At 39.0% G+C, this 72,089-nt stretch overlaps 2 protein-coding genes and 1 long non-coding RNA gene across 3 annotated transcripts; 1 reads left to right on the top strand and 2 right to left on the bottom strand.

Annotated features, from left to right (window-relative positions):
* Positions 1–37,640: 37,640 nt before the first annotated feature.
* On the top strand, positions 37,641–42,487 carry LOC142169492 (uncharacterized). Its single transcript, XR_012699425.1, has 2 exons — positions 37,641–37,727; positions 42,240–42,487. It is a non-coding gene; the product is annotated as an uncharacterized LOC142169492 (long non-coding RNA).
* An 8,388-nt stretch (positions 42,488–50,875) lies between these two features.
* On the bottom strand, positions 50,876–51,976 carry LOC142169823 (uncharacterized). Its single transcript, XM_075231744.1, has one exon. The coding sequence runs from the start codon at positions 51,974–51,976 to the stop codon at positions 50,876–50,878; it is 1,101 nt and encodes a 366-aa protein (XP_075087845.1).
* A 9,451-nt stretch (positions 51,977–61,427) lies between these two features.
* LOC142169822 (uncharacterized) lies at positions 61,428–62,123 on the bottom strand. Its single transcript, XM_075231743.1, has one exon. It carries the CDS (start codon positions 62,121–62,123, stop codon positions 61,428–61,430), a length of 696 nt encoding a protein of 231 aa, XP_075087844.1.
* Between the last annotated feature and the right edge of the window lie 9,966 nt (positions 62,124–72,089).

Raw genomic sequence — 72,089 nt, 5'->3', positions numbered from 1 at the left:
CATTACTGTTCATCTTAAGAATGACGGCCTAAACTCATCTCATACTTTGTTACTTTTGTCCATCCATTGTTGATTCACCTCAATATTGATCTACAATATACCACTGATAACTTGAAACTTCTTACCTAATACCTTGTCACTAGGGCTTACGTTGTATCGAGGAATATTTGAAGTGATTTTCCTGACCCACTTAGCGGTGATACTGTACTTCAATAACCGTATTTTATAGCATCCCAATGTGATTCACTTACGTGAGTATTTTAATCCCGTACAATTCTTGAAATCCTCTTCAAATCATTACTCAATCGAAGGCTCAAACGTCATCCTTTACCCATCACAATTACACCCTTATTCTACTACTAGGACAGCATTCCATCTTTGCTAAATGCTATTAGTCTTAAACTCCTTTGAGTTTATTCAGGTTATACTGAGCTTTGTATAACTTAGAGAAACCACCACCTCTTCTTGTTTTCATGGTCTTAATTCTGAAGACTTATCTATTTTCGTTACCTTCTTACTCGCCTTTCCTTATCCTTACTCATGCCTTCTTAAAACCTTGTCGCTCTACCATACAATAGCTTGTGACCTATACATATCAATTTATATCTCTTTCATGACCTCGCTTTAACACATGTATAATTCACATCCATAACTTGAAGCTCTATTATAATACTTGCACCTCTAGTGCATACACAATCCGGTGGGAGTTTCATACTGACTTCTTATGAGGTTGGTACTTTTCTAACCGGCTTTACCGTAGGGCCGTTATAGAATATGGTTGTTGTACTATCCCTCTGGTAACTCTAATATTAAAAGTGATCCTGTAATCAGACTCCTGATTTACTCAGTTAATATAACTCTTTAGTTTCCTCTTTCTTCTGATCATCCTTTATGTAGGCTTGAGCTATCTTCCGATCTGCGGCTCCTGGTATTAGTTATTACTTTAGCCTTCCATGGGTGCTATAGAATATCCATGATACAATCTTCTAACAATTCAATCCTTTGTTTATACCCTGGGCTCAATTATTTCTTTTAACTTATACGGGAGTTTTCTATGGCTGTATGAATGTCAGTATATATGCTGTATGGATAATATTCCGAAATCGTAAGTGCGTTCATGACGTAACTAACTCTAGATCACTAATCGAATAATTCCTTTCGTTCCATCTCACCTTTCTTTAAACGTAAGCAATTATTTTTCCTGGTTTTTCTACCCCTTGTTACGTGCATACTTAGCTTATCTTAGTTCCCATGCATATTGGAATTCCATACCACTCATATGATCTTGAATATCGCTTCTGATTTTTACTTCCAGTCCACTAGCCACGGTAGGTGCCACTTTCTTATGGAGTGCATACAACATTGTTGTGAAACTGTTATTATAAGATCACTTTCTCTTTAGGTTGTTGAGCTTAGGTTGAAGCCTCCTTCCTTACTTCATCAGCTAGTCTTTCATTGTAGTACTTAGGGAGGACCCTCTGATTCTTGCAAGGCTACAAGCTTATTACATTGTATACTCGATGGGATTTTTGATGTTTGTAATCACATATAATTATACATAGTTACTTACTTCCACGTCCTTGTGCTTGTAGGGTTGCTTCTGAACTTATATTTTGATTGTCTTCCCCATGGCACTCTCTTTTATTCCCATAATACTCATACAGTACTTTTAACTACCCCAATTCCTATCTAAATATTTCTCAAGTACGACATTACTGCGAAGCTGAATTTACTATATTGGGTTTTACTATATTTATCTTGCACGATCTGCTGACTCGTTTGTAACCTCTTATTTAGACATAACTAGGCTCTTCCTGAATTAATTACTAACTATACGTTGGCCCATTCTCATATCAATATTCTGCGTAATCTTTCTTGGGCTATTTCCTTTGTCTTAACTTACGTCTCGCACTGGCTCCTCATCCATTAATAAAATCCCGGGTAGGAACCCTTACTTCCTCTTCTTGACGTCGTGTTTGCATAATGTTCTGGAATCATAGGATTTGAGTAAATGCAATCTCATCCCTTTCTCATTTTTATCGCATTTTTCCTTTACCGTTCCATAGTTACTAGAATCACTTAATCCTGATTTAATACCACATCACTCCATATTCCCCCCTTTATGGAAGTACTAATATTTAGTGCTATGATGATCTACGTGTAGATATTTTATCTTTCCATCTTTGGCATCTTTTCACATCATCGATGATCCTTACTCGCCTCACGGTAATCCTTTTGTAATAAGGATAACGAAATTCCTCACTCGCGAGGGTGACACTTAGTATAACTCTTACATTTTCTTCCTTTTTGTATAGCTCATCTTTAACCTTCCTTAGGTCATCCACTAGGTTAAGTTGTATATCACTTGCTATCTCTTTTCCTGTCCCTAACTTTAACTTTATATTTTCATATATAAGTTCTAAGACATTTGATTCAAATGCATGAACCTGGTTCTTTAATGCAGTATTTTCACTTATAGTCTCACTAACCCTAAGTTCCAGGTTCTTACACTTTGCTTTCAAAATCACACATTCCTTAGACGGTTGTTCCTTTTCATAACTTATTGTCACGACCCAAACCGATGGGTCGCGACGGGCACCCGGTACCTTACTCAACCGAGTACCAACGTAACGTATCTTTCGTATCATTCTATCATAGGTAAATGAACCGGAGTAAAGCATGAGGGAATGCAAACTTACACATATGATATACTTGCCTATAAGACCAAAATTACACTGAACATAGGCCGACAAGGTCGTACAATCTTTCACGTACACGACATATGTCTACAAGCCTCTAAGAGTACATAAATATCATAAAGGCCGGGACAGGGCCTAGCCATACTAATCAATACATGTCCTAATCATACTGACCACATAAGCAACTCCGGAGCAAATGGAACGCACCAACATCTTCCGCTGAGCTGATAGCCTACTTAAAGGACTCCCAACCTGTCTATCGGGACCTGCGGCCATGAAACGCAGCGTCCCCAGGAAAAGGGACGTCAGTACAAATAATGTACCGAGTATGTAAGGAATGAAAATCAGTAAATAATATACATGAGAGAAACATGGAGTAAAAGACTCGACATGTAAGTCTGAATAACTCTGTACATCAGGAAATACTCATAGTGTAATGCATATGCGTATGAATGTCATGTCGTGCATAGGTACATGTGTTCATAACATCATCAAGCCTCTGAGGGCATCCCATCATATCATCTCGGCCACTGTAGGCAAAATCATCAATGTATACCAGTTGATCAGGTGGTGGTGCGTATATAATGCCGTAACCTTTTTTCATATCCCATATACATATAATATACATATATACGCGTATATAACGTCATCTGGTCATCGGTCAATGTAAATGAATGCAATGCATGAGAAGTACATCAATAAATTTCTTCGGAATATCATAAGACCATTATGCCTTTAATTAATATCATGAAATAAACTTTATCAACTTACGTATTTTCTGAGACCCATGAACAGATGATAGAATAATAGGACACATGAGGAATCAAGAACATAAGCATCTCTAGCATTTCTATGAATAGAGACATTTATGGAAGTTGTGTATTTTGCTCGTTTCGTTTGTATCATTTGGATCATGCCAAAAGGAAAGAAGGGATAGCCTTAACATACCTGAACCGGTTCTCTGGACAATCCCTCTAACACACGACAATCGCGACAAAACACGTGACGGCAAGACCGGAGTAGAAAAAAATATCCGTATGATATTCTTGAGAAGATTGCACCGTACTCCCTTATAATTGCAAAATCTCACGTTGCTTTGAATTGTTGAAGATCGTATCTTGCTTATGTGATGTTTGTGACTTACGTTTGTAACACAAAAATAATTACGTTTGAATGCATATAAGAATGAGTTTTTTTACTTATGATTCTTAAGAATGAATATTATATCTCTCTTTTATTAAATGGGTTATATGTGTCTTTCCTTTATTAAAAGAAAATGTCTCACATTCTTAAGACTTGCCACATAGTATAGTGAATTAAGAGTCACAATTCATGGATTGCTTTGCTGCCACGTGGGGGATGTTTTATCGTAACCACATTCTTTAATTAATCACCCACAACTCTTTAATTAACTAGGTAATGTCCCATTACCCAATAATTAATCAATTACCCACATAATTAAGAATTATCTTAATTTACTTAAAATACTACTCACTTTTAACACACTTTATACACCTCACTATCATGGCCATGTGGTACCTTGTATGGTATTAGTTCATAAATATCGGGTATTTTAGCTCGCGCCATATTTTATCCCAAAATGTCAAACTTTGAAGAAATTCAATTTCTTCGATTTGCTTACCCTCTCTCTTTCACGAATTTACTCATCACTTGTTTGAAATATAAAAATGCATATAATCTCAAAATAATCTCATTCCCGAACTTACGTCGATTAACTTATGACAAAATTTTAACGTACGAAAATACGGGATGTAATATCTCATTTCCGAGCTTTTATCAATTTACTTATGGCGTACTTTTACGTACGAAAATATGGAGTGTAACACTTATATTCTTAGATTCATCAATTAAAGTTAGCAACAATTTTGATTGGGGGCGGCCCAACATCATCAGAGGCCTAAAACAAAGCCTTAACAAGAGGCCTTAATATATATATATATATATATATATATATATATATATATATATATATATATATATATATATATAGAATATCATTTTTTTAAAAATTAGACAAGTGAGGATGTGGAATTAAAAAAAATAAGAACTTAGTTTTATAAAGTACAGAAAATTAAATATATTTAACGTTGATTGGATCACAACTGAAATGGGAGAACCCAGAAAACATACTTCCTCCATCCCAACTTAAGTGACTCCTTTTTTTTAGTAAGTCCATTTCTATATTTGGTAACAATTCAACTTTAAATTTTTCTTTTTACCATTAATGAAATAATTTCTAGCCCACAAATTTCTACGATTTATTTAAGATTACAAGTTTCAAAAGCCTTTATTTATTTCATAAACTCCATGTCCAGTCAAACACTTTCATATAAATTGGAACAGAGAGAGTATAATTTATGTAAGGAAAATAAATAATAAGTTATATTATTAGATATAGTTACGTGACCAATTAATGAATAGAGAAATATAATTAAGTAAAAAAGTAAAATAGAATTGACAGAAAACTATTTTAGTTATATTAATTAGAGAAAGAAATCGAGTTATTAAAAATTAATATGATAATAAATAAATAAATTTATCAATAATAAGAGATAATTATATAAATAATATACTACTAAATAGAGAGAAATCTAATAATTTTGGGGCCCTTAAAATTTTGGGGCCTAAAGCAAGTGCTAGGGTCATGCCGCCCCTCATTCTGATAGTCTATCTTTAGAAAGGAGTTTAATTTTATCCTTAAGGTCCAGAAAACTTATCTCAGATTCTTCATCAGGTTCATCTTCAGATTCTCGAAATGCTACGAGAGTTCGTTCAGCATTATCATCAGTGTCCTCATCTGAAATATCTTTCCAAGTAGCAACCATTGCTTTGGATGACCTTTTGTTGTAGTTCTTCTTGTCATGAAATTGTTCCTTCTTTCTATTCCTTCTTTCATATTTCTCATTTTTCCACTCGACTTCCCACATAGGACAGTTCTTGATCATGTGGTTCTTTTTACCACATTTGAAGCACCCATCAGTCATCTGCAAGTGATCTATTCTCCTCTCCTTCCAAAAAGAATAGCAGTGATCATTGAATAGTGGTGGCCTAGTGGTGGGTTGCTCTTTACAGTTTTCAGGTAGTGCACTCATCTTGATCTTTTCCTAAGGTATTAGCCTCTTCAAGGATAACTGGCTCTGATACCAATTGATGTTTTATAATTCAATACCACACAAGAGGGGTGTGATTTGTGTGGTGTCTGATTTTCACGTGCACTGGATTATCGAAAGATCTGGTTCTTCCATGCGTTCCCTACACTACAGTTGCGGAATAAATAATGCAGAAAGTAAAGAACACAAGAATTTTTACGTGAAAAACACCCGGCTCAAAAGGTGAAAAAATCATGACCTACTACCCAGTAGGATTTTCTCCAAACACTTCACTACAACTCTGAGCCAACAACAAAGTTTACAAACTCTTGCAAACCTAAGGATTACCTCTAACCCTTGTAGCAACCAGCCACAGGCTGTTGCGACTGCTTCAAGTTAACTCTAACTTGAACAATACAACTAGAGTTTACAACCTCTTGCAAACCTAAGGATTAACTCTAACCCTTATAGCAACACGCCATAGGCTGTTGCAACTATTTCAAGTTACCTCTAACTTGAAAGATACAACTCAGGTACCTAGTGTAGACATGTATTTTTTTACCCTCTCAAAATTTTATACCTTTTAGTGCTTAGATATTTCTTTTAGGTTTAATTTGTAATTTTTACTAGTTTTGACTCTTTTGCTTTATTTTATCTTTAAAATAAAATTTACAAAAATATTTTCCTTTATTTTAGCTAGTTGATATTTTGTTTAATTAGTTTTACCTTTAAAAAAAATCAAAAGTAGTGTTGACATTTTATTTTGCAAAAAGATAAGAAGCAAATTTCAAAAAAATAAATAATATTTACTTAGTTTAGTTTTAAAGTTGTAGGTCTTCAATAAGTGTTGAGTAGCATTAAGATTTCTTTAATTTGGCTATTTTATTTTTATTTTTGTAGTTGTTTCCTATTATTTTAAATAATTAGTATTTTGGTTTATCTTTTCAAAAAACAATGAAAAAAATGAAAAAAAGGTAACGAAGCAGAAAGAAGAACGGCAGAAGCAAAAGCAGAGGCAAGAAGAGAAAACTCAAAGTGGTCCCACTCATTTTTGTTTTATTTCTATCCTATCTTCCCATGTATCCCTCCTTCCATTTGATTCTTCCCATATATTCCCTTTTCTTTATTTTTACCAATAAAATCTTGTCATCTTACCCTTCTACACTATTCCTCGCACACACTCACGTACACAGCAAGGATGGGTCACGAAATAGGAGGGAATTTTCTACATAAAACAAAAAGAGAAAGAGGGTAAGGTGACTCTAAAAAATCTTTTAAAACACATTTGGCTGAAACCAAATATCAAGTGACGACTCTGAAAAATCTTTTAAAACACAATCTTAATACTTTCAAATTGAAATCCTTTTGACTTTAAAATCACTTTATATCTTTTAAAGGTGGTAAGGTGAAAAAAGGGGTGTGACAGCTTTGGCGACTCTGATGAGGTCTTACAGGTTCGAGCTGATACTTTATCTTGTTGGCTTTTTAGAATATTCGGTTGAGATTTTCATGTTCTTTATTTGCTTTGTATGTTTTGTATTTTGTTTATTTTGTTTTATTATTTGCTAGTTGTTTATGTGTTTATAGTTTTTTCTTTTATGTGTTACTACTTTATAATTGTCATCACTTGCATAACCCTGAGTCAATTCATTCTGCAACAAGTCTCATAGTACGCGTCGCGTATGCGAACTCTTTGTTGAGTCATCCTTATTTTAAGAGGGGGGCCGTCGGACGTATGAAGTGTGTGGAAACTTAAGCAACCACCATCGGCCATACGCTCCCCCGAATAGCCTTGTCTAGTGAACCCTAAGCTTAGGTCATCCTTTAGGTCATTCTTATTTGCATCATGACATTTAGACCTAGCAGGGTTCGGTCCCAGGCACTGTGTCCTTTGTAGGAGGCCTATCCAAATTATGTCAAAATGGGCCCGTGTCCCAAAAAGATATTTAATCATCCCTATGTGCTACATGCTGCATTTTTTAAGGGTAAAAGTGTCACGACCCAAACTAACCCCTGTCGTGATGGCACCTATCGTGGAACTTGGCAAGCCGACTCATTTACAAAATAAACCGATATTTTTATTTTAAAGATAATTTTAATGTTATTTAACACAAAAACCTTCGTAAAGGAAGTCCAATCAAAATAAAAGTGCAGAAGGAAAAGCCCGATATCGAGGTGTCACTAGTCATGAGCATATACTACAATCTGTCTAACAATATCAAGGCTAACTCAGTCTGAAAAATAGCTAAATACAACTAGAGGAAGATAAGAGGGAGAAGAGCAGGGTTGCGATCGCCAGGCAGCTACCTTGCTATCCCCGGGAAAATCTGCAATCAGAACAATCAACAACAGCTATCGTGTCCAGCTACACCTGGATCTGCACACAAGGTGAAGGGAGTAACATGAGTACGCCAACTCAATAAGTAATAACAATAAATAAAGAATGAGCAGTAGTGACGAGCAATAAAGCATATAACGTTCATATCAGGAAATCTCAGTAAAAATACCACTTGCTTTTAAAATCAGGATTTGAATCAAAACATCTTGTTTAAACCCAGTTCCAGTAAAAATCATTTAAAGATATTTTTCAACAGTTTTCAAAGAGAGGAAAAAATGCAAAGGTGAGAAAAAATAATGAAATCATAAACAGCCCCTCGGGCAAAACATCACTCATATACAGCCCCTCGGGCAAACTTCAAAGTCACTCGTGCCACCCGGGTATAGCTCACAATCACTCTTTGCCACTCGGACATACCTCACAAACACTCTTTGCCACTCGGGTATACCTCACAATCACTCATCCCTCCCAGTCACTCAGCACTCGGCACTCGTCACTCGCACTCAGTAGGTACCTGCGCTCACTAGGGGTGTGTAGAGACTCCGAAGGGGCTCCTTAAGCCCAAGTGCTATATCAAGCCAAATCATGGCATAAATCACTCAAGCCCTCGGCCGATATCAAACATACTGCGGTGTGCATCCCGATCCCATAAATATCCTCATAAATTAGGCTATCGGGCTCACTCAGTCATAAACCTCTCAAGCCACTCGGGCATTTCAGTAAAAACAGGACATTCAGCCTAAAACAACATTTATATGCATCAAAATAGAGTCATAAAACTGAGTTATGCAGTAAACAAGTATAACCATGACGGAGTGTAGATTTTCAATCGAACACAATGAGATGATAGTAAGAAAAGGCCCCTAAGGGTCCAAACAACACTGGCACAAGGCCCAAACATGGCATTCGGCCCAATTTAGAAAAACTCTTTCTAAAACATATAAGTATCATATAGTTTCAACAAAGTATGCAACTTTACAGTTGCTATGGGATGGACCAAGTCACAATCCTCAACAGTGTACGCCCACACGCCCGTCACCTAGCATGTGCGTCACTAAAAATAGTAGAATAATACAAAATCCGGGGTTTAGTACCCTCATGATTAGATTTACAATCGTTACTTACCTCGAACCGGTCAAATCTCTACCCCGCAATGCTCTTGGCTCTGGACTCGGCCTCCAAATGCTCCGAATATATTCACAATCAGTACAATACCATCAATTCGCGCTAATGGAATGAATTCCACAAGAGAAGCTACAAAATTAGACCAAAACCCAAAATTGGCTCAAACCCGGCCCCCGGGCTCATGTCTCGAAATCCGACAAGATTCACAAAACTAGAAAGCTCATTCACTCACGAATCTAACCACACCAAATTCATCAAAATCCGACATCGTTTGGTCCTTCAAATCCTTAAATTACTCTCCAAAACTTCCAAGCCCTAACCCCTCATTTTCACTAATTACATGATTAAACAACGGGAAATCACCATATATACGAGTATTAGGGCTCAAGCAACTTACCTCAATGAAAACCCCCTTGATTCCCTCTTCAAATCTCTCCCAAAAGCTCCAAAACCGAATAGAAATGGCGAAGAATGCACCAAAATTCGCGAAGTGTGCAATATGTACCCTCTGCCCAGGCTTCTCGCACTTATGGCCATCTACTCGCACCCGCACGACCGCACCTGCGGTCCAAGGAGCCGCACCTGCGCAACTCACTTATCGGGCCAGACTCCGCATCTGCGGCAAATCTGTCGCACTTGCGCTTGCGAACCTGCGCGTGGCACGCCGCATCTGCGAAGCCAGCCTTCTTCCTTCCTTCCGCATCTGCGCCCAAGGTCTTGCACCTGCGGGCTCGCAGATGCGATAGCCTTCTCGCACCTGCGCATCCTGCCTAGCCCAGCATTGCCCTCACCTGCGAACCCCCTTTGCGCACCAGCGACCTCGCACCTGCGACTCCTCCTTCCACAGGTGCGAAAATATCAGAAGCAGCAGCTCCAGTTGCAAATTCCAACTTCGACAAATCCGTTAACCACCCGGAATCACCCCGAGGCCCTCGGGAACTCAACCAAAAATACCAACAAGTCATAAATCAACATAAAACTTAATCGAACCTTCGAATCACTCAAAACAACATCCAAACGCCAAATTACCCTCGTACTCAAGCCTAAGAACTTCTAAATTTCCAAATTCGGCAACCGATGCTGAAACCAACCAAACCACGTCCGAATGACCTTAAATATTGCACACACATCACAAATGACACTACGAACCTATTCCAACTTCCGAAATTCCATTCCGACCCCGATATCAAATTTTCCACTGCCGACCAAAATCGCCAAATTTCCAACTTCGCTAATTCAAGCCTAATTCTACCGTGAACCTCCAAATTTCATTTCGGATGCACTCCTAAGTCCAAAATCACCTAAATGAGCTAACGGAACCATCAGAATTCAAATCCGATATCGTTTACACATAGGTCAACATCCGGTTGACTTTTCCAACTTAAGTTTCTACTTAAGAGACTAAGTGTCTCAATTCACTCTGAAACCACTCCAGTCCCGAACCAACTAACCCGGTATAATATAATATAACTGAATAACACAAAAAGAAGTAGAAATGGAGAAAATGGGGCTATAACTCTCTAAACGGCCTACTAGATCGTTACATCCTCCCCCTCTTAAACATTCGTTGGTCCTCGAACGGGTCTAGAAACATACCTGGAGTCTCGAATAGGCGTGGATATCTACTCCACATCTTTTGCTCAGTCTCCCAGGTGGCCTCCTCCACAGGCTGACCTCTCCATTGCACCTTCACTAAAGTTATATCCTTTGACCTCAACCTTCGAACCTGCCGATCCAAAATAGCCACCGGCTCCACAGCATAAGTCATATCACCCTCCAACTGAACCATACTGAAATCCAAAACATGGGATGGATCTCCAATATACTTACGGAGCATGGAAACATGAAACACTGGATGCACACTCGACAAGCTGGGTGGCAAGGCAAGCTTATAAGCCACCTCCTCTATCCTTTGAAGCACCTCAAAAGGTCCAATGAACCGGGGGCTCAACTTGCCCCTCTTCCCAAACCTCATAACACCCTTCATGAGTGATACCTTCAGCAAAACCTTCTCTACAACCATAAAAGACACATCACGGTCCTTCCTATCTGCGTAGCTCTTCTGCCTAGACTGCGCCGTGCGAAGTCGCTCCTGAATCAATTTCACCTTATCTAATGCGTCCTGGACCAAGTCTGTACCTAAGAGCATAGCCTCACCCGTCTCAAACCATCCAACCAGAGATCTACACCTCCTCCCATATAAAGCCTCGTACGGAGCCATCTGAATACTCGACTAATAACTGTTGTTATATGCAAACTCCGCTAGTGGCAAAAACTGGTCCCATAAACCCCCAAAGTCAATGACACAAGCATGCAACATGTCCTCCAATATCTGAATAGTGTGCTCCGACTGCCGTCCGTCTGAGGGTGAAAAGTTATGCTCAACTCAACCTGAGTACCCAACTCTCATTGCACGGCCCTCCAAAACTGCGATGTGAACTGAGTACCCCTATCTGAAATGATGGAAACTAGGACACCATACAGGCGAACGATCTCTCGAATGTAAATCTCAGCCAACTGCTCTGAAGAGTAAGTAGTACCAACTGGAATAAAGTGCGCGGACTTAGTCAGTCGATCCACAATAACCTAAATATCATTGAACTTTCTCGAAGACCGTGGGAGCCCAACTACAAAGTCCATGGTGATCCGCTCCCACTTCCACTCTGGGATCTCTAATCTCTTAAGCAAGACACCCGGTCTCTGATGCTCATACTTAACCTGCTAATAGTTGAGACACCGAGCCACAAACCCAACTATATCCTTCTTTATCCGCCTCCACTAATAGTGCTGCCTCAAATCCTGGTACATCTTCGCGGCACCCGGATGGATGGAATACCGCGAGCTGTGGGCCTCCTCAAGAATTAACTCTCGAAGCCCATCTACATTAGGCACACATATCCGGCCCTGCATTCTCAGCACGCCGTCATCACCAATACTCACATCCCTAACATCACCTCTCTGAACCCTGTCCTGAAGAACGAGCAAGTGAGGGTCAACATACCGACGCTCCCTGATACGGTCATAAAGAGAAGACCTGGAGACCACACAAGCCAATACCCGACTAGGCTCTGAAATATCCAATCTGACAAGCTGGCCCGCTAAGGCCTGAACATCCAATGCCAAAGGTCTCTCTGCTGCTGGAAGATATGCTAAACTCCCCAAACTCTCTGCCCAGTGACTCAAAGCATCGACCACCACATTGGCCATCCCCGGATGGTACAGGAGAGTGATATCATAGTTCTTAAGAAGCTCCAACCATGTCTGCTGGTGCAAATTAAGATCCTTCTGCTTGAACAGATGCTGCAGACTCCGGTGATCAATATAGATCTCACAATGAACCTCAGACAAATAATGACGCCAAATCTTCAAGGCATGAACAATGGCTGCTAACTCAAGATCATGGACAGGATAGTTCTTCTCATGGGTATTCAACTAGCGCGAGGCATAGGCAATCACCCTACCCTCCTGCATCAAAACACAACTAATGCCTATCCTCGAGGCATTACAATACACGGTGTAAGAACCTGAAGCTGATGGCAAAACTAACGTTGGAGCTGTGTTCAAAGAAGTCTTGAGCTTCTGAAAGCTCTCCTCACATTCATCCGACCACCTGAATGGAGCACCCTTTTTGGGTAAATTTGGTCAAGGGCGATGCAATAGATGAAAATTCCTCCACAAAGCGATGGTAATACCCCGCCAAACCAAGGAAGCTCCTAATCTCCGTGGCTGAGGACGGTCTAGGCCAACTCAGTACCGCCTCTATCTTCTTCGGATCCACCTGAATACCCTCACTGGACACCACGTGTCCCAAGAATGCTACTGAACTGAGCCAAAACTCACACTTGGAGAACTTTGCATAAAGCTTCTCCTCCTCAATCTCTGTAATACAATCCTCAAATGCTGAGTGTGCTCCTCCTAGCTACAAGAGTACACTAGGATGTCATCAATGAATACAATGACGAATGAGTCCAAATAGGACTGGAATACACTGTTCATCAAATGCATGAACGCTATTGGGCATTGGTCAGCCCAAAAGACATCATCAAGAACTCATAATGGCCATATCGGGTCCTGAAAGCTATCTTAAGAATATCTGAATCCCGAATCTTAAGCTGGTGATAACCGAACCTCAAATCAATCTTGGAGAACGCCCTCGCTCCCTGAAGCTGGTCGAATAAATCATCAATACTAGGCAAAGGATACTTGTTCTTGACTGTGACCTTGTTCAACTGCATGTAATCAATACACATTCTCATGGAACCATCCTTCTTCTTCACAAATAGAACTGGTGTACCCCAAGGTGACACACTAGGCTGAATAAACCCCTTATCAAGGAGTTCCTGAAGATGTTCTTTCAATTCCTTCAACTCCGCTGGTGCCATACGATACGGTGGAATAGAAATGGGCTGAGTGCCCGGCACCAAATCAATACCAAAGTCAATATCCCTATCATGCGGCATGCCCGACAGGTCTACAGGAAACACATCCAAAAAATCACGTACCACCGGAATAGAATCAATGGTAGGAGTCTCTGGATTAACATCCCTCACAAAAGCCAAATAAGATAGGCAACCCTTCTCAACCATGCGTTGAGCCTTCAAATATGAAATCACCCTACTTGGTACATAATCTATAGAACCGCTCCACTCAACCCTCGAAATTCTTGGCATAGCCAACATCACCATCTTAGCTTGACAATCTAGAACAACATGACATGGAGATAACCAATCCATACCCAATATCATATCAAAGTCGACCATACTAAGCAGTAAAAGGTCCACTTAGGTCTCCAGACCCCCAATAGTCACCACACATGATCGATATACGTGGTCCACAATAATAGTATCGCCCACATGAGTAGATACATGAACAGAAAAAACTATAGACTCACGAGGCATATCTAGAAAATGGGCGAAATATGAGGAAACATATGAATACGTGGAACCAGGGTCAAATAATACTGAGGCATCTCGGTGACAAACTGAGACAATACCTGTAATCACAGCATCTGAAGCAATAGCGACTGGTCTGGCAGGGAGGGCATAGAAATGGACTCGGCCACCCCCTGATCTGCCTCCCCCTCTAGGGCGACCCCTAGCTGATTGACCTCTACCCCGAGCTGACTGGACGGGTGGTGAGGTAACTGGTGCTAAAGTCGGAGGCTGACTCCTCTACTAAGATAGAACTCCATGACGATGAGGACAATGCCTCTACATATGCCCAAGCTCCCCACACTCAAAACAACTCCCTAGTGCTGGTGGCGGAAATCGAAGGGAACCCCTAGCACCGGGATGACTGGTAGAAAAACCTGGCATGGAAGAGCCCTGAACAGGTGGAGCACGGGACGAACTCTGAGCTAGAAGGGCACTAAGTGATGAGTGGCCCTGATGAGAACTGTGAGAACCATGGCCAGATGATGCACCCCGATGAAATGGCCGAGCTGACTGAGCCTGTCTGAAATGACGACCTCTACCGTGCTGGAACTGACCCCCAAAAGGAGCACCGCTGAATCCACCCTGACCACGAGGCCTCTTGGCCTCCCTCTTAACCCTCTCCTGACCGTGAACCATCTCAATCTGTCGAGCAATGTCGACAACCTCATCAAAAGTAGCACCTGAAACCCTCTCTCTGGTCATGAGCAACTGTAGCTGATAAGTGAGACCATCAATAAACCTCATGATCCTCTCCCTGTTCGTGGGAACCAACTAGATAGCATGACGGGCCAACTCAGAGAACCGCATCTCATACTGTGTCACAAATATATCACCCTGGCAAAGCCGCTCAAACTGTCTGCGCAGCTCCTCTTTACAAGATCGAGGCACGAACTTCTCCAAAAAGACCACGGAGAACTGCTGCCAAGTAAGGGGTGTTGCGCCAATAGGCTTACGCCTCTCGTAAGTCTCCCACCATCTGAGTGCAGCCCCAGAAAACTGAAAGGTAGTGAATGAGACCCCACAAGTCTCCAAAATACCAGCAGTACGGAGTATCCTCTATCATCTGTCCAAGAAGTCATGAGTATCCTCTCTCTCTATGCCACTGAAAGGTGGTGGCTAGAGTCTCCCAAACCTCTCCAACCTACGCTGATCATCCTCAGGCATAGCAGGAACCACATAATGCTGAGCAATTGCAATCGGCTGGGTTGGTGGTGCCTCCGGTGTCTAAAGTCCCTAAATAACCTGCTCGGGTGGGCGAGCGACGTGAGTCTGAGTGCCACCCCTGGCTTGGGAAGTGGTTGCGGCCGTCGAGATAAAGACCGCTTGAGCAAGGCCGGTACACGCTGTCAGAAGCTGAGCTAGGGCCTCCTGAAGACCTGAAATCACAATAGGCATAGGTGGTGCCTGAGTTGGTACATCAACAGGTTGGATCTGCAGGTACTGCCCCAACTGTTGTACGGGTTGTACCTCTGCCCCTACCACAGCCTCTACCGTGGCCTCGGCCTCTTGCGGCCCTAGCTGGTGGTACTGGTGGCTGGCCCTCCTGACCGATAGCACTAGTCCTCACCATCTGTGAGAGAATGAAACAATAGATGTTTAGTTACTAGAATCAACAGATTCGCACGACAAGTATTCAAGAATGTGGAGTTTCCTAAAGGTTCTACAGCCTCTTGAAGATAAGTACAGACATCTCCGTACCGATTCACAAGACTCTACTAAACCCGCTCATGACTCGTGAGACCTATGTAACCTAGGCTCTGATACCAATCTATCACGACCCAAACTAACCCCTGTCGTGATGGCGCCTATCATGAAACTAGGCAAGCCAACTCATTTCCAAAACAAACCGATATTTTCATTTCAAAGATAATTTCAATATTATTTAACACAAAAACCTTCGTAAAGGAGGTCTAATCAAAATAAAAGTGCGGAAGGAAAAGCCCGACATCGGGGTGTCACTAGTTATGAGAATCTACTACAATCTATCTAACAATATCAAGGCTAACTCATCCTGGAAAATAGCTAAATACAACTAGAGGAAGATAAGAGGGAGAAGAGCAGGGTGGCGATCGCCAGGCAGCTACCTTGCTATCCCCGGGAAAATCTGCAATTAGAACAATCAACAACCGCTACCGTGTCCAGCTACACCTGGATCTGCACACAAGGTGCAGGGAGTAACGTGAGTACACCAACTCAATAAGTAACAACAATAAATAAAGGCTGAGCAGTAGTGACGAGCAATAAAGCATATAACGCTCATATTAGGAAATCTCAGTAAAAATACCACATGCTTTTAAAATCAGGATTGGAATCAAAATATCTCGTTTAAACCCAGTTCCAGTAAAAAATCATTTAAAGATATTTTTCAACAGTTTTCAAATAGAGGAAAAAATACAAATGTGAGCAAAAATGATGAAATCATAAACAGCCCCTCGGGAAAAACATCACTCATATACAGCCCGTCGGGCAAACCGCACAGTCACTCATGCCACTCGGGCATACCTCACAATCACTCTTTGCCACTCAGGCATACCTCACAATCAATCATGCCTCCCAGTCACTCAGCACTCGCACTCAGTAGGTACCTGCGCTCACTGGGGGTGTGTACAGACTCCGGAGGGGCTCCTTCAGCCCAAGCGCTATATCAAGCCAAATCATGGCATAAATCACTCAGGCCCTCGGCCGATATCAAACATGATGCGGCGTGCAGCCCGATCCCATAAATATCCTTACAAATCAGGCCCTTGGCCTCACTCAGTCATAAACCTCTCAAGCCACTCGGGCATTTCAGTAAAAATAGGGCATTCGACCCAAAACAACATTTATATGCATCAAAATAGAGTCATAAAATTGAGTTATGCAGTAAACATATATAACCATGACGGAGTATAGATTTTCAATCGAACACAATGAGATGATAGTAAGAAAAGGCCCTTAAGGGTCCAAACAACACTGGCACAAGGCCCAAATATGGCATTCAGCCTAATTTATAGAAACTCTTTCTAAAACATATAAGTATCATATAGTTTTAACAAATTATACAACTTTACAGTTGCTATGGGACGCACCAAGTTACAATACCCAACAGTGCATGCCCACACGCCCGTCACCTAGCATGTGCGTCACTAAAAATAGTAGAATGATACAAAATCCGGGATTTCGTACCCTCAGGACTAGATATACAATCGTTACTTACCTCGAACCGGTCAAATCTCTACCCCGCAATGCTCTTTCCTATGGACTCGGTCTCCAAATGCTCCGAATCTAGTCACAATCAGTACAATACCATCAATACGCGCTAATGGAATGAATTCTACAAGAAAAGCTACAAAATTAGACCAAAACCCAAAATTGGCTCAAACCCGGCCCCCTGGCCCATGTCTCGAAATCTGACAAGATTCACAAAACTAGAAAGCTCATTCACTCACGAATCTAACCATAACAAATTCATAAAAATCCGAAATCGTTTGGTCCTTCAAATTCTTAAATTACTCTCAAAATATTCCAAGCCCTAACCCCTCATTTTCACTAATTACATGATTAAACAACGGGAAATCACCATATATACGAGTATTAGGGCTCAAGCAACTTACCTCAATGAAAACCCCCTTGATTCCCTCTTCAAATCTCTCCCAAAAGCTCCAAAACCGAATAGAAATGGTGAAGAATGCACCAAAATTCGCGAAGTGTGCAATATGTACCCTCTGCCCAGGCTTCTCGCACCTGCGGCCATTTACTCGCACTCGCGCGACCGCACCTGCGGTCCAAGGAGCCGCAGCTGCGCAACTCACTTATCCGCCCAGACTCCGCATCTGCGGCAAACCCACCGCACCTGCGTTTGCGAACCTGCACGTGGCACGCCGCATCTGCGAAGCCAGCTTTCTTCCTTCCTTCCGCATCTGCGCCCAAGGTCTCGCACCTACGGGCTCGCAGATGCGATAGCCTTCTCGCACCTACGCATCCTGACTAGCCCAGCATTTCCTGCACCTGTGAACCCCCTTTGTGCACCAGCGACCTTGCACCTCCGACTCCTCCTTCCACAGGTGCGGAAATAGCAGAAGCAATAGCTCCAGTTGCAAATTCCAACTTCGACAAATTCGTTAACCACCCGGAATCACCCCGAGACCCTCGGGACCTCAACCAAAAATACCAACAAGTCATATATCAACATATAAACTAAGTTGAATCTTCGAATCACTCAAAACAACATCCAAACACCAAATTACCCTCGGATTCAAGCCTAAGAACTTCTAAATTTTTAAATTCGACAACCGATGCCGAAACCAACTAAACCACGTCCGAATGACCTCAAATATTGCACACACATCACAAATGACACTACAAACCTATTTCAACTTCCAAAATTTTATTCCGACCCCGATATCAAATTTTCCACTGCCGACCAAAATCGCTAAATTTCCAACTTCGCCAATTCAAGTCTAATTCTACCACGAACCTCCAAATTTTATTCCGGACGCACTCCTAAGTCCATAATCACCTAACTGAGCTAACGAAACCATCAGAATTCAAATCCAAGATCGTTTACACATAGGTCAATATCCGGTTGTCTTTTCCAACTTAAGTTTCCACTTAAGAGACTAAATGTCTCAATTCACTCTGAAACCACTCCGGTCCCGAGCCAACTAATCCGATATAACATAATATAGCTGAATAACATAAAAAGAAGTTAGAAATGGCAAAAACGGGGCTATAACTCTCGAAACAGCCGGCCGGATCATTACAAAAAGGGTCATTTGGCAGACCAGTGATGGTTGAGGGCGAATGAGAAAGAAAAGACGGTGAAGAATAAAAACAAAGTAAGTAGGGCCCAGTTATATTTTTCTTTCACAACTTTTTCAAAAAACAAAATACAAAAAAAAAATGAAAACTCCAAAAAGATTTTGCACTTTCCCATCATTTTTCAAACAATAAAAAGACAACAATATGGTTTTCTCCAAATTAGTTGCATTTTTCAAAGCTTTCTCCCATATCCAATCCTCCCGAACTATGCATACCTGATTCTCGTCTTTCGGGGCGGGATACGTAGGCAACCCACATAGGGTCCGGTCTTCCTAGTGAGTCTTAAGTTCTTGGCTTCGGGGGTCGTAGTCAAATCTTGCATGTTTAGCCATATTTGGCCACATCGGTCGTCTTTGCAAAATAGGGGTATTTTTGCAAAAGTTGCTTGTTAACTCATGTCTTAGAGTCCTAAGTCCACAACAAAGTGTCCTCTTAGGTTAAGGTCCATTCTTGTTAAATTTGCATGCTCAGCCATTTCTGGCCACATAGGCCATTTCAGCAAAGAGGTCATTTTTGCAAAGTAATTTTGAGGACTATGATTATTGGGAGTTTGAGGCCATGTAAGCCTTAGTGAGGTATCTTTGTGACTTAGGGGTCACCTTTGTTAAGTTTTGCACTTCTAGCCACCTTTTTGGCCACGTAGGCCATTTTGCAATAATAGCTTCAATAATGTCTTGCATGTGTCCAATATGAAGTGTTATCGTTTCACATAGTGTCCTGAGTCACTAACTCTATTTGTTCCTATTCTTCTCATTCAGGTATGGATCCACTTACCCCATGACCTTCGTAGCTAGGACTATTGCATTCAGGAGCTGCTTAAGGAGACTTTTACATTTTGAGTCAGTTTCTATGTTGTCTTTTACGTTCTAGTCTTGTCCAGTAGTAAGTCTTTAAGGTGATGTCAGAGTCTGTCATAGTCTAGATGAGTCTATCTAGTCTTTTGTCATTGTACTTCCCATTTTGTATTTAAAAACCAAAAAAATTATAAATGAAAATCGAAAAAGATTTTGTTTTAGTTTATTCTATCCATCGCTTTTCAAAGAACTACGCTTGGTCTGATTCATGTGGAACATGATAGGTAGGCAACCTACATCGGGTTCGATCGAATTATTTTTAAAATTAAAAAAAAAGAAGGATGACGTTGTGGGATGTGGGAAATGAGAGAAAAGAAAAGAGTGATAAGTAGAAAGAGAGAGTGGGCAGAAAAAGATGTAAACCAAGGAGAGTTAAAGAGAAAATAAAAGAGGAAGGTTGGAACGAGCAAATCGGGATGATGCGATATGACCTTGCGACCGTCAAAGTCATTCTAGAACCGTTAATTGTTGCTAGGTGCACTGCACGTAATGTGATATGATAAATGCCCTATCGCTAACATGTTGGCTTTGTTTTGCTCCTCTTCGTTATCTTTATTATTATAAATTAGGAAGGTGGTTAGTTTGTGGCACTCTGGCGAGTCATATATACAACACTAGGTCAAAGAGTAAGGCAGTTATGACTAGCAAAGAATTGGACACAGGTGTTGTTGATCCATCAAAAGAGATTGTGGAGTCAGAATCTAAGTTGAATGAAGAGGTTCAAAGTTGAAACAGCAGATGTCAGGTATGTATCAAGCTTGGATTAGTGGGCATCCTCCACCCTCATTTCCCACTAACTACACTGAAAACCATCCCACCATTATTACAAGGCCATATTTCCACCACTATTGATTTTTCCCCACAATATGCTCCAGGCTTTACCCCTTATCATAACTACCTTGGCACCTCTTCCCATGCTTTCCATACTACACCAGCCAAAACAACCTCATATCCCGCTCTAACATCCACTCCTGCTCGTGTATCCCCTCCACAAGCTACCATCCATCGATCTTCTAGTGAAATCGCGTTCAAAGTTCCTGATGTCCAATACTCTGCTCCAGAACTAACTTTCAAGGTCCTGGATCCCTATTGTTATACCCCTCACTTTGAGCCTCCAGTTGAAAACGAGAAGCCCGCTAAGAATGTGGAGCAAGATGAGATATTCAGGAAGGTAAAGAGTTTAGAGCAATCTTTAAAGAACATGCAATGGATAGGAAACCAAGTAAGTGTATCTTACAAGGACTTGTGCTTGTTCCCTGATGTCCAATTACCCGTCGGGTTCAAAATACCAAAGTTTGATCTGTATGATGGACATGGAGATTCCGTGGACCATTTGTGAGGTTATTGCAGTAAGATGAGAGGCGCTGGTGGGAAGGACAAGCTTTTGATAGCCTATTTCACTCAGAGTTTGAGTGGGGTAGCCTTGGAATAGTACACCCGTCAAGATGCTAGCAGGTGGTATACATGGGACGATATGGCTCAGGTCTTTGCCCGGCACTTTCAGTATAATATAGATATTGTTTCGGATCGCCTGTCCTTGACTAAGATAGAAAAGAAGCCTAAAGAAGTCTTTAGGTAATACGGGCTCAGATGGAGAGAACAAGATGCCCGGGTCAATCCTCCGATGGAAGAAGACGAGATGGTCAAGTACATTCTTCAATCCCAAGAGCCTACTTACTTTGGCCACTTGATCTCAGCCATGGGTAAGCCTTTTAATGATGTGGTAAAAATGGGAGAAATGGTGAAAGATGGACTCAAGTCAAGAAACATCATGAGCTATTCCTCCTTGAAATTAACCACACAAGCAATTCAGAATGGCACATGAAGCTTGTTGGGTAAGAAGAGAATGAATGATGTTGCTATGGTTGTTTCGGGAGCACGACGTGGTCCATAGGGTCCACCTCACCAATACACTCAGCCTTGACCCCAACCCCAAACCTATACCCAAGCCCCATATAATCCATTTCAACATTATTTCCCACCACCATATCCTCAATAATCAATTCGACCTCCCCCATATCATGCTTATCTCGCACAATCATATGCTTAACCTCATCCTTACCCGCAGTGGTGTGCGCCAGCTCCACAAAACCCTTATCTACCCCCACAACCCTACCGAAACACTACTGGTCTGAACATTCGACCAAGGCTGGAGTATAAGAGAGAAAGGCGACAGCAGAAAGAAACCTTCACCCCTCTGGGTGAGTCCTATGCCAGTTTGTTTCAAAGGTTGAGGCAATTGGACGTGTTGAGGCCGATTGAGGCAAAGATACCAAATCCATCCCTAAAGAACCTTGATTATTCTCTAAGGTGCGCATATTGTTCTGATGCCCCAGGGCACAACATAGAGAAGTGTTGGAATTTGAAAAGAGCAATCCAAGAGCTCATTGATACAAATCAAATTATAGTACAGAGCCTAGATGCGCCAAACATCAACCAGAATCCTTTGCCAGCCCATGCAGAGACACACATGATTGAAATGGTTCGTAAGGATGGGGAGTCTGGGAATTCTACCAAGCCTGTCCCGCACATCTCTAAGTCTGTTATCAAGTCGAGGGTTTCAAAACTTTCAATATCATCAGTCCCGAAATCAGTAATTGAAGGTGGTGAAGAGTTGTTCAAGAGCTCGTAATGTCTATTTGCTGAGGTTGATATGGTTGAAATTGGGAAAGGTTCTAGCAACACAGATGTGCAGCCTATTGGACCAAATGCGAAGCTAAGAAATTGGGAAGCTACTCCTCTCCCCACCCGAAAGGAGTTTTGGTAGTTTGCTTTATTTTCCTTTTCTGTTGCTTGGGTTATGCCAGAGTTGTAACCCAGATTTTATTTTTTGCTTGTTTTGATGTTCAACCCCTTCCATCCTTTCATTTTCAAGGAAATGCAGTGTCCCATTTTCCGTTATTCATAATGTGTGTTTTATTTTCATTTTTTTTCCTCTTTTGTACAGTTCTTTTTATGTTGGTTCTAATGACATGACATGCATGAGGAATTTTCAGCCAGATCTTAAAAGCCAGTCTAGTTTTGAAATAATGAACCAAGAAGCTGAATATGATGAAGAAGCAGCATTTAAGGAAATAAAGGTTGATACCTCATCCCTTGAATTGTCGTTGAAGCTGAAATTGATGATGATGAGGGGGTCAAAGCCTGGTTGGAGCAGTTGAGCTTGATAGATGGAAAAAGATTGGCAGCAATATATCATGGTCAATTGTGTCATAAGAGGATGGCAAGAGCATACAACAAGAAGGTATGTCCCAAAGATTTGAGGTGGGCCAGCTAGTATTGAAACGCATCCTTCCATATCAGGTTGAAGCTAAAGGAAAGTTCACCCCAAACTGGCATGGGCTATTCATTATGACAAGAGTGTTACCCAATGGCGCTTTGTATTTAACAAACATAGAAGGAAAAGTTGTAAATATGGCTAGCAATTTTGAAGCAGTCAAAAGATACTATGTATGATTTCTTCACTCATCTTTAATTACATGTCTTGCACTTGGCATTTCTAAAGTTTGGTATGATGAATACATTTTATTCTCCTATCCAAACACTTTTATCCTTTTCTACCCCCTTTTTAGCCTTTGATGCATTTCCTTTCATACCCCTCTTTTGGAATCAGAAGTAGAGTTAGAAAATAAAATAAAATAAAAGAAAAAGAAAAAAAATAAAAAAAATAAAAAAGAAAAGAACAAAACAAAACGAATCGTGGTTGGAACTACGTTTTACCTAATTCCTTTTTAAGGATACGTAGACAGCCTTACTCCAAGGTTCGGTCCTATTAAAATATAAATCAAAAATTCCCCAGACTCAAAGAAACTGGGGTAAAAGATCTTATTCCAAAAGCTGTAATTCTAAACCCTTTCATCTTAAATTATTTTGAGCCTTCATGCCATCCTTTCTTCCTAACCTTGATCAAAATCCCACATTACGGTCCAAAGAAAGACCTTCCGATCAATCTTTGAGGATGCCAAGTCAAGCATGAGATAGAGCTATGATTTTCTTACATCATGGGTGGATCTTTGTTCATGGGAATAAAAATAAATAAAATGAGAGAGTCTTATTGGTGAAAACCCTCGCCGGCACCATAAGGCGACAGTGAGTTGTGAGATGAACAAATGAGAGTCTTGTTAGTAAAAACCCTTCGGGGCACTACAAGTCGAATGAGGTTTATGACTTTACAGAGAAATTTGATCATTGAAAGCCCGGCTTTGAAGTATGAAAGCATGATTCAAATTGAAGTGTGATTGGTTTAGGCTAATCAATCTGAAATGCATGTCGTGATCATTGGAGCCAGCAGCTTCACTCAGATAAGTCTTTTTTTTTCCACTTCTCCAAATAGTCATATTTATTCAAACCTTTCCTTTTGTTCCTTTTGCCAAAAATCACTTCACTTTGTTCTTTTGAGTCTATTTCTTTGAGTCTCTTTCAAGTTAGTTTTTGTTAAAACAAGCAAGAAAGGACTTCAAAGTCTACTACCAGCTTATTGATTGCACAAGGCAAAGTTTGGCCAAGCGCATCACAAGTGACATCATTCAAAAGGTGCAATGTGACAATAATTTGAGTTCAGATGATCAAGTGATTCTTGAATTTTGAGAAAACATAAAGTTTGAGAGTTGTCAAGTTAAAAGTGCAATGCAACAAATGAGTGGTAAGAGATCAAATCACTCGAAGGCTTCTACAGTTAAGGTATGGTCAAAAGTCAAACAAGTCCTTGTCAGCTCGAAGCAGCCAATCAAATAAAGCATGACAGTGCCAGAAGTAGACAACTTCAGCAACGATGCCACAAACTAACAACCATCTTTTCAAAATAATAAGATTTTCTTTGTTTGAAACAGGGGCAAGAAAATTTGTTTGCTTTGCAGGGATCCTCCATGAGGAAAGCATATTTCAGGTAAGTTCAGTTTTAGGTTTTCAGGACCCTCCTAGATAATGGGATCTAGTTTTAAGCTTTCAAGACCCTCCAGGATAATGGGATTTAGTTTTAAGCTTTCAGAACCCTCCTCGATAATGGGATTTAGTTTTAAGTTTTCAAGACCCTCCTTGATAATGGGATTTAGTTTTAAGCTTCCAGGACCCTCATGGATAATGGGATTTAATTTTAGTTTTTCAGGACCCTCCTATATAATGGAATTTAGTTTTAAGCTTCCAGGGCCTTCTTGGATAATGCAATTTAGTTTTAAGCTTTAAGGATCCTCCTGGATAATGGGATTTAGTTTTAAGTTTTCAGGATCCTCTTGGATAAGGGGATTTAGTTTTAAGCTTTCAGGACCCTCCTGGATAATGAGATTTAATTTTAGTTTTTCAGGACCCTCCTGGATAATGGGATTTAGTTTTAAGCTTTCAGGACCCTCCTAGATAATGGGATTTAATTTTAAGCCTTCAGGACCCTCCTGGATAATGAGATTTAATTTTAAGTTTTCAGGACCCTCCTAGATAATGGGATTTAGTTTTAAGTTTTCAGGACCCTCCTGGATAATGGGATTTAGTTTTAAGCTTTCAAGACCCTCTTGGATAATGCAATTTAGTTTTAATTTTTCAGGACCCTCCTGGATAATGGGATTTAGTTTTAAGCTTTCATGACCCTCCTAGATAATGAGATTTTATTTTAAGATTTCAGGACCCTCCTGGATAATGGGATTTAGTTTTAAGTTCTCAGGACCCTCTTAAATAATGGGATTTAGTTTTAAACTTTCAGGACCCTCATGGATAAGTGGATTTAATTTTAGTTTTTCAGGACCCTCCTCGATAATGGGATTTAGTTTTAAGCTTTCAGGACTCTCTTGGATATTGTAATTTTGTTTTAAGCTTTCACGATCCTCCTGGATAATGGGATTTAGTTTTAAGTTTTTATGACCCTCCTAGATAATGGGATTTAGTTTTAAGCTTTCAGGACCCTCCTGGATAATGGGGTTAATTTTTGTTTTTAAGGACCCTCGCGGATAATGGGATTTAGTTTTAAGCTTTCAAGACACTCTTAGATAATGGGATTTAGTTTTAAGCCATCAGGACCCTCCAGGATAATGGAATTTAATTTTAAGTTTACAGGACCCTGCTAGATAATGGGATCTAGTTTTAAGTTTTCAGGACCCTCCTCGATAATGGGATTTAGGTTTAAGCTTTCATGACCCTCCTGGATAATGGGATTTAGTTTTATGTTTTCAGGACCCTCCTGGATAATGGGATTTAGTTGTAAGCTTTCAGGACGCTCCTGGATAATGGGATTTAGTTTTAGGTTTACAGGACCCTCCTGGATAATGGGATCTAGTTTTAAGCTTTCAGGACTCTCCTAGATAATGGGATTTAGTTTTAGGTTTTCAGTACCCTCCTGGATAATGGGATTTAGTTTTAAGTTTTCAGGACCCTCCTGGATAATGGGATTTAGTTGTAAGCTTTCAGGACCCTCCTCGATAATGGGATTTAGTTTTAGGTTTTCAAGACCCTCCTCGATAATGGGATCTAATTTTAATCTTTCAGGACCCTCCTGGATAATAGGATTTAGTTTTAGGTTTTCAATACCCTCCAGGATAATGGGATTTAGTTTTAAGCTTTCAGGACCCTTATAGATAATGAGATTTAATTTTAAGCTTTCAGGACCCTCCTTGATAATGGTATTTAGTTTTAAGTTCTCAGGAGCCTTCTAGATAACGGGATTTAGTTTTAAGCTTTCTGGACCCTCATGGATAATGAGATTTAATTTTAGTTTTTCAGGACCCTCATTGATAATGGGATTTAGTTTTAAGCTTCCAGGACCTTCTTTGATAATGCAATTTAATTTTAAACTTTCAGGATCCTCCTGGATAATGGGATTTAGTTTTAAGTTTTGAGGACCCTTTAGGATAATGGGATTTAGTTTTAAGCTTTCATGACCCTCCTGGATAATGGGATTTAATTTTAGTTTTCAAGACCCTCCTGAATAATGGGATTTAGTTATAGATTTTCAGGACCCTCCTCGATAATGGGATCTAGTTTTAAACTTTCAGGACCCCTCCTGGATAATGGGATTTAGTTTTTGATTTTCAGGACTCTCCTGCATAATGAGATTTAATTTTAGTTTTTCAGGACCCTCATGGATAATGGGATTTTGTTTTAAGCTTTCAGGACCCTCCTGGATAATGGGATTTAGTTTTACTCTTTCAGACCCCTCCTGGATAATGGGATTTAGTTTTAAGTTTTCAGGAATCTCCTAGATAATGGGATCTAGTTTTAAGCTTTGAGGAAATTTATGGATAAAGAAATTTAGTTTAAAGCTTTCATGCCCTTCCTAGATAATGGGATTTTATTTTAAGCTTTTAGGACCATCCTGGATAATGGGATTTAGTTTTATGTTTTCAGGACCCTCCTGGAAATTGGGGTCTAGTTTTAAGCTTTACAAACCCTCCTGGATAATGGGATTTAGTTTAAGCTTTCATGACCCTCCTAGACAATGGGATTTTATTTTAAGCTTTAAGGACCCTCCTGGATAATGGGATTTAGTTTTAGGTTTCCAGAACCCTTCTGGATAGTGGGATCTACTTTTAAGCTTTCAGGACCCTCCTGGATAATGGGATTTAGTTTTAGGTTTTCAGTACCCTCCTAGATAATGAGATTTAGTTTTAAGTTTTCAAAACCCTCCTGGATAATGAAATTTAGTTGTAAGCTTTCAGGACACTCCTGGATAATGGGATTTAGTTTTTGGTTTTCAGGACCCTCCTCAATAATGGGATCTAGTTTTAATCTTTCATGACCCTCCTGGATAATGGTATTTAGTTTTAGGTTTTCAGGACCCTCCTAGATAATGGGATTTAGTTTTAAGTTATCAAGACCCTCCTAGATAATGGGATTTAGTTTTAAGTTTTCAGAACTCTCCTGGATAATGAGATTTAGTTTTAAGTTTTCAGTACCGTCCTGGATAATGGGATTTAATTTTAAGTCTTCATGACCATCCTGGATAATGGGATTTAGTTTTAAGTTTTCAGGACCCTCTTAAATAATGGGATTTAATTTTAAGTTTTCAGGACACTCTTGGATAATGAAATTTAGTTTAAAGTTTTCAGAGCCCTCCTGGATAATGGGATTTAGTTGTAGATTTTCAGGACCCTCCTAGATAATAGGATTTAGTTTTTAATTTTCAGGACCCTCCTGGATAATGGGATTTAATTATGTTTTCAGGACTCTTCTGGATAATGGAATTTAATTTTATGTTTTCAGGACCCTCCTGGATAATGGGATTTAGTTTTATGTTATCAGGACCCTCTTGGATAATGGGATTTAGTTTTAAGTTTTTAGGACCCTCCTGGATAATGAGATTTAATTTTAGTTTTTCAGGTTTCTCATGGATAATGGGATTTAGTTTTAAGCTTTCATGACCCTCCTGGATGATGGGATTTAGTTTTAATCTTTCAGGACCCCTCCTGGATAATGGGATTTAGTTTTAAATTTTCAGGTCTCTCCTAGATAATGGGATCTAGTTTTAAGCTTTGAGGACCCGTATGGATAATGAGATTTAGTTTTAAGCTTTCATGCCCTTCCTAGATAATGGGATTTTATTTTAAGGTTTCAGGACCATCCTGGATAATGGGATTTAGTTTTAAGTTTTCAGGACCCTCCTGGAAATTGAGATCTAGTTTTAAGCTTTCAGACCCTCCTGGATAATGGGATTTAGTTTTAAGCTTTCATGACCTTCCTGGATAATGGGATTTTATTTTAAGCTTTCAGGACCCTCCTCGATAATGGGATTTAGTTTTAAGTTTTCAGGACGCTCTTGGATAATAGAATTTAGTTTTAAGCTTTCAGGGCTCTCCTGGATATTGGGATTTAGTTTTAGGTTTTAAGGACCCTCCTCGATAATGGGATTTAGTTTTTAAGTTTTCAGGATCCTCCTGGATAATGGGATCTAGTTTTAAGCTTTCAGGACCCTCCTGGATAATGGAATTTTATTTTAAACTTTAAGGACCCTCCTGGATAATGGGATTTAGTTTTAAGTTTTCAGGTCCCTCCTGGATAATGGGATCTACTTTTAAGCTTTCAGGACCCTCCTGGATAATGCGATTTAGTTTTAGGTTTTCAGTACCATCCTAGATAATGGGATTTAGTTTTAGGTTTTCAAGACCCTCCTAGATAATGGGATTTAGTTGTAAGCTTTCAGGACCCTCCTAGATAATGGAATTTAGTTTTTGGTTTTTAGGACTCTCCTCGATAATGAGATCTAGTTTTAATCTTTCATGACCCTCCTGGATAATGGTATTTAGTTTTAGGATTTTTGGACCCTCCTAGATAATGGGATTTAGTTTTAAGTTTTTAGGACCCTCCTGGATAATGGGATTTAGTTTTAAGTTTTTAGGATCCTCCTGGATAATGGGATCTAGTTTTAAGCTTTCAGGACCCTCCTGGATAATGGGATTTTATTTTAAGCTTTCAGGACCCTCCTGGATAATGGAATTTAGTTTTAAGTTTTCAGGACCCTCCGGGATAATGTGATTTAGTTTTAAGATTTCAGGACCCCTCCTGAATAATGGGATTTAATTTTATGTTTTCAGGACCCTCCTGGATAATGGGATCTAGTTTTAAGCTTTGAGGACCCTTATGGATAATGAGATTTAGTTTTAAGCTTTCATGACCTTCCTAGATAATGAGATTTTATTTTAAGCTTTCAGGACCCTCCTGGATAATGTGATTTAGTTTTAAGTTTTTAGGACCTTTCTTGATAATGGGATTTAGTTTTAAGCTTTTATGACCCTCCTGGATAATGAGATTTAATTTTAGTTTTTCAGGACCCTTCTGGATAATGGGATTTAGTTTTAAGTTTTCAGGACCCTCCTATATAATGGGATTTAGTTTTAAGCTTTCAGGACTCTCCTGGATAATGGGATTTTTTTAAGCTTTTAGGACCCTCCTAGATAATGTGATTTAGTTTTAAGTTTTCAGGACCCTCCTGGATAATGGGATTTAGTTGTAAGCTTTCGATCCTCCTGGATAGTGGAATTTAGTTTTAGGTTTTTAGGACCCTCTTGGATAATGAGATTTAGTTTTAAGTTTTTAGGACCCTCCTGGATAATGGGATCTAGTTTTAAGCTTTACGGACCCTCCTGGATAATGGGATTTACTTTTAAGCTTTCATTACCCTCCTGCATAATGGGATTTTATTTTAAGCTTTCAGGACCCTCCTGGATTATGGGATTTAGTATTAAATTTTCAGAACCCTCCTGGATAATGGGATTTAGTTTTAAGCTTTCATGACCCTCCTGGATAATGGGATCTAGTTTTAGGCTTTCAGTACCCTCCTAGATAATGGGATTTAGTTTTAAGTTTTCAGGACCCTCTTCGTTAATGAGATTTAGTTGTAAGCTTTCAGGACCCTCCTAAATAGTGGGATTAAGTTGTAAGCTTTCAGGACCCTCCTGGATAATGAGATTTAGTTTTTAGTTTTCAGGACCCTCCTAGTTTAGTTTTAAGTCTTAGGACCCTCCTGGATAATGGGATTTAGTTTTAAGTTTTCAGGACCCTCCTAGATTATGGGATTTAGTTTTAAGTTTTCAGGACCATACTAGATAATGGGATTTAGTTTTAGGTTTTAAGGACCCTCCTGGATAATGGGATCTAATTTAATGGTTTCAAGACCCTCTTGGATAATGGGATTTAGTTTTAAATTTTCACGACTCTCTTGGTTAAAGGAATTTAGTTTTAAGTTTTCAGGACCCTCCTAGATAATGGGATTTAGTTTTTAATTTTCAGGACCCTCCTGGATAATGGGATTTAATTATGTTTTCAGGACCCTCCTGGATAATGTGATTTAGTTTTATGTTTTCAAAACCCTCCTAGATAATGGGATTTAGTTTTATGTTTTCAGGACCCTCCTGGATAATGGCATTTAGGTTAATGGGATTTAGTTTTAAGTTTTCATGACCCTCTTAGATAATGGGATTTAGTTTTAAGTTTTCAGGACCCTCCTGGATAATGGGATTTAGTATTAAGCTTTGAGGACCCTTCTGGATAATGGGATTTAGTTTTAGGTTTTCAGGACCCTCCTGGATAATGGGATCTAGTTTTAAGCTTTCAGAACCCTCCTGGATAATGGGATTTAATTTTAGGTTTTCAGGACCCTCCTGGATAATGAGATTTAATTGTAGGTTTTCAGGATACTCATGGATAATGGGATTTAGTTTTAAGCTTTTAGGACCCTCCTGGATAATGGGATTTAGTTTTAGGCTTTTATGAACCCTCCTGGATAATGGGATTTAATTTTAAGTTTTCAGGAACCTCCTATATAATGGGATCTAGTTTTAAGCTTTGAGGACCCTAATGGATAATGAGATTTAGTTTTAAGCTTTCATGACCTTCCAAGATAATGGGATTTTGTTTTAAACTTTCAGGACTCTCCTGGGTAATTGAATTTAGTTTTAAGTTTTCAGGACCCACCTGGATAATGGGATTTAGTATTATGCTTTCAGGACCCTTCTGGATAATGGGATTTTTTTTTAGGTTTTCAGGATCCTCATGTATAATGGGATCTAGTTTTAAACTTTCAGGACCCTCCTGGATAATGGGATTTAGTTTTATGTTTTCAGGACCCTCCTGTATAATGAGATTTCATTTTAGTTTTTCAGGACTCTCATGGATAATGGGATTTAGTTTTAAGCTTTCAGGACCCTCACGGATAATGTGATTTAGGTTTAAGCTTTCAGGAACCCTCCTAGATAATGTGATTTAGTTCTAAGTTTTAAGAACCATCTTGGATAACGGGTTCTAGTTTTAAACTTTGAGCACCCTGATGGATGTTGAGATTTAGTTTTAAGCTTTCATGACATTCCTAGATAATGGGATTTTATTTTAAGCTTTCAGGACCCTCCTGGATAATGGGATTTAGTTTTAAGTTTTCAGGACCCTCCTGGATAATGTGATTTAGTTTTAAGCTTTCAGGACCCTACTAGATAATGGGATTTAATTTTAGTTTTTCAAGACCCTCCTGGATAATGGGATTTAGTTTTAAGTTTTCAGGACCCTCTTGGATAATAGGATTTAGTTTTAAGCTTTCAGGACTCTCCTAGATAATGGGATTTAGTTTTAGGATTTCAGAACTCTCCTGGATAATGGGATTTAGTTTTAAGTTTTGAGGACCCTCCTAATAATGGGATCTAGTTTTAAGCTTTCAGGACCCTCATGGATAATGAGATTTAGTTTTAAGCTTTCATGACCCTCCTGGAAAATGAGATTTAGTTTTAAGTTTTCAGGACCCTCTTGGATAATAGGATTTAGTTTTAAGCTTTCAGGACTCTCCTGGATAATGGGATTTAGTTTTAGGATTTCAGAACTCTCCTGGATAATGAGATTTAGTTTTAAGTTTTGAGGACCCTCCTAGATAATGGGATCTAGTTTTAAGCTTTCAGGATCCTCATGGATAATAGGATTTAGTTTTAAGCTTTCAGGACCCTCCTGCATAGTGGGATTTAATTTTAGTTTTTCAGGACCCTCCTGGATAATAGGATTTAGTTTTAAGTTTTCAGTACCCTACTGGATAATAGGATTTAGTTTTAAGTATTCAGGACCCTCTTGGATAATGGGATTTAGTTTTAGATTTTCAGGACCCTCCTAGATAATGGAATTTAGTTTTTAATTTTCAGAACCCTCCTGGATAATGGGATTTAGTTTTAGGTTTTCAGTTCCCTCCTGGATAATGGGATTTAGTTTTAAGTCTTCAGGACCCTCCTGTATAATGGAATTTAGTTTTAAGTTTTCAGGACCCTCCCACATAATGGGATTTAATTTTAAGTTTTTAAGATCCTACTGGATAATAGGAATTAGTTTTAAGTTTTCAGGACTCTCCTGGATAATGGGATTTAGTTTTATGTTTTCACGACCCTTCTGGATAATGGAATTTAGTATTACGCTTTCTTGGCCCTTCTGGATAATGGGATTTAGTTTTAGATATTCAAGATCTTCCTGGATAATGGGATTTAGTTTTAAATTTTCAGGACCCTCCTCGATAATGAGATTTAGTTTTAAGTTTTTAGGACCCTCCTGGATAATGGGATTTAGTTTTAAGTCTTCAAGACCCTCCTGGATAATCAGATTTAGTTTTAGGTTTTCACAACCCTCCTGGATAATGGAATTTAGTTTTAAATTTTCAGGACCCTACAGGATAATGGGATTTAGTTTTAAATTTTCAGGACCCTCCTGGATAATGGGATTTATTTTTAAGTTTTCAGGACCCTTCTGGATAATGGAATTTAGTTTTAAGTTTTTAGAACCCACCTAGATTCGCATCATTATGCTTAATAAAAGGAATGAGGTGGGATTTAATTTTAAGTTGTGAGGATCCTCCTGGATAATGAGATTTAGTTTTAAGTTTTCAGGACCCTCCTGGATAATGGGATTTAGTTTTAAGTTTTCACGCACTTTCTAGATAATGGGAATTAGTTTTAAGTTTTCAGGACCCTTCTGGATAATGGGATTTAGTTTTAGATTTTTAGGACTCTCCTAGATAATGGAATTTAGTTTTTATTTTTCAGGACCTTCCTGGATAATGGGATTTAGTTTTAAGTTTTCAGGACCCTCCTCGATAATGGGATTTAGTTTTAAGTCTTCAGGACCCTCCTGGATAATGAGATTTAGTTTTTGATTTTCATGACCCTCCTGGATAATGAGATTTAGTTTTAAGTTATCACGACCCTCCTGGATAATGGAATCTAGTTTTAAGCTTTCAGGACCCTCTTGGATAATGGGATTTAGTTTTAAGCTTTCATGACCCTCCTGGATAATGAGATTTTATTTTAAGCTTTCAGGACCCTCCTGGATAATGGGATTTAGTTTTATGTTTTTTAGTACCCTCCTGGATAATGGAAATTTAGTTGTAAGATTTCAGGACCCTCCTGGATAATGGGATTTAGTTTTAAGTTTTCGGAAACCTCCTGGATAATGGGATTTAATTTTTTGTTTTCACGACCCTTATGGTTAATGGAATGTTGTTTTAAGTTTTCAGGGTCCTCCGGGATAATAGGATTTAGTTTTAGATTTTCAGGACCCTCCTAGATAATGGGATTTAGTTTTAAGTTTTCAGGACCCTCCTGGATAATGGGATATAGTTTTAAGTTTTCAAGACCCTCCTGGATAATGGGATTTAGTTTTATGTTTTTAGGATCCTCCTGAATAATGGGATCTAGTTTTAAGCTTTCAGGACCCTCCTGGATAATGGGATTTTATTTTAAGCTTTCAGGACCCTCCTGGATAATGGGATTTAGTTTTAAGTTTTCAGGACCCTCCGGGATAATGTGATTTAGTTTTAAGCTTTCAGGACCCCTCCTGGATAATAGGATTTAGTTTTAAGTTTTCAGGACCCTCTTAGATAATGGGATCTAGTTTTAAGCTTTGAGGACCCTTATGGATAATGAGATTTAGTTTTAAGTTTTCATGACCTTCCTAGATAATGAGATTTTATTTTAAGCTTTCAGGACCCTCCTGGATAATGTGATTTAGTTTTAAGTTTTCATGACCCTCCTTGATAATGGGATTTAGTTGTAAGCTTTTAGGACCCTTCTGAATAATGAAATTTAGTTTTAAGTTTTCAGAACCCTCCTAAATAATGGGATTTAGTTTTTTGCTTTCACGACCCTTCTGGATAATGGAATGTAGTTTTATGTTTTCAGGGCCCTCCTGGATAATGGGATTTTGTTTTAGATTTTCAGGACCCTCCTAGATAATCGGATTTAGTTTTAAGTTTTCAGGACCCTCCTAGATAATGGGATATAGTTTTAAGTTTTCAGAACCCTCCTAGATAATGGGATTTAGTTTTAAGTTTTCAGGACCCTTTTATATAATGGGATTTAATTTTACGTTTTCAGGATCCTAATGGATAATGGGATTTAGTTTTAAGTTTTCAGGACCCTCGTAGATAATGGGATTTAGTTTTAAGTTTTCAGGACCCTCTTGGATAATGGAATTTAGTTTTAAGTTTTTAGGAGCCTCCTGTATAATGGGATTTAGTTTTAAATTTTTAGGACCCTCCTGGATAATGGGATTTAATTATGTTTTCAGGACCCTTCTAGATAATGAGATTTAGTTTTATATTTTCAGGACCCTCCTAGATAATGGGATTTAGTTTTATGTTTACAGGACCCTCCTGGATAATGGGATTTAGTTTTATGTTTTCAGGACCCTCCGGGATAATGTGATTTAGTTTTAAGCTTTCAGGACCCCTCCTGGATAATAGGATTTAGTTTTAAGTTTTCAGGACCCTCTTGGATAATGGAATTAAGTTTTAAGTTTTCAGGGCCCTCCTGGATAATGGAATTTAGTTTTAAGTTTTCAGGGCCCTCCTGGATAATGGGATTTAATTATGTTTTCAGGACCCTCCTGCATATTCGGATTTAATTTTATGTTTTCAGGACACTCCTAGATAATGGGATATAGTTTTATGTTTTTCAGGACCCTCCTGGATAATGAGATTTTGTTTAATGGGATTTAGTTTTAAGTTTTCAGGACCCTCATGGATAATGGGATTTAGTTTTAAGTTTTCAGGACCCTCTTGGATAATGGGATTTAGTTTTAAGCTTTCAGGACTCTCCTGGATAATGGAATTTAGTTTTAGGATTTCAAGACCCTCCTAGATAATGGGATTTAGTTTTAAGTTTTGAGGACCCTCCTGGATAATGAGATTTAGTTTTTAAGTTTTTATGACCCTCTTGGATAATGGGACTTAATTTTAAATTTTTAGGACCCTCTTGGATAATGGAACTTAATTTTAAATTTTCAGGACCCTCCTGGATAATGGGATTCAACTTACACTCACAAATGTTTCTGGTACAAACTGGGGCAGAAAATTTTCTTTTTTTGTCTGTTTTGTTGTGATTGCAGGCACCTACCTGGAAAATAAGGAAATTTATTTCATGTTTCAAGTCAGTAGCAGGCGCTCACCTAGAGAATGGGGGAATTCATTTCAAGTTCAAGTCAATAGCAGGTGCCCAACTGGATAACGAGGGTATTCATTTCAGAGTTATTTCAAGTTTCAAGTCAGTAGCAGGCGCCCACCTGGAGAACGAAGGAATTCATTTCAAAGTTTATTTCAAGTTTCGGCATCAGTAGCAGGTGCCCACCTAGAGAACGAGGGAATTCATTTTAGAGTTATTTCAAATTTCAAGTCAGTAGCAGGCGTCCACCTGGGGAATGAGGGAATTCATTTCAAGTTTCAAGTCAGTAGCAGGCGCCCACTTGGAGAATGAGGGAATTAATTTCAGAGTTAAATTCAAATCAACAGCAGGAGCCCGCCTGAAGAAAGGGTCAATTCAAGTTAAAAGTAGCAGAAGCTCGCCTCAAGAATGTGAGCCAATAGTTCGAGATGCACAACAATACCGTAGAAGATTCAAGACTGAAGAGTAGATAGAAATTTGTAGTTTTTCTTGTAATTTTTATCTAATTTGGTTTTATTTTGATGTAATGACAGGAACCGCGGACCGGAACCTCGACGGCACTTCACTCGACTCTCCACCTCGGTATCCTTCAACACACTTCCTACTTCTGAACTATACGTGACCTGATTCTCTTATAACCCGGGATATGTAGGCTCTCCAAAACCAGGACTCGGTCACATTCTCCTTTCTTTTAGTTCTATTCTCTTTAAATAAGGGTCGGGTAAAAAAAAACTTGTCTTGTCATTTTTTGTCTGAAAACTCTTTGTATTTTCAATCAAAGAGTGGCAGTTGTAGACATGTAATATTTGACTCTCTCCAAAATTTTATACCTTTTAGTGCTTAGATAATTCTTTTAAGTTTAATTTGCTATTTTACTAGTTTTGACTCTTTTGCTTTATTTTATCTTTAAAATAAAAATTACAAAAATATTTTTCTTTATTTTAGCGAGTTGATATTTTGTTTATTTAGTTTTACCTTTAACAAAAATACAAAAATAGTCTTGACATTTTATTTTGCAAAAATATAAGAAGAAAATTTCAAAAAAATAAATAATATTTACTTAGTTTAGTTTTAAAGTTGTAGGTCTTCAATAAGTGTTGAGTAGCATTAAGATTTCTTTAATTTGGCTATTTTATTTTCATTTTTGTAGTTGTTTCCTATTATTTTAAATAATTATTATTTTGGTTTATCTTTAAAAAAAACAATGAAAAAAATGAAAAAAAAGTAACGAGGCAGAAAGAAGAACGGAAGAAGCAAAAGCAGAGGCAAGAAGAGAAAATTCAAAGTGGTCCCACTCATTTTTTTTTATTTCTATCCTATCTTCCCACGTATCCCTCCTTCAATTTGATTTTTCCCATATATTTCCTTTTCTTTATTTTTACCAATAAAATATTGTCATCTTACCCTTCCACACTATTCTTCACACACACATACACACGAAATAGGAGGGAATTTTCTACATAAAGATAAAAAAAATAATTTTCTTCTAGTTTGACTTTGAGGGGAGGAGGGGATTTTTGGGAAGAAAGAGAGAGAGTGGGGGACAATATAAAAATAGAAAAAAAGGAATTTTTTTGCATAAAAAGGGGGGAATTTTCGGACAGAAAGGAAAAAAAGAAAGAGACAAGGGTGTAAGTTTTAGTTTTTGATTTCTTCTTCTTAAGTCTTGTATTCTCAGTTTGTTGATAAAAAAAATAATTTTCTTCTAGTTTGATTTTGATTTCGAAAAATATAAAAAACAATTCCAGCTTTTTCTTTTGTTTTCTAATTTCAAAAAAAAATATATAGATTTCTGTTTCTTCTTTCCAATTTGGATTGTGATTCTCAAATATGGAGTTTGACTGAGATGCTGTTGAGGTGAGTCCGAGTTCGGCTCGGCGAGATCAGTTCGTTCGCGGTTCCGTTTCAGAATTCGTCAACTCAGTTTGGTTTCTTCTTGGAAGTCCATGTACGTTTTTAAAAGCTTCGATGGAAATCCGATTCTGCTATTTTGAGGTCCATTCTTAACTAGTCTTTTAAGTTAAGTAGTTTTTGTCCTAATTATATTTTAAATCTTGCTTTAATTGATCTTTGTGGCTAATTTATTGATTGTGATTCATTAGTAGAACTAGCACATATATTGAAAGTTTATCGAATTAGATGCTAAATTCTTGAATGAAGATTTGCGTGGACTACAAGATCTGTTTATGAGTTGGTTTCGGAGGGATTGGATTAAAAGTTTAAAAATAAAATTGCTATTATTTGGTAATTAGTAGAATCATTCTGTTTTGGTAAGTAATTTAGACGTCCATGTACAATTGGTAACTGGCATAGCCTAGCGCAACAAATTTAACTAAAAATAGATGGCAATGCGTTGTGGTAAAAGCAAAACAAGTGTGGCTTGGTACCAAAATTGAATAGAAGTTTAAGACTACAATGTTTATTATTTTATTTTACCTTTTTCTTAGAAATATGTTTAGGCCGTCAACACTTGGGTAGGCAAATGTTAGGTCGTTTATTTATTTTTCGAGGTTAGAGGTTGTCCCTTACTTGTTATTTTATCCAGGGAATACCCCGTAGTATCATGTAGTTGGAGGCCAAAGACAGGACAACATTAAGGAGGCGTAATATAGGATTGTAGTATTTTTATTTTTATTTTTATTTCATTTTTATTTTATTTTGCTTTATTAGGTTGGGACAACCTCGAACCTTTTTGTGTCTATTTTATTTTTGTGTGAATTTAACCTCAAATAGAGTAGCTTTTAAAGCCAACTAAATCATGTATGCAACCATACTAGTTACGTGACTCGGGGAATGTCTAACACCTTCTCCCCTAGTCAAATGAACCCCCTTACTTAGAATCTTTGGTGCAAACTAGTTTTTGAATCTAAATGTGTTTTGAATAGGAAAATTATATTTTTTAAAAATGGTGACTTAGCACACTAAAACCAAATGTCAAGTGGCAACTCTGAAAAATCTTTTAAAACACAATCTCGTCACTTTCAAATTGAAATCTTTTTGAGCTTTAAAATCACTTTATATCTTTTAAAGGTGGTAAGGTGAAAAAAGGGGTGTGACAGCTTTGGCAACTCTGCTGGGGACTTGCAAGTTCGAGCTGACACTTGATCTTGTTGGCGTTTTAGAATATTCGGTTGAGGTTTTCATGTTCTTTATTTGCTTTGTTTGTTTTGTATTTTGTTTATTTTGTTTTATTATTTGCTAGTTGTTTATGTGTTTATAGTTTTTCCTTTTATGTGTTTCTGCTTTATAACTGTTATCACTTGCACAACTCTGAGTCAATTCTTTCTGCAACAAGTCTCGTAGTACGCGCGTACACGAATTCTTTGTTGAGTCACCCTTATTTTAGGAGGGAGGCCGTCGGACATATGGAGTGGGTGGAAACTTGAGCAACCACCATCGACCAGGATTTGGCTCACCTCTTGTACAGAATCTCTCCATTTCTATCAATGCACATTTAATTTAATGACATTTGTCCTCTTTCGGATCTAAGAGCCAATGTTTATTTAGAGTAAATCTTGGTTAAACTAAACATTCTTTTGCTAGGTTATAATGAAAATAATTTTCTTTTGCACATTATTTTTTTAGTTTTGATTGGGCAGACGAAATTAGTTAGTCGGAGAGGAAAAATATTTTCTTACCAAGATTAAAACTATAAAATCCTATATTTTTTCATTTGTTCTCTTTGAGATCTATGGGCCAGGGTTTATTTAGAGTAAACTATGGTTAAACTAAACATTCTCTTGTTGGATTAGGCTTTAATTGGAAAGAGAAGTGTAACGACCCGACCGGTCATTTTGAGTATTACAACCCCGCTTTCCCCTTTACTTCTCAAATTGTACTTTACAGTTGTTGTGTGAATTATCGGGGTAATTGGTTCGGGTCCAGTGAGATTTTTGAAGGAATTGGAACACTTAGTTCCAAGGTTTAAAGCTTAAGTTAAAATAGTGACCGGATACGGATTTATGCGTAAACGACCTTGGATTCGAATTTTGATGATTCCAATAGCTCCATGGTGATTTTGGATTTAGGAGCGTGTCCGAAAAATTATTTGGAGGTCCGTAGTGGAATTAGACTTGAAATGCCGAAAAATAAATTTTTGGGAAGATTGGCCGGGGGTTGACTTTTTGATATCGAGGTCGAAATTCGATTATGGAAATTGGAATAGGTCTGTAATGTGAAATGTGACTTGTGCGCAAAATTTGAAGTCATTCCGAATCGATTTGATGTGTTTCGGCACAAGATGTAGAATTTAAAAGTTCAAAGTTGGTTGATTTTGAATTGAGGAGTAATTCGTCGTTTCGATGTTGTTAGGTGTGATTTGAGGCCTCGAGTAGGTTTGTGTTATGTTATGGGACTTGTTAATACACATGGTTGAGGTCCCGGGGGCCTCAGGTGAGTTTCGGACGGTTAACGGATCAAATTTGGACTTAAGAAAATGATGGAACTGTTGCCTACTGGTGTGATCGCACCTGCGAAGATTTTGATCGCAGGTGTGAAGCCGCATGTGCATGACCGCATGTGCGAAGGCGTTGGCGCAGATACGGACTGGAGCTGGCGTGAGGCGACCGCAGGTGCGAAGGGGAATGCGCATCTGCGAAGCCCGCAGATGCAAGAATAGCGACGCAGATGCGAGATTTTAGAGGGCCAGCTATTTTCCGCAGGCGCGCATTTTTGTCCGCAAATGCGGATGTGCAGGTGCGAGCCCAGGCACCGCAGGTGCGGAAATGCCTGGGCAGTGTTTAACACGAGAGTTCCGAGATTTTTTCTCATTTTAGACATTTTGGAGCTCGGTTTGGGCGATTTTGGAGAGTAAATTTTTCACACAACTTGGGGTAAGTGTTCTTAACTCCCTTATGATTATATTATATGGATTAATCTTCATTTTTGGTGTAAGATTATTGAATCTTCAAGAGAAATAGAAGAAAATTTCTATAATGTCACAAAACGAATTTTTCAAGTTTGAATACCAATTTGGAGTCGGATTTGAGTGAAATTAGTATGGTTGAACTTGTAATTGGATGGGTTATCGTATTTTGTGAGTTTCATCGGATTTCGAGACGTGGGCCCCACGGATGATTTTTGGAGCGTAATTTCGGATTTTATGAAAAATATTAGCATTTTGATATGAAATTAATTCCTATAAATTGTATAGACTGAATCAAATTAATTATGGTAAATTCGAGCCGTTTGGGAGTTGATACGCGCATAATGGGATTTCTGGAGCATTATTTAGCTTGCTCGACTTTGGATTCGGCTTGTTCGAGGTAACTCTTCTAATCTTGGAGTTGAGGGTATGAACCCTGAATATATGTATTTTGTGAATTGTGGGAGGTGACGCACATGCTAGGTAACGGGCGTGTGGGCATGCACTATAGAAATTGTGACATAATTGTTTCTGTAGAATTTTATAGTTAAATAACCTTGGCATTTTCCATGCGGTTTTTATGTGTTAAAGAAATTGAGCTGAAAAGCATATTTAAAAAAATTAATGTTGAGACTATGTGCCAGTATTATTGGGACCCTTAGAGGTCATATTGCTGTGAATTATTTGTTTTAAATTAAAAATTCATACTCAGTCATATCCATTTCATTGCATATCATAACTCAGTTTTATGACTCTATTTTGATGCATATAAATATTTTGGGCTGAATGCCCTGTTTTACTGAAATGCTCAAGTGGCTTGAGAGGTTTATGACTGAGTGAGGACGAGGGCCTGATTTGTGAGGATGAGTGTGGATCGGGGCTGCCCGCCTGTAGCATACTTTATTATTATGGCACGTGAGTTGTCCGTACAGATTATAGCGCTTGGGCTGAAGGACCCCTCCGGAGTCTGTACACACCCTCAGTGAGCGCAAGTACCTACTGAGTGCGAGTGCCGAGTGCTAAGTGACTGGGAGGCATGAGTGATTGTGAGGAATGCAAGAGTGGCACGAGTGACTGTGAGGTTTGCCCGAGGGGCTGTATATGAGTGATGTTCTGCCCGAGGGGTTTATGATTTTATCACTGAATTGCATCGCATTGGCATGCACACATGGCATACAGGAATAGAGATGTATTTTTTCTCATGCTGTACAACATCACATCATTCATGATTTCTCACATATTTTTGACAGATGAGCATAGTGATGCATTTGTTTTATACGGGTTATCCGGAAGGAAAATAAAATATATTATTTATTATTGTGAAGATTTTTGGAGAAATTTATTGTTTTCAAACTATTTATATTATTGGCAACTTCGGCAAACGATTTGGGTTTTTACTGATGTATTTGAAAGAAAGAACTACTATTTTTTTTTTTTGAAATCATTATTTGGCTGAGTAGTTTATCCCTGAGTTACTTCTGGTATTATTTGCTTTATGTTGTTATGGATTATTGTGGACTATTGATTTTGGACCCGACCTTGGTGGAAGCTCGTTACTATTTTCAACCTACGGCTAGGTTTGTTATTTACTCAGTACATGGAGTCGGTTGTACTGATACTACACTTCTGAACATTGCGTGCAGATGTTGGCTGTTATTGTTGATGTGCTCGATGGTTGCGGTATCTGAAGATGTACTTGTGTTCCTGTTGTAGCTGCCTCTTATTTAGGGTAGCCTTAGATTTAATTTATAAAAGCTCTGTTTATGTATTATTCAAACATACTATGAATTTATTTCATTTCTGCTTTGTATACTCTATTCTTAGAAGCTCATGGTTTGTACCACCAGTTATTGGGGAGATGTATTGGTTTTAAATATTTTCTTTTAATTAATTTCATTGGAATTGAATAGTTGGAAATTGGCTTACCTAACAGGTTGGGTTAGGTGCCATCACGACTAGTGGGATTTTTGGGTCGTGACATGAAGATAGTTATCCAAACATTTTGCTGAGAATTTCATTCTGATTGGAAAAATATTTTCTAACCCAGCAAAAGAATTTTCAAAAGATTAGGCTTAACCATACTTTCTAACCATAGTTTACTCTAAATAAATCTTGGCCCATAGATCTGAAAGAGGACAAATGAAAAAATATAGGATTTTTTAGTTTTAATCTTGGTAAGAAAATATTTTTCCTTTCTGACTAACTAATTTTGTCTGCCCAATCAGAACGAAAAAAAAATGTGCAAAAGAAAATTATTCATTCTAACCGAGCAAAACAATGTTAGTTTAACCAAGATTTACTCTAAATAAACCTTGGCCCTTAGATCCGAAAGAGGACAAATGTCATTAAATTAAATGTGCATTGATGGAAATGGAGAGATTTTGTACAGGAGGTGAGCCAAATCCCATCGACCATACGCTCCCCCGAATAGCCTTGTCTAGTGAACCCTAAACTTAGGTCAACCTTTAGGTCATTCTTATTTGCATCATGACATTTAGACCTAGCAGGGCTCGGTCCCAAGCACAGTATCCCTTTGTAGGAGGCTTATCCAAATTATGTCAAAGTGGACCCGTGTCCCAAAAAGATATTTAATCATCCCTATGTGTTACATGCTGCATTTTTCAAGGGTAAAAGGGTCATTTGGCAGACCAGTGATGGTTGAGGGCGAATGAGAAAGAAAAGAGGGTGAAGAATAAAAATGAAGCAAGTAGGGCCCAATTATATTTTTCTTTCACAACTTTTTCAAAAAAAAAAAAAAAAAAAAAAAAAATCCAAAAAGATTTTGCACTTTCCCATCATTTTTCAAAAAATAAAAAGACAAACAATATGGTTTTCTCCAAATTAGTTGCATTTTTCAAAGCTTTCTCCCATATCCAATCCTCCCGAACTATGCATACCTGATTCTCGTCTTTCGGGGCGGGATACATAGACAACCCACATAGGGTCTGGTCTTCCTAGTGAGACTTAAGTTCTTGGCTTCGGGGGTCGTAGCCAAATCTTGTATGTTTAGCCACATTTGGCCACATCGGTCGTCTTTGCAAAATAGGGATATTTTTACAAAAGTTGCTTGTTAACTCATGTCTTAGAGTCCTAAGTCCACAACAAAGTGTCCTCTTAGGTTAAGGTCCATTCTTGTTGAATTTGCATGCTCACTCATTTCTGGCCACATAGGCCATTTCAGCAAAGGGATCATTTTTGCAAAGTAATTTTGAGGACTGTGATTATTGGGAGTTTGAGGCCATGTAAGCCTTAGTGAGGTATCTCTGTGACTTAGGGGCCACCTTTGTTGAGTTTGCACTTCTAGCCACCTTTTTGGCCACGTAGCCCATTTTACAAAAATAGCTTCAATAATGTCTTGCATGTGTCCAATATGAAGTGTTATCGTTTCACATAGTGTCCTGAGTCACTAACTCTATTTGTTCCTATTCTTCTCATTCAGGTATGGATCCACTTACGCCATGACCTTCGTAGCTAGGACTGTTGCATTCAGGAGCTGCTTAAGGAGACTTTTATATTTTGAGTTTGTTTCTATGTTGTCTTTTACGTTCTAGTCTTGTCCAGTAGTATTGAGTCTTTTATAGATTGGTTTCTTCTTGGAGGTCCATGTACGTTTTTTTTTTAAAGCTTCAAAGGAAATCTGATTCTACTATTTTGAGGTCCATTCTTAACTAGTCTTTTAATTTAAGTAGTTTTTGTCCTAATTATATTTCAAATCTTGCTTTAATTGATCTTTGTGGCTAATTTATTGACTGTGATTCATTAGTAGAACTAGCACATATATTGAAAGTTTATCGAATTAGATCCTAAATTCTTGAATGAAGATTTGTGTGGACTACAAGATCTGTTTATGAGTTGGTTTCGGAGGGATTGGATTAAAAGTTAAAAAAGCAATTTGCTATTATTTGGTTATTAGTAGAATCATTCTGTTTTGGTAAGTAGTTTAGATGTCCATGTACAATTGGTAACTGGCATAGCCTAGCGCAAGAAATTTAACAAAAAATAGATGGCAATGCGTTGGGGTAAAAGCAAAACAAGTGTGGCTTGGTACCAAAATTGAATAGAAGTTTAAGACTACCATGTTTATTATTTTATTTTACCTTTTTCTTAGAAATATGTTTAGGCCGTCAACACTTGGGTAGGTAAATGTTAGGTCATTTTTTTATTTTTCGAGGTTAGAGGTTGTCCCTTACTTATTATTTTATCCGGGAAACACCCCGTAGTATCATGTAATTGGAGGCCAAAGACAGGACGACATTGAGGAGGCGTAATATAGGATTGTAGTATTTTTATTTTTATTTTTATTTTGTTTTTATTTTATTTTTCTTTATTAGGTTGGGACAACCTCGAACCGTTTTGTGTCTATTTTATTATTGTGTGTATTTAACCTCAAATAGAGTAGCTTTTAAAGACAACTAGATCATGTATGCAACCGTACTAGTTACATGACTCGGGGAATGCCTAACACCTTCTCCCCTAGTCAAATGAACCCCCTTACTTAGAATCTTTAGTGCAAACTAGTTTTGGAATCTAAAGGTGTTTTGAATGGAAAAATCATATTTTTTAAAAACGGTAACTTGGTACACTGAAACCAAATGTCAAGTGGCGATTCTGAAAAATATTTTAAAACACAATCTCGTCACTTTCAAATTGAAATCCTTTTGAGCTTTAAAATCACTTTATATCTTTTAAAGGTGGTAAGGTGAAAAAAGGGGTGTGACACCTAGTACAATTTGCTTCTTAGAAAGCTGAAAGGTACAACTCAAAATGCCTACTACACTTTGAACTAGAAATAAAGAAAGACACATAAAACTCTTTATGGAGTTGGTTCTTCAATCTGGTTTGTGTAGCTTCAGGATCGTACTCTTAAATCTCACATGAATTGCTCACAAAATGCCTTGCTATTTTGCTCTTAATTCGTGCTTAAATTCAGTATGTGTACATCGCTTGTAAAAGAGAACAGAACTGATATATATAGAGTTAGTAAATAAAGATTAAATAGAAGTCTAATGATTTACTCTTCCTTGGTGGAAGAGTTCTAGTTATCTTCAACTTCTAACTCTTTCCTTATCTTGGATAGAGTTCTTTTCAAGTAAGGAGTCATGCTCCTTATCAAATATGCAACCTTTTCGTTCATGGATTATCAGAAATAACCACTTATACTTATCTCTTTCACGTGCATGCCTTTTGCTTGATTCTGCCTGTCACCTTTGTACACTGTCCATGGACGTGGTTCATGCATGTGTTCCTATGTCAATCATCAAAACTAAAACCGCTCAGGTCAACAATCATGTTAGTCTTGAACCTAACCACAATACTAATTCTTCTTGTTAACATCTCAGAGAATTCCAAAGTGGTGGATTTGGTATAACTGGATTTGCCCGGTAGCATGGACAGTTTATGAGTGCATTGTCTCACACCAGGAATGCCTATTGACCCTAAGATTAAGGACTACATCAAAGATCATTTTGGATATAATCCAGACTTCATGGGAGCAGTTGCCATTGCATTGGTCAGTTTTGCTGTCTTTTTTGCATTTATATATATTACGCACAAGGATTAAAGCAATTTGATGAAATGAAGGGGTGAACCTCATGCTTACCAAGAGAGAGAAAATATGGTCTCTTATTTCAGATGTGTCTCTTACGGAGAGAATCTGAATATTCTAGAACTATACATTTTTATATACAACTAATAAAAATGGCTATCCCTGTAAAAGAAAAGGCTACACTTGTAAGTTAACTTGTATGTACAGCTAAGTATTTCAAGTTAGGCCTTCAGTTTTGTGTTGGGCCGCTGGACCACTTGTAACTTCAACAGTATATTCCTACTGCATTAAGACACTGAACTTCCAGAGGATGGAATGGGGAACCAGACCAAGCTTGGATAGGAAAGTACAGTGTTGAACCCCTAGCAAAGACTTAGTAAACACATCAGCCAATTGAGAAGTAGTGAAAATAGCATGCAAACTGATGAGACCAGATTGAAGCTGCTCACGCACAAAGTGACAATCTATTTCGACATGCTTAGTGCGTTCATGAAATATAGGATTCCGAAAAATATGTATGGCAGAATAATTATCACAAAAGACAGGAATAGGAGACAAAGAAGAGACCCCAAACTCTCTAAGTAATCTAACAATCCAAACAATCTCAGCAACCAATTATCGGAGAGCTCTATATTCTGCTTGAGCAGAAGATAGAGCAATAGTGGCTTATTTCTTAGACTTCCAGGATACAGGACACCCACCCAATAATAAAACATAGCCACTGACAGACTTCCTTGAAATAGAGCAACTTGCCCAATCAGAATCACAATAACCAGTCAAGGCAAATGAAGGAGAATCATTAAACAACAGCCCCAAGTCAGGTGTACTAACAAGGTACCGCAACACATGCAAAGCTGCCTCAAAATGTGGGACCCTCGGTTGTGCCATGAATTGACTAAGGTGTTGCACACTGTAAGAAATGTCAGGGCGAGTGTGTTGCAGGAATTTAGTTTCCCAACTAATTTCCTGAACAAAGAAAGGTCAGGAAGAATATCAGCAGAGAGTTTAAAATGAGCATCCAAAGGAGATACCACAGAAGTAACATGAAGACAATTGAATTCAGCAAGTAAATCCAAGAGAAACTTTTGTTGAGTGACAAGGAGACCTTGAGGTTGCTTGATGATCTGCAGTCCCAGAAAGTAATGAGCCTCCCCTAGGTCTTTAATTTTGAATTGCTCATCCAGAAACTGCTTTAAGGCTTGTATTTCACACAAATCATCACCAGTTAAAAGAATGTCATCCACATATACGGCTACAACCGTGAGAGAAGAACCATACTCTTTAAAAAACAAGGAATAATCATTTTTTCTAGAAACATAACCTCTAGATTGTAAGGCATTGGACAACTTGGCATACCACTGTCTGAAAGCTTGTTTAAGTCCATAAAGAGACTTGTTAAGCTTACAAACTAGAGTGGAAGGAGAATCAGAAACTTGCAACCCAAGAGGAACTTTCATATACACCTCCTCCTCTAAATCACCATGCAAAAAGGCATTATTAACATCCAGTTGGAAAATTGGCTAGTGTCGCTTAACAGCAACACTTAGCAAACACTTGATGGTGGTGAGTTTCACAACTGGGGAAAAAGTTTTAGTGAAATCTATACCTCCTTGTTGGGTGTCCCCCCTTATCACCAACCTAGCTTTATATCTTTCTATACTACCATCAGCTTTCTGTTTGATCTTATAAACCCACTTAGAAGATATAACTTTCTTACGAGGAGGCAAAGGGACAATTGTCCATGTATTGTTAGCCTCCAATGCTTGAAACTCTTTCAACATAGCATCCTGCCATGCAGGATTAGAAACTGCCTGATGATAGAATTATGGTTCAGGCAAGCAACCTTCAGGAAGAAAGTTAGTATCCTTAGAAACAGAAACATTGGTGCAAACATAATCTTTGAGGAAAGATGGGGTATTGGTAGGTCTGGAGGACCTCCTCAAATGTATAGAATCAACAGGAACAGATAGAGAAGGGGTAGAAGCAGAAACTGGAGCAGATGTAACTGGAGGAGATGGAGCAGAGAAATCAACAGATATATGTGCAGTAGAAGGGAAAAGGCAAGTAGGAGAAGGAGAGGAATAAGGGAAAACGGATTCATGAAAAAGGACATCTCTAGAGAAGAAAACATTGTGTTTGGTCAGATTCAACAACTTAAAAGCCTTTTTAGTCATGCTATATCCAAGAAACACACAAGAAACAGTCCTTGAATGAAATTTATACCTATAAGGCTTAGGCACAGCAGCAAAACATAGACAACCAAAAACTCTAAGGTGAGAGTATACAGGAGGAATACCAAAAAGCAGCTCATAGGGTGTTTTGTGGTTTAAAAGAGGTGAGGGAAACCTATTGATCAAATAAGTGGCAGTAAGTACACATTCCCCCCAATATTTTAGTAGAAGTTTAGACTAAAAAAGTAAGGATCTAGCAGTCTCTAACAAATGTTTGTGTTTTCTTTCCACAACTCCATTCTGTTGAGGAGTATGTGGACCCCAAGAGGAGTTTGTGCAACCCAAGAGGAACTTTCATATATACCTCCTCCTCTAAATCACTATGCAAAAAGGCATTATTAACATCCAGTTGGAAAATAGGCCAGTGTCGCTTAACATCAACACTTAGCAAACACTTGATATTGGTGAGTTTCACAACTGGGGAAAAAGTTTCAGTGAAATCTATACCTTCCTGTTGGGTGTCCCCCCTTATCACCAACCTAGCTTTATATCTTTCTATACTACCATCGACTTTCTGTTTGATCTTATAAACCCACTTAGAAGATATAGCTTTCTTACCAAGAGGCAAAGGGATAATTGTCCATGTATTGTTAGCCTCCAATGCTTGGAACTCTTTCAACATAGCATCCTGCCATGCAGGATTAGAAACTGCCTGATGATAGAATTGTGGTTCAGGCAAGCAACCTTCAGGAACAAAGTTAGTATCCTTAGAAACAGAAACATTGGTGCAAACATAATCTTTGAGGAAAGATGGGGGATTGGTAGGTCTAGAGGACCTCCTCAAAGGTGTAGAATCAACAGGAACAGATAGAGAAGGGGTAGAAGCAGAAAGTGGAGCAGATGTAACTGGAGGAGATGGAGCAGAGAAATCAACATATATACGTGCAGTAGAAGGGAAAAGGCAAGTAGGAGAAGGAGAGGAATAGGGAAAAACAGATTCATGAAAAACGACATCTCTAGAGAAGAAAACATTGTGTTTGGTCAGATTCAACAACTTAAAAGCCTTTTTAGTCATGCTATATCCAAGAAACACACAGGAAACAGTCCTTGAATGAAATTTATCCCTATAAGGCTTAGGCACAGCAACAAAACATAGACAATCAAAAACTCTAAGGTGAGAGTATACAAGAGGAATACCAAAAAGCAGCTCATATGGTGTTTTGTGGTTTAAAAGAGGTGAGGGAAACCTATTGATCAAATAAGTGGCAGTAAGTACACATTCCCCCCAATATTTTAGTGGAAGTTTAGACTGAAAAAGTAAGGATCTAGCATTCTATAACAAATGTTTGTGTTTTCTTTCCACAACTCCATTCTGTTGAGGAGTATGTGGACAGGAATTTTGGTGAATGATTCCCTGAGAAGAGAAGAAAGAGGTGGCTTCAGCACTAGATCCTAACTCAAAAGCATTATCAGACCTGAGTGTCTTGACAGAAGAATAAAACTGATTTTGGACAAGAAATATGAAGGATTTCAACAAAGTAAAAGCATTAGACTTGGTAGACAACATATGAGTCCAAGTAGCCCTAGTAAAGTTATCTACAATGGTCAAAAAATACCTAAAACCATTATATGTTTGTATGTGGTAAGGACCCCATAAATCCACATGGACAAGTTGAAAAGGCTTGGTAGTCTTAATGGAACTATCAGGAAAAGGATGTCTTTGCTGCCTAGTAATTAGACAAACTTCACAAACAAAAGACTGTTTCTTAGATAGCTTATCTTTAATATGAGCAATAGACTTTATTTTATGAAAAGGAATGTGACCAAGTCGAAGATTCCAAAACATATCAAAATTAAAAACAGGAACAGAATCATTTGTAGAAGATACAGAAGTAGAAATAATTTTATTAGCATCAATAGTATTTACAGTGTTGTCAGGAACAAAATCATTTGTAGAAGGCATAGAAGTAGAAACAGTTTTATTGGCATCAATGATATTTACATTGTTGACAGGAGCAAAACAAGATGCAGATTTAGTATAATCAGCAGTCGTAGCATTGACAGCTTCACCAATTGAAGTAGCGGAAATTGAGTTAGGGGCGGATTGTAGCAGATAAAGTCCATTTGAGATTTTACCAAGAACCAGTGGCCTCCTTAGAGGAAGGCCCTGTAAGACGCAATCATAGGCAGAAAATAAATCATTACAACGAAGTTGCAATAAGAGCTGATGTAGGGAAACTAAATTGTACGGGAAAGAAGGTACAAGTAAAACATTTTCCAAAATCAACTCGTTAGATAAAGGAAGTGTGCCAGAACAAGTGACCTTCACCCTATAACCATTGGGAAGTATGACAAGGTAAGAGATTGCTAGTGGTTTAAGATTTATTAAGAGAGATTTCTGATCAGTCATATGATTTGTAGCACCTGAATCTATTATCCAAGGATTACCAACTAAGCGAGAAAGATTGCAAGAAAACACACAACAATTTCTAGTATCAACACAATGTACCAAACCTGCAAAGTTGGCAGATCCAGAGGTAGTAGCATCATGAGAGATCTTAGACTATTGAAACATGTTCAGCAAGTGCTCATACTGCTCCTTTGTGAAACCATAGTTCTTAGAATCAAACTGTCCAATCCTATTATCAGAAGCACACCCATCTGTTGGTCCCAAACTCTGAGTCTCTGAAACATGAGCATAACCAGTGGGCTTCTTAAATCTGTTGGACTGGACAGTGCTCTGAAAAATGTTGGTGTACCCATGAAGTTTGTAACATTTTTTTATGGTGTGGCCAGGCTTTTTGCAGTACTTGCCTATGACATTTGCCCTTTTAGGATTGAAATTAACCTTTTGTGAATAAGATTTTTGGATGCCAGCAGGGGAAGAACCAGTATATGGCTTCTGAACACTAGTGGAGAAAGAAGCAGACTCAGAAGAGAAAGATGGAACTAAAGCTTGTGCCTCACATTGACTTTCATCATTAACCAGCATAGCATACGCAGTGTCTATGTCTGGAAGAGGTTTCATAGCCAGAATATTCCTCCTGATGGTAGAATAATTATCGTTCAAACCCATAAGAAACTGATGAAGCTTCTGATCTTCTTCTAATTTTTGATAAGCCTCTTTACATCCACATACACAATCAGGATATGTTATAGAATATGCTAGCTCATCCCACAACTTCTTAATTCTGGAAAAGTAGGAAGCAATATTTGAAGCTCCTTGAGAAATAGATGAGAGAGCCTTACGAATCTGATACACTTTGCTCCCATTGGGTTGTCCATATTGTTTCTCAATGTCCATCCATAACTTTGCAGTTAACTCTATATACATAACACTTTCCCTAATTTCATCTTCCAAGCTATTCAGTATCCAAGCAATTACCATGTCATTACATCGACACCAAGGCTCATACAATGGAGATGTAACATTAGGTTTGGAAATAGTCCCATTGATTATGCCTAGCTTATTCTTACACGACAAACCGATCAGCATTCCCCTTCTCCAACTTCCATATCCCATACCATCGAATCGATCGGCAACGATAATAGTACCGGGGTTGTCAGTAGGATAAAGGTATAGTGGATTTGAGGGCTCAACAGTAACCGAATTGGCAGATACGGTAGAAGTAGAAGTATCAGATGCATTTTCTAGTGGAGCCATAGCAGATTTAAGAAACTAGGGTTTCAAATTCAAATTGAACAACAACAAAAAATGGTAACAAAATCGAAGAAGGTACCAATCTTCTCCACCAAATCAATAGCTTTCTCCAGCAAATCGAAGAAACAGAACCTTGGATTTTCGTAGAAGTAAGAATTTATTGGAAACAACCACAAACTTCACCAAACTCTACACCGAAAAACCAAAAATAACTCCAAAATTGTCCGTCAAGGGTAACATCGGACGACGGTCGATGTTCCGATTCACCCAAATCTGGGCTCTAATACCATGTTACGCACAAGGATCGAAGCAATTTGATAAAATGAAGGGGTGACCCCCATGCTTACCAAGAGAGAGAAAATATGGACTCTTATTTCAGATGTGTCTCTTACGGAGAGAATCTGAATATTCTAGAACTATACATTTTTATATACAACTAATAAAAATGGCTATCCCCGTAAAAGAAAAGACTACACTTGTAAGTTAACTTGTATGTACAGCTAAGTATTTCAAGTTAGGCCTTCAGTTTTGTGTTGGGCCGCTGGACCACTTGTAACTTCAACAGTATATTCCTACTGCATTAAGACACTGAACTTCCAGAGGAGATAGATAGATCTTTATAGTTCAATGGCTTGTAATTGTTATCATAGGTCACTATTTTCTCAAAAGGAGAGTATGGTAAGTGTTCGCATACTATACTAAAAACTAAAAAGCATAATATGAAGGAAGTGACCAATAAGGTTGTCCACCTCTATTTGTATGTATTGTATTTCGAAGTTCTGTAGATAGCTATTTCTGTGGCATATAACGGTATTCATCTCAAGCCTTGTTTCATCATGTACTAAAAATTGTAAGTTCAGTCTGCTCCACCTATGTGAGTTCCGCACTTTAACTCAAATCCGGATAAAGAGAGTTGCGGTCAAAGGCGGATCTAAGATTTAAAGTGTATAGGTTCCTACAATGATCTCTAGTTAATATACAATAACAATCGGGTTCAGAGTAATATTTATTGATATTTAATGAATTTTTTAGTATATATATACGTACATGGTATGAGCAAAAGGTGAACACCTACATAATGCTTTGGGACTTCCCCTGGTTGCGGTAGTTTGACTGTCAACATAAAAATAGTCACATTATGATGAATGCTCTAGAAAATTGGATTCGGATGATTCAGATAGTCGATCCAACTAGTTTTGTATTGAGGCGTAAAGTACTTATAAATGTGCTTTTAGAGGAACAGATATAAACTGTAAATTTCCAATCTACCATTTCTTCCCATTCACCTAATTAACGAATTAGATTAAACAAATATTAAAACAATTAAGGACATCGTATAATAGGGTTTCAAATTGCATTCAACGCTGATATGTCGCCTCAGCGCAGAGTACAAATTATAATACAAATTAAATTATGCAACATTAGAGTAACCTCAACATTGTACACTCATTTAGGATTAGCAGTGGACCCAGAGTACCATAATACCCGCTACTCTGTGATAGAATAAGAATACTGCAGCTTTCAATCCAATGACGAGCAGAAGACGAAGGAGTAACTTACTTTACATACCTCACCGCTTTGTCAACGTATACGACAAAGTGGCTAAATTTTAATTATATTGTAAAATGATGTTATGTTTTAAATAGAACAATTGAAAACTGCCACCTGGTGTCATAGCATCATTAGAAGTGGCTACATGTTGTAACTGAGGAGTTGTCTCGTCTTGCATGTCTTTTATTAGCACCCTCCAGTCTTCATCTTGTTATCAACTCAAGTGTTGGATATAGTGTCTACTGGTGCTGTGGGATTATTGGTATGCATTTCTGCAAGAGGCTGTTTTCATAGTTCGAACCCATGACCTACTAAATTCGTACGGATCACAAAAAAAAAGTGGACACGGAGACAGTACTTCATATATCGATCCGTAAGATATGGCCTAAATTTATTCATAGTAAATTTGGAGCCAAAATATTCAAACTTGGAGCCAAAGAATTCTAGCTTGGAGTCAAAGAATAAAAGTATTTACTTTTATTCTTTTTTCTTTACTTGGGGACCAAGAACTTTGCCCTATAAATACAGATCATCTTACTTCATTTGAATCATCCCATATTTTGATTAGAAACTCACTTTGAGTATTCTTGTAATAAAGAGTTTTATTATATTCCATAGAGTTAGTGTTGGGAAACACTTTGAGTGAACCTCTTCTTTTGTGAGTGATTGTTGCGAGGTTATTTTCTTGGGATATATTTTGGGATAATTAGAGTTTCATCTCTAATTTTGTTCTCTCTTTTGTGTGTTGGTTGTTATAGTAAAATTGCTTCTCTCCGCTTGTAGACGTAGGTCACCTTGACCGAACCACATTAAATTTATGCCTCTTTTATATGCTTTGGTTGTCATTATTATCAACTTGTATTGTCTTTGTTATTGTCATTATAACCTTGTTTGGCTAAATTACACACTACACTGATTCCCTATCCTAACCCGATCGACTTAAAATCGTGGAATGCCTATGCAATCGCACAATTTCCATCTTTCAAACAACAGTCACACCTCTCTATAACAACATCCTTATATAACAGCATTTCACTATAAAAGTCAAGTTATTCTGGAACCAAACTTCATGTTCTATTATAATATATATTTTCTATAACAGCAATTCGTTATAACATCCAAAAATATCCAGAACAAACGAGATTGTTATGGACATGTTTGACTGTACTTGCTATATTGAAGATGGCCTACGAGGACCACCAATTCGGGCTATTAAGCTTATTCCACTATCAAAACAGGCTGCAGGGTTGTTGGACTAAAAGATCAACAAGCAGAGGTAGATTCAGGATTTAAATATGGATAAAATATAAAATTAGCTGGTCTGAAACTAAATTAATTGCATTCGCTAGCCAAAGAATATAATATATATATATATATATATATATATATATATATATATATATATATATATATATACACACATTTCGTCGGTTATTATTTTTGGGAGCGGCCAAACTTATATATTTCTCTTTAAAAATATAATGGTTCAAGTTCCGGATTCTCGCCCAACTTATTTAATTTTTTTAATATAAATACAGGGGGGTTTAGCCGTTTAGCTGACACATAACATGCATCCGCCCTTAACTCGAACTAAAGTTACTCTCGTGTAGAAAATAAAACTCAATGATGGGTGTGTGTCACAACTCGCATTTTGGAGTTGTGATTTCGGCCAAGAACTGGTGAGAAAAGAGCCTTCTGATGGTCTGACGTAGAACAGTCTACTCGGGCAACTTGGGCTTTTTAATTTTAAGCATATATAAGGGGGGTATAGGTGATGAAAGCTCCGACCTGCCTCCCCCATACGTGCTGCCACCGAGCCGTATAGAACGAGCTGCCTTGGGGGCGAACCCCAAGGGCCTGCCTAGATATCTCAAAGGAGTGTCGAAGGCATCCACACGAGTTTTGGAACTCGTGTGGACGGCGCAATGCCTTCGGGCCTGCATTGGGCATCAAAGTGGCGCTGGAGGCTCGAAGTGTGGAACGGCCAGCCCCGCGGGCTGCCGAATGTTGGAACGAGACCTCTGTGCCGATTGGATACTTGACGCACCTGTCATAGGGGCATCATGTGTCAACTTGTGAGCATGGCTTTGGTTCAACCATGCAAGCAAGGGTCCGTTGGACTATAGATGTAGGTGTGGGCGACACTGCACTACTTCGGAAGGGAAGCATGCTGCAAGAGGGCTATGTATGGGCATGGCACGAAAGAGGCACATGACAATGGCCAAGGGCTAAAGGTTGCCTTACTCGGGCGAGGCATAAGCTAGTCGTGGATGCACTAGGTGAGTATCAAGCTTGAGGATTGGGCTGTGCACGCAGGAGCGATGCTCAGTCTTGGGCTAAGGACAAGGCATGTCCTAAGCCAACCCCCCAGGGCGCGCATGGATTGTGATCCTAAGATGGAGCGCCACGACATGCCTAGGGCCAAGGGCCTAGGCATCTTACGGGCGGCACAAGTTGGGGCGAGCCTACGGGCGAGTCCCACCGACAGGCACAGGATCGTGCTTGGGAAATCCTGGGACAGGAAGAAGGCTTGCCTGCAGCAAGGGGAACTGCAGGCGTCGCACGGGCGAGCAGATGCCGCTACCCAATATAAGAATTTGGGCCCGTGATAGTGTGTCTCTATTATGTATTGATAGAAACAAGACAACAGAGCATAAATAGAAAGAAAATAAAGGATCCTGAATTGTCACATCCGCCACTAGATTTCTACCATGGAATGAATTGTTGTATCTACTATTTGGGGCTTAGTGGTGGATTAGCAGGTAGGAATTTCCTTACTAAAGCAACATGGATATATAACTTGTCATTTATAGATAATGATATACTCATAATATTGAGATCTAAATCTCTTTTTCCTACGCTACACGGTGAAGGGATCTCAAGACCGCAAAGTTCCTATCGAAGAAAAGAAAATGCTAAAGTGTATAAGTCATGAGAATGTAGCAGTGCCGGCCCAAGGGGAGGCAGCTAAAGGTCCCAATTTTCATTATTAGTTAATTTTATATTATTAAAAAATATTATAAAAAAGATACTAGATTTATGTTTTTTTTTTTTTGGATATAGAAGTTATTTAGAAAAAATAGAGGTTATTTAGATAAATATTTGAATTTCATAATAAACCTACAATATCGCAAAATAACAGTTTGATGTTGACATTGATAATAAAAAAATAAAACAAAATCTCTTGTAATATATTTTTAAGTAAATTATGTCTTATAAAGAGTATATCAAATCATTTTTTTAATTCAAATTTGAACTCTTACAAATGTATAAAATTATTTTAAAATTTACTTTAGTAGTATAAAATTATGATCATTAGATGTTGAGAACTTATAAAAACGTTTTCTTAATTGCAGATATTTTTTATTAAAAAAATTCGAAACCTTGGTGAGTAGAGTTACTAGATATCTTCGATAGTGGAATCTACCAGGTAACCGAGAGAAGGGCCAAAATACATACAAGACAGTTCATAAAACTATTATTAATAACAAAATAGAAAAAAAAATCATAAATATATACAATTTTATTAAATAAATTTTGAGCTTCTTCTTAACGTTCGGGCCACCAATTTCGTTGAGTCGCCCCTGGAATGTATTATAATTTTTTATCATGTAATTACATTAAGACATGTAACACCATCAGGGGCGGAGCCAGAATTTGAAGCTTATGGGTTCAAGGTTGTAATCATTTTAAGTTACTCGATTCTAAATTAATAATTTGTACATATTCTATGAAATTTTTAAAACAAATATATGGATTGGACCAAAGCGACTGGATTCGACCGAACCCGTACTCAATGGGCTAACTCCACCCCTGAACACCACGGTATAGGGTGTTTACATCAAACTAATAAATGCAGCATATATTTGTACATAGACTTTTCTCGCTTAATCATAGTTAATGTAAGACAACCCTCGATCTTGTTACTGAATATATGGATTCAGATTAACTCCTCCTTGAAGATAAATCTGTGGATTGTAAATTTATAGAATCTGATCATATAATGAATAAAAAGGTGATGAACATTTTTGTCCGCCTCTACTTTACCATACCAAAATGGCATTTAGAATTACGATTATTACATGAAGTGATGCCGACATCAAATGCTCAGAAAACGAATTCCCTTTTCATTGAAAATATTAGTAGAGTTATATTGTAACTCTATTTCCTATGTAATATATTCTAACCAGGTTGTACAGTAGGAGTTTTAGTACATTTAGAGTTCTTCTTGGCTTACCATAGATCTATATTGTTGTTAAGACTCCATTATTAGAGTTAATCGAAGCAATTAAAATGAAGGAAAACCTTAAATATGAAGAGAAACGAGAGAAGAGAGAAAAGAGATCTTTTCTTATTATTGTTCTGTGTCCTATTCTCGAAGCATCTGAAAGTATATAGTCAAAAATGACTTAGTTACAAATTGGACTGGGCCGGGTCCTATACAAAAATGGGCCCACATAATAAAGAATCAAAGCTACTGACTAATCTGACTAATGGGCCTTGTAGTGGAAAATTATTCAGCCCAACACATACACGTAGATCGAAATTCTTGAATACTTCTCTTTAAACTTGCACATGTACATTTTTGTTACCAGTAGACTTGGTTAAAATGTCAGCAGGTTGATCAGCAGTAGAAATATAATGGAGAGAGATCAAACCAGACTGTAAATAATCACGAACAAAGTGGCAGTCAATATCAATGTGTTTGGTCCTTTCATGGAAAATGGGGTTCTTAGCGATATGTAAAGCAGTCTGGTTGTCACAAAAGACCTGAATAGGGGAGGAGAAAACCAAGCCCAGGTCACCATATAAACGAACCAACCAAGAGACCTCAGCTACAACTTTCCTCAAAGCTATGTACTCAGCTTCAATAGAGGAAAGAGAAATAGTAGGTTGTTTCTTGCATTTTCAAGAAATAGGGCATCCACCAAAGTTAATGAAAACACCAGTGATATACTTGCGAGACTGGGTATAAGCAGCCCAATCAGAGTCAGCATAGGCCACAAGAGAAGTATCAGAAGTGCTGGATAGAAGAATACCTTGTCCGAGATCATTTAACAAGTACCTAAGAACATGGAGGGCAGCTAACATATGGGGAACCTGAGGAGCCTGAAGAAATTGGCTTAAATGCTGGACAGAAAAAGCAATATCAGGGTGAGTGTGTTGCAAAAAAATTAATTTCCCCACCAGTCGTCTGTAGAGGATGGGATCAGTAAGGGGTTGTCCCATATCAGGAGTGAGCTTGACAGAAGACTCAAGAGGTGTGACTACTGGAGTGAAGTGATAACAGTTGAATTCATTCAATAGATCAGAGGCAAACTTGTGCTGATTAACCAAATGCCCTTGATGAGTCTTGAGAACTTCAAGACCCAAAAAATTATGGACATACCCTAGGTCCTTAATCTTGAACTGGAAGTCCAGGAAAGATTTCAAACTGTCAAGCTCAGTCACATCATCCCCAGCAAGTAATATATCATCAACATAAACAGCAATGACAGTATTAGAAGAAGAAGAGGACTTGGTGAAGAGTGAGTAATCATTCTTGCTAGAAATGTAGCCCCTTGAGAACAGGGCTTCAGACAGTTTAGAAAACTACTGTCTTGAAGCCTGTTTGAGGCCATAGAGAGACTTGAGGAGCTTGCAAATCAAAGGAGAAGAACCAGAAGTCATTGGGGCAGAAATCTGAAGACCAGGTGGAGGTTTCATGTAAACTTCTTCATGGAGATCATCATGAAGAAAGGCATTATTCACATCAAGTTGGTACACAGTCTAATACCTCTTAGCTGCAAGAGAAGGAAGGCACTTGATGGTGGTGAATTTGACAACAGGAGAAAAGGTCTCATTGTAGTCAATTCCCTCCTTTTGAGTGTCACCTCTAATGACCAACCTGGCTTTATATCTTTCAATAGAACCATCAGACTTTTGTTTGATTTTATAAACCCACTTACATGGGATAGGCTTCTTGTTAGGAGGAAGAGGAATAATTTCTCAGGTATGCTTTGCATCTAGAGCCTTAAATTCCTGTAGCATAACCTCTTGCCAAGCAGGATGAGATACAGCTTGTTGGTAAGAAAGAAGTTTTACATATGCAGCTCAGTAGGAGAGACCTTGGGGATGTCAGAATCAGGTTTGGTAATAGCTGAAGAATAAACATAATCCTTGAGGTAAGGAGGAGTGTGGCATACCCGAGTGGACTTTCTAAGAGGAGGAGAAAGTGGCAAAGGAGGGGGTGTAGAAGAATTGAAGTGAAGAGAATTAGACACAGAAGAAGGAGGAGAAGAAAGAGAAGAAGGTGCTGAAGGAAAGACTAGAGGAAGAGAAGGAAGTGAGGATGAAGAAGTTATAATGTCCCTAAAAGAAACAGAAGGAAAGGGCTGGACAAGAGGAGATAGAGAAGAATAAGGGAAGATGTGTTCATTAAACACAACATCTCTAGAAAAGAAGATGGAATGGTTGGTGAGATTAAGTAGTTTATATCCTTTTTTACCACAAGGATATCCTAAAAATACATATTTGATAGCTCTAGACTGAAATTTATCCCTGCCAGGCTTGGGGGTAGTGGCAAAACATAAACATCCAAATGATTTGAGGTGATCATAAGAAGAAGGAATACCATGAAGTCTTTGGAAGGGAGAGATGTTGTCTATGATAGAGGAAGGCATCCTATTTATTAGATAAGTTGCAGTCAACACACATTCACCCCAGTATTTAACAGGAAGATGAGATTGAAAGAGCAGGGTTCTAGAGGTTTCCAAAAGATGTTTATGTTTTCTTTTAACCACTCCATTCTGTTGTGGGGTGTGAGGAATGGTAGTTTGGTGAAGGATCCCGTTTTCAAAGAAGAAGGATTTTGCTTCAGAACTCCCACCCAATTCAAAAGTTATCTACTCTGAATGTTTGAACATATGAGTGGAAATGAGCTTGAACCATTTTGATGAAGGATTTAATGATTGTAAAGGCATTGCTTTTACATGATAATAAATGGGTCTATGTTATTCTGGAGAAATCATCAACAATGGTAAGAAAATATCTAAAACCATTGTATGTTTTGGTATGATAAGGACCCCAGAGGTCTAGGTGAACCAGTTGGAAAGGAGTAGTAGACTTGATATGACTTTTAGGAAAAGGAAGTCTTTGTTGTCTGGCCATAAAATAAATAGAACATGAGAAAGACTGTTTAGAGGGAATAATGTCAGATAAAACTGAAATTGATTTCATCTTATGAAAAGGCATGTGACCTAATATTTGATTCCAAAACAATTCCATTTTATTGACATTGGTAGGAGAAGTACAAGAGGGGCTGAGGAAAGGGATAACAGAATTGGAAACATTACATGCATTAACATATGAATTAATAGAAACATAAGATGAACATTCAGGCATGTCAGGGAGCAGAAAGTACAACCCATGAGAAGCTCTACTAATTTCCAGTGGCCTCTTCAGAGAAGGGCCCCGTAGAAAACAAGAATAACTGCTGAATAATGCTAAGCATTGTAATTGAGAAAGAAGTTGATATATAGAAATAAGTTTGAATTGGAAAGAAGGAACCAACAGTACATTGTGCAGGATAATGTATGTTCTAAGTTGTAATGACCCGGTAGAAATTACTTTAACTTTATATCATTTGATAGAGTTATTAAGTAAGGTTTAGGTAAAGGTTGTAAGTTGTGTAGGAATTGTTTATTAGAGGTCATATGATTAGTTGCACTTGAATCCAATATCCAAGGTATCTTTCCTAACTAAGCAGACAGACATTGAATATCAGAATTAACTACATGTAACTGATCTACAGGTAGGTGACACACACCTGCAAAGTTGGCATAGGCAATGTTGTCACCAGAAGTGAAAGAATGATTGCCAGTAGATATTTGAGCCTGCTGAAATAGGGACATGAGTGTTGATACTACTCTTTGTTGAAACCATAAGCTGTGGTTTCATTTGGAGGAACCACTTGAGTAGTATTATCTTCTACTTGTGCACAGGAAGCAGACCTTTTGTTCTTGGTGAACTTGAAGTCATTGGGAAAATAATGAATCCTATAGCATTTGTCTATTGTGTGCCTAAGTTTCTTGCAGTATTTGCAAGACACAGAAGAAGATTTCCTTGTTTGATCAAAATTGATTCTTTGATTGAAAGACTTTGCATTATGTTGGTGGTTTCCAAGAAGATTGGAGTTCGATGAAGTAGCAGAAAAGGAAACTGAATCACCAGAGAAACCCAAATTTGGAGGCTTATTTTCTTTTTGGCTTTCATCATGTTGAAGCAAAGAATATGCTTTGCTAATTGAAGGAAGTGGACACATAAGCATGATGCTACTCTTAGCTGTGGAATAGGACTCATTCAGTCCACTTAGGAATTGAAAAAGGTATTGGTCTTCAATGAATTTGGGTAATATTCCACAAGAGCATGTAGGACCAACATAAGCAGAGTTCAATTCATCCCATAAAGCCCTCATTCTGGTAAAATAAGTAGCAATATCAAAAGACCTTTGAGAGGCAGAACTGATTTCCCTCTGGATTTGAATGTATTTGGATCCATTGGATTGTCCAAACCTCTCATTTATGTCACTCCACACTTCTTTAGCAGTGTTGAGATACATGACACTCACTGTAATCTCCTAGCCAATGAATTGGTGATCCAAGCGTTCACCATATCATTACATCGTTCCCAGAAGGGATAATAGGGAGAATTAGGTGGAGGTTGAACTACTTTACCAGTCACTATTCCTAATTTGCTCTTGGCAGACAAGGAAGTAAGCATACTACTACGCCATTGAACAAAACCAGTTCCATTGAACGGTATAGTAACTAATTGACTTCTAGGACTATCGGAGGGATGAACATAGAACGGGTGAGACGAGTCCAAAGTGAACTCGACAAAACCATCAGCAGTAGATGAGGGACTCCCCATATTCATACACAATGACAAACTTCTAGACTAACAAGTTGTAGGAAAATTACAGTAGAAGCCAAAATTTCACAACTAGAACAAAACCCTAATTTTACCTAGGTTTTCACATACAAGTGAGAGAATAGAGTTTTACCCTCCTTCTTCGCACACCTGAAAAAGCTAAGATCTTCTAATATTAGGAACAGACAAAGCTTCAAAAAATTTCCAGAACATTCTGAGTGAAGACTTTTCGATCTGAACGAAATCAACAAATCAAACTTGGTGGTTACCATCAGAGGAAAGTTCTGAGTGAGGCGGATTGATTGTAGTGCTCTGATACCATGTTAGACTCCATTATCGGAGTTAATCGAAGCAATTAAAATGAAGGAAAACCCTAAATCTGAAGAGAAATGAGAGAAGAGAGAAAAGAGATCTTTTCTTATTATTGTTCTGTGTCCTATTCTAGAAGCGTCCGAAAGTATATAGTCAAAAATGACTTAGTTACAAATTGGACTGGGCCGGGTCCTATACAAAAATGGGCCTACATAATAAAGAATCAAAGTTACTTATTAATCTTACTAATGGGCCTTGTAATGGAAGAATTATTCAGCCCAACAATTGTAACGTGTATATAAGCATATATTGTGGCTATGGAGAAGAACGAACAGTGGAGGTTTCACTGCAATTCTCTTGCTTTAGTTTTCTCATAAAATAAATATCACTTTTTGGGGTTGGTCCCCCTAGGGGACAGAATACACATCCCAAGTCTTCTTCTTGACGACCTGCAATACTATGTAAAGAAAATTCTAATACTACGTAAGTAAATTTAATCAAACAACTAATCATTAATGTAATTAGGTTATCATCAGGGCGGATTCACAAAATAATATGTAGGTTCATGCTTCACGGAAACTCTGTAACTTTTAGTTAGATACTGTATTTGTATTAATAAATTCATTAAATATTCATAAATATTTGACTATAAATCCAGTTATTATTGCATATTAATTTGAATTCGTCGTAGGAACTCATAAATTAAAAATTCTAAATTTAACTCTGATTGTCATAACTAGTTAGCACATACTATAGTATAAAAATTCCATATGTATATACGTTAATTTCTTTATGTAAACTTTCTTAAAGGCTTGAGGAACTTCTTACTTTAAGATCATAAAGTAGGAGTGTATATATATATATTAAAAAAGTTTAATTGGAGGGTGCAAAATATAAAAAAGTACATATACAAAGATGCTAAATAAATTTAACATAATATTATGCAGCGTAATATTTCGACAATTGGAGACGGATAGCACTACCATTGCGTGTGGCTGGCACATATTTGGAGTGGGCGCACTACGTACAGTAATTTTTTCCTTTTAACGAATTACAGGAGTGAGCGAGTCGACGCGGTTTCTCTTCCACCAAGGAAGTTGCCACAAAGTCAATATCCAAAAAAAGTGGAAAAGCCTTGTCCACTTTGGAGGCCCACTTATTTAAGAGCTCAAGTGGGCGTGACAATCCAACGAAGTCCTGATGTGCACTATTTTAGAATAATTCTTTGTTTTGTTTTGAGACGTTCGTATCAAATAAAGATGATAATATTATGAACCTGACACGAAAATAAAATCTAATTTCAGTTATGTATGGGTCAAAATATGCTCTAATAATATTTAAGATAAAATAACTCTAAAGAGAGAGTTCTCGAGCCGTCGTCAGTCGAGGTCGACCAGGAAGCAGCGAGACTCGTGGTCGAGATGTCATGAATGGTCGAGGTCGAGCACCGTTGATGAAGCTGTAACAACTAGTTTTCGAAATAGGATATTAAAGAAAATATTCTATTGGATATTCTCTGCACTTGTAATATTAGAGTTTGCTAGGAAATGCCTCGTATAAATAGAAAAAGAGACAATGATATGGGGCATGTGGCATTCATTTTGTAAGAACAGACTTTTGACAAAAGATTCTCTATCTCTCTTACTAAGATACAAACACTACCTTTTCATCAAGATTCTCATTCATATTATTCCATGCTTTTTCATCAAATCCGAGAATAATTCGAACATTCTAGGATTTGTCTGTCACTCATCATTGTGAGGAGGAACAACCATCTAGTTCATCCTTTATTGGGTAAATCACTCCTCTTATTTACTTAAATGTTATTAATTGTTATTCATTACTATTAAATGCTACATTATTGCTCATTCTTTTTGAAATAGTTATTGCACGATGTTGTCATTCTTCCACCAGATCTATTTAACGTTAGGCACGTTTTCGGACTTCACATCTATAAATATTATTGTTAACTACGTTTAATATCATATAAATTTAATTATTTGAACCAAGAGCTATATTTTTTGGTCAAACAATTTAGCATCGTCTGTGGGGATTTCTTAGTTAAGCTTTTAGTTTCTTCTAGATCTACAACTAACACGGGTCACTAAAAAAAAAAGAGCAAAAACAAGATCTTCTTTCTTTGTGTGCACAAATCCCAACATGGCAGATAACCGAGAAGAAAGGACGAGGATAATAAGTGACCTCCCAACCAACCCCATGAACGTCATCAACAAAAGCTGTGAAACAGCAGACGAAGACGCAATGCCTAGTGCCTCCCCTAGGCGAGATGGGTCGACGCCTCCTCACTGCAGCATCACAAAATCTCTTGGTAAGGGATCCTCCACATCTGTGGGGGAGGAGACGCCCCGAACTGTAAAAACGCTCCTCGAAGCATGGCTAACTGACACGCTAATCAGCGTCCTCAACAAGCCCGCCCGAGACACGGCTACAGAAATGCAAGGATTTGCACTATACAACCAGCAGACGAGTAGTGCAACCCACTCCATGTTTCTCCAACGACAGGTATTACTCACAATGTCATTAATAGTGCAGGTGACAATGCCCTCGCAGCCATTTTGAAAAGGATGAAGAAAATGTAGAATGAGAACAAAGCACTCAGAGATTAAATGAAAGAACACCAGGAAAGGGTCAAGAAAATATCGGGCGCAAACTATTGCCAAAGAGGGATGCCGGCCGGTTCATCGAACAACCGTACAATAATGATCCAACTCCACATGTTATACCAAAATCCTTTAAAATGCCGCCCTACCTTAGGATATATGACGGCACAACCGACCCCTAAGATCATGTGACTCATTATGTCACCGCCGTAAAAGACAACGACCTCGCCAAGGAACATATGTCTTCCATTTTGCTGAAAAGGTTCGGCGTAACCCTCACTGGAGGAGCATTAACATGGTATTCGCAGCTACCAGCACGCTCCATTGAAACCTGTAAAGAAATTGCTGACAAGTTCATAACGGTCCACGCCGGAGCCAAAAAGGCCGAGGCAAGAGTGAACGACATATTTGCCGGCAAACATTCTTTGGGAGAGGGATTTAGGGACTTTCTCGCCCGGTTCAACCAAGTAAGGATGACTTTACCAAATGTGTTCGAAGGGATGGTGGTCGCAACCTTTCAGAACGGGTTGAGAAGGGATGGTTCAAGAGCAACGAGGAAACTATTAAGTCGGTTGATGAAGTACCCCCAACCACTTAGGATAAAATCCACAATGCTTATTGCGCCGAAGCTCGTGCAGACGAGGATGACCTCAACGGGCCCACCCATCGGCTAACCTCAGTACAAGCGGAGTCAAGAAAGGATTGAAGAGACAATGCCATAAGAGATCCCACGACCTAACAGGGAACGACACCAACCATATATCAAGATGGCCACCGCCCCCTCCCCTCGCTACGAAGAAGGCTCGCCCAAATCAAGGACGACAACTCATCAGAACGATAGAGGTATGCTCCCCTACTGTCTGCTCATAATTTTTGTGTGTTACCTACAGCGATAGTCTACACCCTGGAGAAACTCGGACCAAAAGTGAAGTGGCCGCCAAAGATGAGATCAGACCCCAACACCAGAAAGTTTGACGCCCTCTATGAGTTCCACCAGGAAAGAGGGCACAAAATGGAAGATTGTATCGCACTAAGGCAGGAGGTCGTGAATATGATACGTCAAGGACATCTTAAAGAGCTGCTAAGCGATAAGGGAAGAACTAATTTTGCCAGAGGGCACGAACATCAAGGGTCACCTAATCCACCGTCACCAGCCCGTACCATAAACATGATCATCGGAGACGATGCCTCTATCAACAACGTGAAGTTCACCACTACACACAAAACTCAAGCGATCCATCACTCACGAACAGTACGACGAACTCGAAGAAAGTATCATCTTCGACAAGTCGGATACCGACGGTTTGGTCTTTCCTGATCATGACGCTCTCGTTATTACTCTGCGAATTTTGGATATTGATGTTAAATGTATTATGATTGATGAAGGGAGTGGCATATGCATTATCCATCCCCGGGTACATACCCAAATGAGACTCGGGGATAAGATAGCGTCGCGCTGCATCATACTAAATGGTTTTCATAATGCAGTTACTCTCGAAACAACATTCCACATCATGAACCAAGCCACTGTGTACAATGCCATAGTAGGACGACCGTGGATATACCCCTTAAATGTCGTCCCCTCCAGCTTATACCAAGTCATCAAATTTCCAACTCCATAGAGGGTATTCAGCATACTAGGAGAGCAGCATACATCCCGGGAATACTACCGCATTACTTTAGATAGTACGGCCTCCCAGCAAAGGAAGGACAAAGAAAAAAAAGGCATAGCAATCAGTAGGGTCATGGTCGGGGCATAACGAGGTTGTGGGCGGCATCAAAGATACCGACATAGTTGAAGCCGCAGGGTCGACCATAGAAGACCTCGACCACATTTAATTAGACTCCAACGACCATAGCAAAAAGGCCTATATCGGTTGCATGTTCCAGGACCCAAGTAAATTCAGTCATTTCTTAAAAACTAACGCGGATTTGTTTGCTTTTAACCATGTATATATGTCGTTCATCCCAAAGGATATCGCCACGCACAAATTAAACGTCGACCCCTACCACCCCCCGATGAGGTAGGTCAGGCGTAAATTCAACTCCGCAATCAATGATGCAGTGCACTAAGAAGTGGATAAACTAGTAGAAAATGGTTCCATAAGGGAATCAAAGTACTCCAAATGGGTCACCAACATGGTAATGGTTAAAAAGAAGAATGGAAAATGGCGAATGTGTGTAGACTTCACAGACTTGAGCAAAGCATGCCCAAAGGATTCATTCTCGCTGCCTCACATCGACCAACTCATTGATGCCACGGTCGTACCCGAGCTACTAAGTTTCTTGGACGCTTACTCAGGCTATAATCAGATCCTCATGGAAGAGGAGGATCGGGAAAAAACCACATTTATTACCCACCAATGAACGTACTATTACAAGGTCATGCCCTTTGGGCTAAAGAACGCGGGGGCGACCTATCAAAGGTTGGTGACGAGAATGTTCAAGGATCAGCTTGACAAGACAATGGAAGTATATATAGATGACATGCTGGACAAATCGAAAAGAGGAGAAGATCGTATCAATCATTTGAAAGAGACTTTCGACATATTCAAACAGTAAGAAATGAAACTGAACCCGGAGAAGTGTGCGTTCGGCGTAGCCTCAGGAAAATTTCTAGGGTTCCTCATATCACAACAAGGGATCGAGCTCAACCCCGACCAAATTAAAGTCATTGCAGTGATACCCGAACTCTTGACCACCAAAAAACAGGTCCAAAGATTGACTGGCCGCATAGCCGCCCTATCAAGGTTCATCTCGTGGTCGTCGGATAAATGCCATTAATTCTTTGGCGTACTCAAGAAAGATAACAACCTCCAATGGACTTTGGAGTGCATCCAGGCTCTGAGGGAACTAAAGGCATACTTGTCGTCGCCTCCCTTGCTTTCAAAACCCGAGCAGGGGGAACGTCTCCTCGTTTATCTAGTTGTATTTGAGGTAGCTGTGAGCGTTGTCCTAATTTGAGTAAACAAAGGTACACAATCTCCAATCTATTATATTAGCAAAACATTAGTCGATGCTGAGACGAGGTATCTGCACCTTGGGAAACTGGCTCTGGCCTTAGTCGTAGCTTCACAAAAACTTAGCCCGTATTTCCAGTGTCACCCCATCTTAGTCATTACAACTTTCCCCCTAATAAGCATTTTGCATAAATCCGAGCTATCGGGGAGACTGGCCAAATGGGCCATTGAGCTCAGTGAGCACGATATCACATACCAATCGTGAACAGCGATAAAGTCACAAGTGCTCGCTGACTTCATCGCTAACTTCAGCGCAAAAAAGTCGAAAGGGAAGCCCTCCAAACTTCCCCCCAAACACAAGACCTCTTGGTCCTATACATCAACGGCGCGTCCAATGCATCGAGGTCTGGACTGGGACTCGTACTCGAAGTCCCAACATGCGAAATAATTTGCCATTCCATAAGGTGCCTGGACATGACTAACAATGAGGCCGAGTATGAGGCCGTCATTGCAGGTTTGAGACTAGCGCTCAAGTATGGGGCAAAACGGTTAAAACTACGATGTGATTCCAACTCGTAGTCAACCAAGTCACAGAGACTTTCCAAATGAAGGAACAAAGATAGAAATAATACCAGACCAAAATCTACAAGCTGGTGACCGAGTTCGACGAATGTCAGCTCGACCAAATTCCACGAGCACAGAACATTGAGGCAGATGACCTCGTCAAACTAGCCGCAACTACCAAGAACATCACAACAGGAGACAAACACGTGGTCCATCTCTTCAACTCCTCGCTAGAGCAAGTCGAGGTAAGATCCATTAACTTAACTTGGGACTGGCGCAATCGTGTTATCGCATACTTGCAGGACGGTACACTACCAGACGATAAAAAAGGCAAGGAAACTGAGAATGCAAGCGACCAGATACAATATCCTCCACAATGACCTATACAAGAGAACCTACAGGCAGGATATCCACGAAAACCATTGTGGGGCTCATTCCGACAATCGAGCGTTGGTCAAATACCTTATACGGGCAGGATATTATTGGCCCACCGTGAAAAAGGAGGCCACAGACTTCGTCAAAAGATGCTAGCAATGCCAGAAGTACGCCCCGGTGATTCACCAAGCGGGTGAACACCTTCACTCGGTTACCTCACCTTGGCCATTCATCAAATGGGGAATAGACATTGAAGTCCCCCTCCCGGCAGGACAAGGTAACGTATGATTCCTTTTAGTTTTAACTAACTATTTCTCAAAGTGGGTGGAAGCACGAGCATTCGCCCAAATATGGGAACATGAAGTAATCACTTTTATATGGAGAAATATCATATGCCGGTTCGGCCTTCCCAAAGAAATCAGCTGCGACAACGGACCCCAATTCACGGGATAAGAAACCGCCGAATTTTTTGAGAAATGGCATATCAAAAGAATACTCTCAACCCCGTACCACCCTGTAGGTCACGGGCAAGCAGATTCCTCCAACAAATCAATATTAAACATCATGAAAAAGAAGCTTGAGGACGCTAAGGGACTATGGTCAGAAGTCCTACTAGAAGTATTGTGGGCATACCGAACAACTTCGAAAATAAGCACATGAGAGACGCCCTACTCTTTGGTCTACAGGACCAAGGCAGTAATACCATTCGAGGTCTGAGAGCCCAGTCTAAGGTACTCCCACGAGAGCGGCACAAGAAACGACGAAAGCTAAAGACAGAAACTCGACGAAGTCGACGAACGAAGAGATATGGCTTATATAAGAATGATCGCCAAAAAACATCAAACAGAACATTATTATAACAAGAAAGCAAAGGTCATGCCGCTCAAAATCAGAGACTACGTACTAAAAGCTAAAACCCAAGTGAGCAAAGATCCCAGGGAATGTAAGCTAAGAACAAATTGGGACAGTCCGTACAAAATCACAGTAAAAGCGAATAAAGGATCATTTCAGCTAGAAATAATAGAAGGAAAGCTACTACCAAACAACTAGAATATCATCCACCTCAAGTACTTCAACTTCTAAAGGAAAGAGTATCCCCCAAGTCATACTCTTTTTTTCCCTTACTTGAGTTTTGTCCCGATTGAGTTTTCTCAATGAGGTTTTTAACGAGGCAACGAAGGGAACACTCCAAGTCGAAGTACACGAAGGCTAAGCCCTAATTACTATTTCATTGCTTGACCTCTTACTACTTTCCAGATAGACCAATGAAGGGACTATATAGACCGGGACTAGGAAGCCAGCGAACACCCAAAATCTATAAATTTCTCCAAGTATGTAACAAATGCAACAATGCCAAGGCAAAGAACTTCACACTTACCATCGCATTTCTCTCAAAGATAGGTTATGTTCGACCTCGCTCAAACTAACTCTTACCGGCTGTCGGCCATAATTAATTTAGGTTATGTTCGACCTCGCTCGAACTAACACCTATCGTCCCTCGGCCATAACTAAAGTTAGGTTATGTTCAACCTCGCTCGAACTAAAACCAACCAACCCTCGGCCATAATTAAATTCAGGTTATGTTCGACCTCGCTCGAACTAACACCTACCGACCCTCGACCATAATTAAATTCAGGTTATGTTCGACCTCGCTCGAACTAACACCTACCGGCCCTCGGCCATAATTAAATTTAGGTTATGTTCGACTTCCCTCGAACTAACACCTACCGGCCCTCGGCCATAACTAAACTCAGGATGCATTTGACCTCGCTCGAACTAGCATCTACCGGCCCTCAGCCACGACTAAGTTCAAATATGTTCGACCTCGCTCGAACAAGAAACAGAAGAAAAAAGCACTCAAGTATAGAAAAAATAACCACAGAAAAGGAAACAGATGCAGAAAATAATATGGGCATTCCATTTCATGCTTAAACATTTTTTACAAAGGCTCGTGAAGACGCCGGCAAAAATACACAAGTTTACAACAAAATAAAAAAAAAGAATAAGAAAGACTACTGGTCTCCACCATCGGGATCTTCCGCACTATCGCTCTGTCCGCCGATACCTGGGTCCTCTCAATCCTCCTTTTCATCATCATCATCGCCCGCAGAGTATGCAGCATCATACTAGGCGTTTTCTTCAAGCTGGTCCACATCCCCATCCCCCTCATCATCACCAGCCTCGGGCGTGGCGGGATCATATCCACAAGCGACCCGAGCCTCGCGGGCCTTAACACGAACATCATCAAGGGCGGCAGCAGAAACATACCCCGCCTTATACAAATCTCGAAACATGTCCAACTGAGCTTCAGCATGAATCCATTCCTCGTACAGGTCCCGAGGAACATTTGGGAAATTTGAAGTGCGAGAGGAAGACGGTTGCGCAAGAAGTTGAGCCTTTTCAGCCTCTAAGGCGGCCACCCGGTCCTGGAGGAGGGAGTTTTCTTTTTCCAGCTCTCCGATCCTCTCCCCCAATCTATCTTCTTTTGCCTTCGCCGTAGATTGGTCAATCTCCCGCTCGGCCTGGAGAGTCCTATTCGCCAACTCTAACATATCCAATTTTCTCCGAGCCTCCAAACGGGAAGACTCTGCCTTCTCAAGCTTGCTCTGCTTCTCGGCGACTTCGCCATGAAGGACCTCCATCTATAGCCGGCACTCTTCCAATTGCATGCGCATCTCGATCACTTGCGTCTGAAGGTCGCCACATTGGGCCTCTACGGCTCTGCTGACTTCGAGCTCTTCCTCCTTACTTCTCAATGTTCCCACAAGGACACTACACTTCTCGATGACTCTCACCAGCTCGTCTTCCTTATCCTTCAATTCA

This window comes from Nicotiana tabacum, chromosome 15, assembly GCF_000715075.1.
Source record: "Nicotiana tabacum cultivar K326 chromosome 15, ASM71507v2, whole genome shotgun sequence".
In the NCBI taxonomy this organism is placed as follows: domain Eukaryota; kingdom Viridiplantae; phylum Streptophyta; class Magnoliopsida; order Solanales; family Solanaceae; genus Nicotiana; species Nicotiana tabacum.
Note: the sequence above shows the minus strand (reverse complement) of the source record. Positions and strands in the feature narration are given on the sequence as shown.

Coding starts and splice junctions, on each gene's coding strand:
- LOC142169822 (XM_075231743.1), bottom strand. CDS start 62,123: ATGTATCTCAACACTGCTAAAGAAGTGTGGAGTGACATAAATGAGAGG.
- LOC142169823 (XM_075231744.1), bottom strand. CDS start 51,976: ATGGCTCCACTAGAAAATGCATCTGATACTTCTACTTCTACCGTATCT.